Genomic DNA, 70,723 nt, shown 5'->3' with positions numbered 1-70,723 from the left:
TCAGACTGCTTTCTTATACACCCCAGGACCAGCTGCTCAGGAATGGCTCTGTCCACAGAGGGCTGATTAGGCCCATCCCACATTAATCATTAATCAAGAAAAAAAAAAGTGCCTTACAGACTTGCCTATCTGCAATCTGATAGAGGCATTTTCTCAGTTTACATTCCTCTTCCAAGATGAAACTAGCTGTGTCAAAAAACAAACAAAACAAAAACACCCAATCCGGACAGAAGGGAATGACCTGAAGCGGCATTCAACAGATCCTACCGAGCACTCCCAGCTCTACGTGTTCAGATGCTAGTAAGTCCCAGACCCACAGTTGATCTTTCCCCACTAGGGCCTGACCCTGGAACTGTGTAAATAGACAAGTCCTCTACCACTAAGCTATAGGTTTATATACTCTTTAAGACAGAGCTTCAACAAGTTGCCAGGTGGGCTTTGAGGCTGAGTCCTTCTGCCTTGTTTCACTGGTATGTCAGGCCGGTGCTGCCAGGCGGGCTCCTGCTGTCTCATTCTATATAGCCTGCTTGGTACATGCTACAAGCCATGGAAGGGGGGGGTTGCTGTGGATGGAGGGCCTGGCAAATACCACCAAGCTACATCCTCAGCTCCCAAGAAAGGTTATATTTTAATGGTTGAAATAACCACCTTATGAAATTCAGAACTCTATCTCGATAAATACATTATCCTGGAGCACAGCCTCACTCTCGGTTCAGAGAACAGCTATGGCTTCCTCCTACGAGGGCAGGGGCGGGGTTACAACAGAGGCCATCTGGCCCATGATGCCTAAGATATTCCAATCTAAGTTTTGTTTGTTTGTTTTGTTTTGTTTTTTGAGACAGCATTTCTCTTCGTGTAGCCCTGGCTATCCTGGAACTGTAGACCAGGCTGGCCTCCAACTCAGAGATCTGCCTGCCTCTGCCTCTGCCTCCTGGGTGCTGGGATTAATGGCGTGTACCACCACTACCCAGCTTCTGACCTAACTCTTGACAGAAAACAGTGATTATCCTACTCCAGAAGAAAGCTGAATGGCCAGGCTGGAGTGTGGGAGAAAAAGGTGTTTTCAAGAAATGTGAGGAAGGAAGCCTGGTTAACAGAGACCCAACTGTGGAGACTATGTCCTCCATCTGCCTAACATGAGGATCCTGCCAAATCAGCCATCAGCCCCACACAGCTCTTCACTCTTCACTGTCCTTGTTCTGAGTTTGCTGTTCTAAACCCATATATATATGCTGGACACAGACAAAAGGGACAGGCCAGGTGTCAAATGAGTGTCCTCAAAACAGTTTAGAGAGATGGCTCGTGGCCAGGTGGTGGTAGCAGACATGGTGCACACCTTTAATCCCAGCACTCAGGAGGCAGAGGCAGGCGGATCTCTGAGTTTAAGGCCACCTGGGTCTACAGAGTGAGTTCCAGGACAGCCAGGGCTACACAGAGAAATGCTGTCTCAAAACAAAAGAGAAATGGCTCAATGGATAAGAGCACTCACTAACTCTCACACAGGATGGCCTGTAATCCAGCTCAAGAAGAACAGATGTCCTCTTCTGGCCTCCACAGGCACCTGCACACATGTGCACATAGATACACAAACACACACAGAAATTAAAAAAATAAATTAAACAATTTTTTACAAGAGGGATCATGTTGCCAACTGCCCTCTGCCCAATGGCTTCTGAGAGGATGAGGGACATTTTGTGTCACCTCACCCTCAAAGCTAGAAAGAACACAACTGAAAACCAGAGTTGGAGAGAACACTTTCCTTGTCAGACCCCCCAGCTTACTGAGCTTATGTCCCCAGAACCCAAAGCAGGGCAGGATGTTCTTCACAAAGGCCCCCGACATGGCCATCAACTTCTCCCTCTCATCAATACCCTGGCTAGCAAGCAAGCCACATTTTTGGTTTTTTGTTTTTAAATCAACACACACCACACCAACAAGTCACACCAAGGCTGTGTCCTGCTCCAGCAAGTCCCTGACACCACAGCCTCCCTGAGCACCACAGACACTGCCATGTGGAAACACCAGCCCCAGAACCACATTATCCCATGTTCCCACTGCTGATGCCTCAGTGAGACACCCCACACAATTCACCCTCCCTGAAGGAAGCTGGGTTCTATACATACACATCTGTGCTTTAACCCACGTGGAACTTCTACACCCCCAAAGTCTGTCTTTCACCCTTTCAGGGGTGTTCTGCCAAAACAGCATAAGCTAAGTAACAGACATCATGAAAAATCGATGTTACAGAGTAGGCGACATGGCTCAGCGGGTTAGAGTGCTTGTGACACAAGCCTGGTGACCTCAGTTCTAACCCTGGGACACGTGAAGGTGGAAGCAGAGAACCACCTCCGCAAAGTTGTCTCCATACACCTACTGTGGCACGCCTGCCCACACACATCATGTACACACATAATAATAACAAATAACCCTTTTCCCAGACGTGGTGGTACACACCTTTAACCCCAGCACTCAGGAGACAAAGACAGAGGATCTCTGTGAGATTGAGGCCAACCTAGTCTACATAGTAAGTTCCAGGACAGCCAGAGCTATATAGTGAGACTCTGTCTCCAAAAGAAAAGGGCAGAATTGGGGAAAAAAAATTTTCATTAATGTTATACATTTGTTACTTTTTCTTAGGACTACCAAGAATGTGTAAATCTAAAGAATTTTTTTTTATTATTACCTGTGTGTAGTGAGAGTCTGGTTTCTTTAAAAACCCAGTTATGTTATGTGAAAATGTTTCCGTTTTAATCCCAGGTGTAAGATAGGAGCTGCTTCAGTTTGTCCACAGCCGTTAACTATGATCGTCTCGTGCACTAGCAGAGGCATGATCTTTGCCAGCTGCAAATAGTTTAATTCTAGAAACTCTGAGAGGGTATGCATGCTAAAGAGAAGTTGGAGATATCCTGACTACAAAGACTAGACTTGCCCCAAGTAAAACAATGTCCCTAATCAGCAGAAAGTAATCTAAAGAGACCTATGTCCCCTTTCCCCCTGTAACCTTCTGTCTCTCCTAGGACAGGTGTATGGAAGGAATAAGGGTTGGAAGGGAGGTAGAGGTATAAAAACCCAATAAATTGGATAAAACAAATACACCAACACCTCTGTGTCAGTGTGAGTGTGAGTGTGTGTGTGAGAGAGTGTGTTTGAGTGTGTGTGTGTACTTATGAATGCAACTACCTGCAGAGGCCAGTAAGGGTGTTGGATTTCCTGAAGCTAGAGTAGTAAGGCCCTGTGAGTCAGCCAACATGGGTGCTAGAATTCAAACTCAGGTCCTCCACAAGAGCAGCAAGAGCTCTTAACCACAGAACCTTCTCTCCAGTCTTGTGTAAAACTAGACGTAATTCAGCTCTGACTGCAATAACATACACAGAACACAAATATGCATAATTCTGTATGTACACACAGACATGTACAGACACATACATGCATGAAGCTCCCAGGAGACCTGAGCACGTCCCTCCTTATCTTAGCCTCTACATATCCTCCTCCTACCAAGGAACTGAATCCATTGAAGCAGAGGCTCCTGAGCTAGGACAAAGGAACACACAGATGAGCCTAGAACATCTTGTGCCAGCAAGTCAGCGATGCTCCCAGAACGATTGGGAATGTGCCAGAGATATGCAGACACCAACCTGGACCAGTTCCCACTGTCGTCTGAGACAATGTGAGCACCGAGGTAAATAATGGTTGTAGCAGATTAGAATAAAACAGGAAACATAACCCATGCTGGGTGGGAAGAGAGAAAGTGGGGAGAGGAGAGATGGGCAGAGGAGAGGGAGAGAGAGAGAGAGAAGAAATCAATATTTACCTTGTTTTAAAGCACCTCCTTAAAATCTAGGTTCCACGCTAATCAAGCAGTTAAACTCAACATCCCCAGTCAACAGGGAAGGATGAGCCTCAAGCCACCTGCTCTGATCCAAGGGAAAGGACGGCAGAATGCCACACTCCACTGCAGGGACACAGCTGGAGTCTAATCCTGAGGCATCAGCTGAATCCAAATCCAAGGAGCCTGGACCTTGGCCATCAAGGGCAAAGAAAGGACTGTCTAGGAGAAGCTTGGGGCAGGGAGCGGCAGCTGAGCGTCCCAGGTCACCTTTGCCAGAAAGGACACTTAACTGGGACACCTGGGTGGCTTGCCGATGCCTCTAATACAGATAGTCACCCTGTGGTCACAAAGCGTACACTTGTTTGTAGGGAATGCACTGGACACTAGGGGCATGGAGTAGCAAGTTCCTGCTAAAGCTCAGAGGTCCACAAGAAGGTGTGTACACCTTGACCATGAGTCAGAGCCATTCTCAGAATGTTAAAACTGCCTGGCTTGAGGCTGGAAAGATGGCTCCCTGGTCAAGTAGCAGAGGATCCCAGTTTGGTTCCCAGCACCTGCCTCTGGCAACTCACAATTGGCTGTAACTCCAGCTCTAAGGGATCGAATATGAATACTCTGTTCTGACCTCCAGGATATCTGTACTCTTGTACACACACACACACACACACACACACACACAGAGAGAGAGAGAGAGAGAGAGAGAGAGAGAGAGAGAGAATCACAAATAAATCTTTTAAAAACTGCCTGGCTTCCTTGAGAATCAGCTTTCCTTTCTCTGCTTTGCAAATCCCGTGTCTTGAATCTCAGCCTCTCCAACAGAATCCCTACACATACACTCAAGGAACTGGGTACACATCCAACAGCCTCCTAATCAAAAAACCTGTCAACCACATCCACTGGCTGCCCTTGCTTGCTGAGACTTCATGAGAAGATTGGCCAGCCTGCTGCCCTCCTTTTCCTCCCCAACCCGTAACAGGGAGCCAGGAAAAGGAATTATTCTTTGAATGAAGATGAAAGGAAAGAAGGTTGCTCTGCATGGGAGGCCAGGCTGAAGGGAACCAGAGAGGGTGCAGCCCTGCCTGGAGAGGCTCACATCCTCATGATGGCAACATCCTTCATGGTCTAGATCCCCTAGGGCCTGAGTCCAGCTGAGCAGGCAGCAAACGGTGTTCATGAGAAAATAGTGTGGAAAGTACAACACTAGAGATGTATACTGAAGTACTGGTCCAAAGCAAGGCCCAGAACAAAAGAGCAATCAGAGGAAGCTTCCTACAGGAGAAAGGGGCCTGATCCTGCTGACATAAAGAACCAGGCTGGAAGGAGGCCAATAAGTAAGCTTGTGGTGGGCACTAAAGAAAAAACTACGAGAGAAGACATAAAGTACCAGGTGGGAAGGTCAGGGGAGAGGCCAAACACGGAGGGCATGGATGTCCCATGGAAGAAGACCCTGGTGATCCTGGTATTCAAAGATTTATGCTGGGTCCCCGAAGCAGACAGACCACTGAGATCCTGAAGGGAGAAGGCCACCAGAGTGATATGAGCATGACAAAGGTAACAAAGAGACCCTCCTTAAGAGGCGTCTCCAAAGCAAACATGTAGACTTTCAGCTGACATGGCACCCTTGTAAACTCTCAACTGTGATCACTTCAACTCCACCAGGTCCCTTCTTAGGATCAATAACTAGTGACCATACACCTATTAGCTTAATTAAACTCAAAGTGGCTTCCAGGCATTGGAGTACAAAGTATATCCTGCCCATTCAAGAAAGTACAACAAAGCAGGCATCCAGTATTTCTCCATGACCATAGTACCCAAGAGATGCCTAATAAATGCCTGTTGCCAGGTTGGCATAATGGTATAGTCCTTTAAGCTCAGCACTTGGGAGGTAGAGACAGGCAGGTCTTCTGGAAGATCCAGGTCAGCCTGGTCTATGTAGCAAGCTCTATTCAGTCAGGTTATTATAGTCAGATCCTGTCTCAAAAAAAAAAAAAGCTATTATGCACCCCTAGAATCCAAAGCCCGGCTGAGATAAACTCAAAATGGGAGGGGAACTCTGAATCCTGAAGATTCACCAGGAAGCCATGTGGCCTTCGAGGAATGAGGGACATCAGAGGCCAGTAGGCTGGGCATGTTCTAGCACATGACAAGCAGGGAGAAAGGAAATGGTCTCTCATTCCTTGCCAAATGGCCCTGCTGACTCCCCAGTAAAGAATCCAAATGTCCAGGGACACCGGGCATGCTCCCACTATTACCCCAGTAAGCCCACAGGTCCCAAGAAAGCCCAGAGAAGTGCTCGAGGCTGCAGGGTAGCTGAGGCAGGTCAAATCTTTTGAAATCACCATTTCTAGAAAGATGTGCACACAAATACCCTGCACCCCTCGCTATGCCACTTGCTGTCTGGCTGACCTGGGACACCACTGTGGAACTCTGAGCTTTACCTGTCAACAGATCAGAGGTAGCACAGCACTCTACAAATCGTGCCTGGCCAAGGCAGCCCAGGAAAGAAAGGAGAGTTGTAATTCCCTCTGTGCTCCAACCACCACAAACTAAGATGACATTGTCTCCCCCTGTATCAGACATGTGAGCTTCCCTGTAGCAAAGGGCAAGCACCCAGAGAGAAAAGAAATCTCTTCCCGGACCCTGCACAGCAGCTCGGGTAACAACCGTTGTTTCTTTCCTTATATGAGGCTAATCTTGCCCCAATACCAATGAAGGTTCAGACAGCACCTGGGATAGACCAGCCTACTAACAGACTAGCCTACCCAAGATGACCCTGAAGCCTGCCCCAGCCAGCACCCTTCATCCCATCCAGCCCAAACCTTGGGAACCAGCCACTCCGGAGTCAGGCACACCCCTCCCAATATCCCTGCCAATCAGCCTCACCCTCTTTACCCAACCCCATCCCCAATCCCAGGCCAGGCTCAACCTCCAGACCCACAAACAGAGCCTGCCGGAAGCAAGCTGGCCCAAGCCTCTTAGCAATTTAGTGAAGGCCCATAGGGAAAGGTCAAGACCCGGCTATGGGCAGGAGTTGCCCCCTCTTCCCTTTCTCTAGCCAAGAAACTGCGGCCTCCCTGTCCCAATGTAGAGGAGGAGGATCACACTTCAAGATCTGAAAGTCCTCCCTACAGCAACCATTTGAACGTGCCACTCGGGCACACTGTCGCTCAGACCTTGCGGGAATCTAGCTGCAAGTGAAACCCTGCAGGCTCCCTCTCTTGCTCTCTGAGCTGCTGGGGTATTACTATCAAGGAGGAGGACAACCTCTCTCTTTCCCTCCAGGGGCTCTCCTTTGTCAAACGGGAAATGGCTGGCCCCATCTCTTTGGAAAGGCAGACACAGCCAAAGGGCAGAGGCTTTGGGGGGGAGGGGTAGAATCCGCCAGAATATTAGGATTAGTGACTCTCACAGAGTCACCACGTTTCCCAAAGCCGGAGTAGAGAATTCCCGGCGTCCACTCGGAGTTGCGAAGTGGGCGGGTCGCACCTGGACAGCACCGGCTGAACCAGGGCTGCTTAAGCTCTTCCCTCCGCCTTCCAGGGTCCCTTTAAAGAGCGATCGGGCGTGGGGATCCGAGACCCCCGAAGGGCGAGCCACATGCCTCGAATCTGCTTAACTCTCAGCCAAGTTCCCTTCAAGGGGCCAAGAAAAGCAGCTTCAGCTAGCAGAGCAGACATTTTCCTGCCCTGCCCTGCCCTGCCCTGCGGCCACACGCGTACCTCCGCCTCCACAAAGGCCACACTAGAGCGACGACCGAAGCGGGGGCGGTGAAGAGGCGAAGGGGACTCCCTCCTAGAGGCCCGCTAGGAAGGCTGCGGAGGCAGCTGGCCCCGGGCTGGGGTCCGGGAAGAGGCGCGGGCCGGAGAGGGGGCGGCGCCCCGCCCTCCCGCTCCCTTCGACCCACGCACCCCTCCCGGCCCAGCCCCAACGCCGCGCTCCGGGCCAGCTCAGCCACCGCTCCAGCTCTTTCTCCACCGGCTCCAGGTCATCCAGGATCCGGACGCCAGGCGCGCAGCCCGAGGACGCGGCCCCCCGCGTGGCCGGCACCGGGTTGGAAGGGACACTCGAGAACCCAGACCTGGGCGCGAGACCGCAGCGCTGGGCACCACGCCGAGGCTGGAGTCGCCCTCCACCAGGCAGCGCACCCTGGAGAGTCGACGTACACAAAACGGTCCCCGCGGCGGTGGTGGCGCGCCCTAGGCTTGGGAGACTTTAGCCAACTTCGCGCCTTTGGGGACCGCCGCTCGAGAGAGCGGGAAGCGGAGACAGGGAAGTGCCCCCTTCTGCACTGGCCCTTAAGGCAGCCGCTCCGGCCAGGGCGCCAGGGCCTCCCACAGCCGGCGTTCCAGTCAGTGCGCCCCGCAGCCCACACACCCCGGCCCTTCCTGCAGCTCCTGGACCCTCACCTGGGACATCTGCGGCCGGAAGTTAATGTCCTTAAGGTCGATGGAGCCGGGGGAGAGGTTGTGCAGCAGCTGGCACAGCAGGACGCCGTCGCGCAGCGCCTGCGCCAGGTCGAAGACCACCGCCGAGGGCCACACGACGCGGTGGTTGGGCGGCAGGACCTTGCAGTCGATGAGCCAGCGGCCGCATTGCCGCCACTGCTCCATGGCGCCCGCGGCGCCCGTGCGCTCGCCGCCGCGGCCGCTGGGCCAGCTCGCTCAGGGCAGCGCTCCAGCCAAAGTGCGGTGACCGCGGGGCATCCCGCCCGCCCGCGCCGGGGCTCGGCGGCCGGGGCGGGGCTTTGCGCAGGCGGCCCCCGGTCCCCGCTGCGCGGCCGCGCGGCCCTCCTCTTCCTCCTCCTCCTCAGGCTAGTAGCGGGCCGCCACTCCCGCCCACGTGCGGCCAACGGGTACTCGCGGGGCAGTGTGCCGGGTCCCCCCTTCACACACACAAGTCCGTTCGGGCTCCGGCCCGGGCTCCACGCCTCCTGCCGCCGCAGCGCTCCTCGATCCGCCCCTCTGGGCGCCGCATTCTGCGCTCGGGGAGCCCCGCTTCGGCGGCCGCTCCTGCCCCACCCGAGACAAAGGCGCAGCGGGTCGCTCGCTCCGTGCGTCCGGCGCCTGAGCTGCCCGCGCCGCTGTCGCTTTGTTCGCCCGGCCCGTGGGCTCTACCCTCCTCGCCAGGCGCCGGGACTCTGAAGCTCCCCGGCTCCTAGGCGCTGGGGGTGCAGGGGGCGCGGCCACGGCCGGGCGGGGCCGGGGGCGGAGCTGGCACTCTCGCCCGGCACCTCCCCGGCGACCCAAGCACCGCCTCCAACCCGTCCTCCCACTTCCTGCCCCGGGGCCGCCAGCGAAAGTTGAGGAGGGCGGGGCTGAAGCTCGAGCTCCAGCCCGCGACTTTCCCTTTGGTGCACGTGGACTCAGGCCGGCGATCTTTTCTGCGGAGTGATGAGGCCGCTGCACCTCAGTACAGACTGGAAGGTGACCCCTGTAACGCTGGCGCCCCTACATGGTCCTTCCGTAAAAGCAGACCCAGGAACGTGCACCAGGCTGGGCTACACACTCACGCCCCTATGGTCCCGTCAATCTGGTTAATGGGCTCAGGTCTTCCAGGGTCCGCAGGACACCCCGACTCCCCGAAGAGAGAGAGAAAAAAAATCTTTCACTTAGGTCACCGTCACAGGCAGCCCGCCTTGATTGCCTGGCAGGAGGTGCTGGAGGTATCGACAGTGTTGGGTCCTGCGGACATTGTGACAGTGGGAGGGACTTCAAAAGCATAAATAACTGATTTTACGGTTGATATTACTGTCTCTAGTCTCTCTATCAGGAGCCCGTGTATTCTTGGTAAAGGAAACCCCACAAAGCCAAGGCTGATATCATGGAAGGGAGCTGGGTGAAAGCAGACCAGTTTCCAAGAACCTCCAGACTCGATCTTTTTGTGGGCTGGGCAGCGTTGTCAACCCCTGCCTCTCTCACAATTTACCCGGGCCCAGGGCAGGATGACAGGCCCCACCACGATGCACACACAAAGCCTGTCCCCGTACCCAGGGGAGTCCTTCCCTAAGGGGGTGGGGGGGCGCTCTGCAGGAAGTCCCCCACCCTTTCCCCACCTAAGAAGGAAGCATGAAACCTAATCCTAGAGATCAAGAGAGGAGCCAGATGGAGCCAGGCTAAATGACAGGTGAGCCTTCGGCTCCTGCCTAGGTACCGCCTTACCTCTGAATAGCCTCAGGGAACGGGCTTGCTGCAGAGAAGGCTTAAATCTTCCAAAGCGCTCGGCCACAGGCAGGCCCTCCAGCATCTTCCTACGAGTCTTTCAATACCCTGCTCCACAGGGCGGGAAAAAGAAGAAAGAAGAAAAGAAAGGACATTACAAAGCTGAGAGCAAAGCATCCGCTAAACTGCTGCATTCATACCTGGGCGTCTGGACCCAGGAAGCTCCTTCACAGAGAAGAGGTCTCTCTGTCCTCCCTGCCCTCCGCCTTCCCACCTCATCAGGGAACTCACCAGTACAGCACGAGGTCTGGGACAGAGACTAAGCTACCATCTAATCAGGCGTTCATCTGCTGCCCCCTGGTGGTCTTGAGGGCAGTAGAATCAGCTGACAGCCCAGATGCTCCAGGAAAGGGGACCATCTTTGAGGGGCTTTAGTGCAGACCTTGGAGTTAGCCTGTCAGACTTTCAAGTCAGAAGATCTAGGCCTCCTGGCACGGGTGGCTCTGCACCAACCGTGAGACTCTCTGGCGCCCAGTCCCTTATCTGGATAATGGGGACAGTCACTTGTCCTGTGTATTTGGTAGAGACTTTGGGAGGCTCTGTAGGGAAGTAATAGGGATGAATGAAGGAAAACTGAAGAAAAGTATTTCAGATGTCAGTTCTGCATGTGTAGGCCAGATTGCATGAGTCCAAAACAAATATGCAGAGTGATAATAAAAGGGATACTTTTCCTCAATATCCCACCCCACCCATTCTCTCAGCCCCACAACTGTTTGCCAGGATTACCCTCTGGACATGTCCAGGAGACAAGAGTACCTCTGCACTTTGGAGATGAACTCTGTTGAAAGACTCATGCTGAATAGCAGTAACTAGCTCTGAAGTGAACTGAGCAGATGAAACCCTGAGGTAGGGCCTGTCAACCCCAGCCACACACCCAGGATGTGGAAAGAGGGCCACGGACTGCCCATGCAAGTGGATGTAGAGAAGGATTTACCTGAAAAGGAACAGCAAGGCTTCTGGGAGTCAACCTTCTATGAAGAGCATGCTTTTACAGGAAAGGGGCTAACAGGAAAGCATGGGTGCAGAGAGCTAAGGTCTGGAGCAGCAAAGCCCTGGCCCAGAGGCAGTTCTAAATCAGCTTCTGAGCACTCCCAGCTCTGCCACCACCAAGGTGCTACCATGGAAGCCAACCTGCTTCCACCTTGCCCTTTATTCTGCTCTCCACAGCCAAATCTAGTTGCAACCCTATCACTCTGTGACCCCAAAGCAAGCCTTTTGTGTAGCTCAGATCCCTGAAGGCAAATCCTTGGGAAGGTGAAATCTCCTGGGAAGAATACCATTTGACAAGCGTAAGGCCCAGGCTCCATCTCTAGCCCTTAAAGCAGTGATTCCCGCCCTGTGGGTTGGGACCCCTTGGGGAGGGGTTGCCTATAACCATCAGAAAATAGATATTTACATTATGATCACATCAGTAACAACATTACAGTTACCATGTAGCAACAAAAATAATTTTATGGTTGGGGGTCACCATAGCATGAAGAACTGTAGTAAACGGTGGCAGCATTAGGAATATTGAGAACCACTGTCTTAAAGGAAATGAAAAAAAAAAAAGAAGAAAGAATGACAGAATCTCCACTCCCTATGGCTAACCCCCTATGGCACAGCCTCCTTCCCTGACTGTATCTTCTGTGCCCCTCCTGATTCTTTGCACTTGTAGTTTCTCTGCCTAGAATTCTTCCTGCATAGAGGGACATGACCAAGGTTCTGGCTAGCAGAGGATGAATTTGAGCCAGGATCTCAACATGGTACCCGTTTTCTCCAGTGCTCCCAGCAGATCTGTTTGCATTCACTCTACCTTAGGTGTCAATACAAGGAGAAATCATGGAACCCTAACTGTCTCTCGGCCCTTCCAGGCTCCTGAGGAGGGCGCAACTTATTTGAGACACTGCTCACTGGGCAGTCCCAGGACTGGTTTCTGAGCAGAATGGAGGGGCCTCTAAGCACACAGTGCTTTGGAAGACACCTGCCTTGGTGGAAGCTTCTATAGAGACTGAAACATCCAAGGAACTGAGGACCTCCATAGCCAGACCAGCCGTTTTGATTACTAATCCATACTTCCTCAGTATACACCCAGACACACTGTATGTTCTCTGTATTTTTTATCAAAAAGACTACCATCAAAGTGCCCTCCCCAACACAGACAACCAAAGCTTCTCATTCAAAGGCATACCAACGCTGGCCTTCCTTTCCTCTACCACCTGACCTTCCATGCACTTCCCCACCAGCCCTGAACTTCTTTTTCCATCTCTTTACTGCTCCCTCTGTCCATCAATCCAGACCTCTGCCCTCTCAGCCTTTAATCTATTTAGCCCTTCATCCCTCCACTCAGCCCTACCACGTTCCTCTGCCCCTCACTCTTGTACAGCTCAAGCCAGCCTCCCACCAGCCCACCATTGTGTGCCCTCCTATCCATCCACCTATACCTGCATCTAGCCATCCATCCCACCCACATCCCTCCAGCTACACAATACTGGCTGAGTGCTGCCTTTGCTTCCAGAGAAAGGAAAGTGGATGTTTTGACCGGGTGAGGGATTTGTCCTCACATCCAACTCACATGAACACACATCTTGTAAATTCCATTTGGAGCTCCATCAGGCAAATTCAGCTGTCACAATTTCCCAGGAAATTATAGGTGTAGGAAAAGACCATCTGGCCTGCCATGGAGATGGAGCACGCCTTGCTGGATGATGGGTGTGGGCTCTCTGCCTTTCCTTTGAAAAGACAAAATGTAGACTTTTTACTGCTAGTTGCTTCAACTTAAAATTTAGCCAAATGCCACAATCTAGAGACTGACCCCTAAACTGAGATCTCTGAAATCTTGCTGTGACACAGCCACAGCTTGGGCACCTGGCAGTGACATAAGGACAGCTTCCCCCGAGGCCTGTCTTGAGGCTTTGGTAGCTTCTGAGAAGACTGTTTCAGGCCAGGTGAGCACAGCCTTAAAAGAGTGCTGGTTCCAGGACAGAGCAACTGTCCATATGAGGCTGAGAGGAAGAGTTAGGGTGGCTCTGCTTTCCACAGGAGCCCACCTCACAGAAAGACAAGCCATCCAGATGCTCAGTAGATGGAGAGGGTCTAATCAGACTCAGGAGGAAACTAAGCTCCATTTGGCTGCATGTGAATAACAGGCACTAAGCATGTTCCAGACAGGCTCAGCTGACCACACACTGGCTGATGGATGTATTGGCTCTTAGTAAAAAGAAGTTGGCATCCACAGTGTGAGGAACACAGTATGGAAAAACCTGACTGTTTTTTATCCTGCCCTCATCATGGTGAGAAGTTTGGAATTTTGGTTTCTTTAACAACAGAAATATTATGAGTATGTTTTTGTTTTAATCCCAGGTGTGGGAATATGGGGCTGCTTCAAAGCAGCTGACTGATTTGCCTCCTGCTCTGGTAGCACTTGATTTTGCCAGCTGCAGATAGTTTCTGCAATTGTGTGATGTCTGGAATTCTGGGGACTTTTCAGAGGGCGTATAAGTGCTAGGGCCCAGAGAGGTGGGTTGTTGGGAGGTTGTCAGCTGGTTGCTGTTGGTCTCGGTTTGTTAAGTAGTCATGCTCAAAGAAGAAACAAGAAGAAATTAGATATCCTGAAGGTGAAGATCAAACTTGCCCCAAGGCACTCAACACCCCTAATCAACAGGAAGTAGTCTAGCAATAAAGTCACCTTTCCAAACCCTGCCTTTATTCAGGAATCTCTTTCCTTTTCTCTCTATCCTTTTCTCTCTCTCTCTCTCTCTCTCTCTCTCTCTCTCTCTCTTATCTAGTTTAGAGGATTGGAAAGAAAGAAGAAAAGGGGTGGAAAAGGGTGGAAGAAAGAAGAACCCACAAAATAGCAAATGCCAGCTATGTTCATCAAAGCCTGAAAACTTCATTCAGACCCAGAGGAGGTACTCATGTCCTGGGTTCTTCCACCTCTCTTTCCGCCATGCTACCTTGAAGTCAGCACAGCCAAGGGAATGTGCTAACTCCACCTGCTCCACACCTCCCTAACAGAACACAACACAAATCTCTCAACCCTAAAGTCAAGCATTTATCACCCCAAGGAAAGATGTTGTACCCCTTAAGTATAGGCCCCAACCTCCACCTACCTACTGTTCTGGCAACCACTTTTCGTTTGCTTGCTTGTTTTTTGTTGTTTTTGTTTGTTCTTTTGAGAGAGGATTTCTCTGCGTAGCCTTGTCCTGGAACTCACTCTGCAGACCAGGCTGGCCTGGAACTTGGAGATCCACCTGCCTCTGCCTCCCTAGTGCTGGGATTAAAGTTTTCCCCACCATCTCCTGGCCTGGAAACTACTTGTTAATCTGCTTGGGTTATACCTATCATGGACACTTTGTATAACTGAAATCACACTATTCATGGTCTCTCATGCCTGGACTTTTTCAACCTGAATGTGGCTGAGGTTTGTTTATGTAATTCATGTTCCTCACTCAGTGGGTGCTTTGTATCTTCCTATGGCTGAGCATTAAGTGATTCATTATGAGTGGAATCAGCTTTAATGACACACAGTGTAATCCAGCATGACTGAGACATTGTCATTCTGATATCTAATCAACATTAAAACTTACTAAAGAACCAGGCAGTGGTTTCAGATCTCTGTGAGTTCAAGACCAGCCTGGTCTACAAAGGAAGTCCAGGACAACCAAGGCTACACAGAGAAACCCTGTCTTGAAAAACAAACAAACAAACAAACAAACTTACTAAAGAGATCTTACATCCTTTCCTTGTCTTTAAAATATAGGATATATCCTACACATACAGCACATTTCCATCTGAACCCTAAATTCCCCTCAGAGCTTTTGATCTAAATATATTTAGGTTTCATAAAACTCACAGTTGAAAAAGATTTTCATGCTCAAGCTGTTTCAAATACACTTAAAAGTTTGCCAAAAATAGAATTCAGTATCGATTTCTAAATTAATTAAACTGAACAGAGGGTTGACTGAATCTGGGAAATATAAGTGTCTCCACAAGCCCAAGCACCCATCGGGCCTGACAGGACCCTTTCCTTTGTGCCTTAAAAGGAGTCCCTGTAATATCCACCTGTCTGTGGCCGCCTATGCCCTGTTCTCCTAGCACCATGCCTGGCATGAGTGCGTGACTCCACTCACCCACCTCCCCACTCACTCATCCATTCACATGCATCCGTCTATCTGCTCACCTACCCATATAACCAGACACATACGTAGCTACCTGCTATGCATCCACATACCAACCCATTATCTACCACCCACCCATCCACCTACCCACCCACCCACCTACCCACCCACCCACCTGTCCACCCACCCACCTGTCTACCCATCCACCTGTCCACCCATCCACCTGTCCACCCATCCACTTGTCTACCCACCCACCTGTCCACCCACCCACCTGTGCACCCATCCACTTGTCTACCCACCCACCTACCCACCCACTATCCATCCACCCAGCTGCCCACCCATCCACCTGTCCACCCACCCACCTGCCTGCTCATTCATCCACTCACTCAACCACCTACCCACCAGTCACAAACCTGTCATCATTAAGTTTTTGTCTGTTTGTTTTGTTTTTTGGGATTAACACAAGCTAAAGTCATCTGAAAAGAGGAAGCCTCAGTTGAGAAATTTTCCACACAATATTAACCTGTGCACAAACCCGTGAGGGCATTTTCTTTCTTTCTCTTCATTTATTATGTATACAATGGTCTGTCTACATGCACGCCAGAAGAGGGCACCAGATCTCATTATAAATGGTAGTGCGCCACCGTGTGGTTGCTGGGAACTTAACGCAGGACCTCTCAAAGAGCAGCCAGTGCTCTTAACCTCTGAGCTATCAGAGCTTCACATTTTCTTGATTAATGATTGATGTCTGCAGGGCCAGCCTACAAGGGAAAAGTGCCATGCTTGGGTCAGATAGTTCTGAAATATATAGAAAAGCAGGCAGCCAGGCATGGTGGCACACGCCTTTAATCCCAACACTTGGGAGGCAGAGGCAGGCAGATCTACCTAAGTTCGAAGCCATAGCATAGATAGCATCCACATAGCAAGTTCCAGGGCAACCAGAGTTACATAGACAGACTGTGTCTAGAAAGAAAGAGAGAGAGAGAGAGAGAGAAAGAGAGAGAAAGGAAGGAAGGAAGGAAGGAAGGAAGGAAGGAAGGAAGGAAGAAAGAAAGAAAGAAAGAAAGAAAGAAACTGAGTCAGAACAGAAAAGGCCCAAAAGGGTGGCCTCCTAAAACATAGAACGCCTTAAAAGGACCCCTGAGGTTTACCCTCCCTAGCTTAAGCTTTGGGTCACACATAGGTGGGCCAGGCCATGAGTAGGATTCCCTAGCAGGGTATTCTAGGCCCTTGGGCAAGCCATCTATCTTCACTCTAAGTGTTTTATTAGAGGCAAGGGACCTTCATCTAGCTGGAGGCAAGAAGGTAGGTAGAGTACTGGGGGTCTGGGAAGGAGGCAGCCATTTTTACCACTTTCCAGCAACAGAGCCATGAAGTACCTATGTGCTGGGTTGTAGTGACAGCTGTACTAGCTTAAAGGCCTAAGGAAAGGTCTGGCCTAGTCTGTCATACAGATAGCATAGAGGTAGGTAATTTAGGCTATTAGTCACCTCTGGTTCTGGTTGTGGGAGTTTAGAGGCGCCTATAGCTGTAAAGGTCATTTAGATTACTAGCCAACCTCTGGTCCTAGTTGTCGGAGCTTGATATGGCCTGGCTCAACAGACAATGAGAATCACCATGCTGTTCGTCACCTCCAATCCCCAGCTTTCTGGATGGAAGAATGAGTTTTTTATGTCTTTCCCACTGGAAAGATGGCGCCCATTAAAAAAAATCTGGCATTATGGTATGCACCCCTCACTGAGGAGGCAGAGACAAGAATGTCCCTGATAACTCATTTTGCCAAATTAGTATACTCTGAGTTCAGTGAAGGACTTTTTTTTTTTTTTTTCAAACAGTAAGGTGTTTGAAAAGGGGACAGATGAGAGGTTCAGCAGGTAAAGATGCACACTGCCAAGCCTGACCACCTGAGTTTGATCTCTGGGGCCCACATGGCAGGAGAGAGCCAACCCCTGCAAGTTGTCTTCTGACTTCCACATCTTCTCTATGCACACATACAACCCCCTTACACTAAGTAAAAAATAAATAAATGTATGTATGTATATAAATTAAGACGATGGAGAGCTGGTGACATGGCTCAGTGGGTAAGGGAACTTGCCACCAAGACTGACAATCTAAGTTTGATCCAAGATGAAAGGAGAATAGACTCCCTCAAGCTGAACCCTGATCTCCACATGTGTACCGCGGCTTACTTATGCATGCCCATACACATATAAACAGACGAACCCACATGTAAAGAACTGGTGTTCTGCAAGTTGGTCCTGTTTTTTGGGTGTCCATGTTGTCCATATTCTTTTTTTCTTTTCTCTCTTTTTGAGACAAGGTCTTGCTCTGTAGCCTTGGTTGGCCTGAAACTCACTACCTAGACAAAGCTGGCCTCAAACCCAGAGATCTGCCTGCCTCTAATTCCCAAGTGCTGACCACCACCCTTTCTCCACCACCCACTGATGTCAGTATTCTTAACTGGCATTGGAGTAAACCGTGAAAAACAAACAAACAAACAAAAAAACAAACAAAAAACTTACAAAGAAAAACGATGGACAAGGGCCTAATAGAAAGTGTGTGCAGAGTGCATGGGGAATCTTCCTGAGGCTTTAGGACAATTCAGATGGGCAGTGTATGGAGTGATGGGGTTTCACTGCTACTTTTGAAACGATACATCCCACCCACCATTAAATAAATTTAAAACAAGTGCACCCATCATCTGAGCGGGATGTCAATAGTAACAGCTATAGGTCTGACAAAATGACTGTACAAAAGGAAATAAAAAAGACTGAGGACAAAGCTTCACCTTAGAGCCCTTGTTGCCCAGGGCCATGGATTCGATCTCCAGACCATAAAAGCCCCAACACAACCATAAAGAAAAGCCGCAGGAATCATGACAGGATCCAAGGGAGGTGCCTTAATGCTAAGTCCTACTCCTACCTCAGCATCTGCTCCAGACCTTCGCTCATCCCCCCTCCAGCTCCACCTGACACCTCACCCCCACGCTCCCCTACCCAGCTCTCAAGCCTACCTCAACCCAACCCTGACTTCTCTGTGTCTTTCCCAGGCTCCTTTTCTCTCCTGGCTTCTCCCTTTGTCTTAACCATCCTCCCCACCGACTTCTACTCCCGCAATGCCCCTCTTCCTACAAAACGCTCCTTTCTCCTTTGCCTCTTCAGGCTTCTCTTCTCAATCCTCAGTCTCTCCTCTTCAGCTTTTCTCCCTCGGCTCCTTCCCAGCTCTTCCTTTCCTCTCTTGCTTCTCCCTTCAGATCTTCCCCCACTACACACCCACTACTTTCGCGGGAACCCTCTCTCTCCACTCCTCTCCTATTATCCTGGATCTTCTTCCTGACCTCTCCTGCCACTTTCTCTGGCTCCTCCTCTCTTCCAGCTCCTCCCTTCCAACCCTCTAGATCGCCTCTTCTCCTTCTTCTGCCTTCCTCTCCTCCTCTACCTTCCCCTTCTCTCCCAGCAACGTCTTCCCCCACCAGCCCCCACCAGGCCCTTCCCCCTTCCCTGTCATTCTCCGCCCTTCTCTGCACGCTCCTCCTCTCTTCTCTCTCTCTCTCTCTCTCTCTCTCTCTCTCTCTCTCTCTCTCTCTCTCTCTCTCTCTCTGGGTTGTCGGCCCGCGGAGTGATCGATGGGTCGGAACGCAGGCGGGCCCTCGGCACTTGGCTCGCCACGCCTGCGACGCTGCCATGGAGACGTAGCCGCGGCCTCCGGGCCCCGCCGCGTACCTGGATCCTCTGCGTCAGCGTGTCCGTGAGCGCCGGTGGCAATGGCTGCTCTGCTTAAGGACCCGGGCAAGCAGTGCCTTTGCCTGGCGTAGGGGTGCGGGAGGTGGGGTTCGCATCTTCCCTCCACCCAGAAGCACTGCTCCATAGCTGAGGAACGCTTCTCTCACCAGCGGAGACCCTGGGACCACCAAACCATCTGTGGGCTGCCCACACGCCTCACCCTTCCTCCCAGCTCAGCTGGCTGCATCCGTGAGTAGCCTCACTGAACTCTGTGGCCCACTGAGGCTGCTCCTGATGGCGAAGCCTGTGTTGGGCCTGTACCCTAGGCCAGACAGATTCTTCCCTTTGCAGTGTCATCCTTGATAAGAATGGAAGACTGCCTAGAAGAAAGGACCTGAAAACTAGCGCTTGGTCCACATTCCCATTGCCTTTTGAGTGGCGTGGACAGGTCGGTCCCTGCTGCAGGGACCCTGGATACATCTCTTTGAGCTCAGCAGTATTGCAGAGGCAGTGGCCATCTGGGCAGGGTGCCCCAGAGTGGTGTGGAGTCTCTGTCGACACAACTCTATTGTGCAGAGTTGGGCCACCGCGCCAGGCTGACTCCCTTTCTGTCTGGAATGGCTCACATGGCTTCCGAACGGTCAGACTTGTGTCTTGGCTTCCCCTGCCCTCCTGAGGATCTTGCCTATGGGAAGTCTGAGTTACCTACTTCCACTATTACATTGAACGAGGACTCCTCAACCCAACAGCCAACAAGGCTGTTAGCCAACTAGTTAACAAAGCCAGCTGTTCTTGGCCTAGGAGGGAAGCCAGGTGTGCAGGACCCTGGGCCTGTGGGATGAGTGGGCGAGTCCCCCTGGCAGAGAAGGCCTTGTCAGAACGCTACGCCCGCCTCCGCTACAGGGACACTTCCTTGCTCATTTGGCAACAGCAGCAGCAGCAGTTGGAGTTTGTACCACCCAGGACATACCTGAACAGGAGCCGCAGCATGTGGTACTCCCAGTATGGAAATGAGGCCATCTTAGTCCGTGACAAAAACCAGCTTGGGGTCTCTAGGGACACTGGCCAGTCTAAGTTTTGCTCAATCATGTAATTGCACGGAGAAGACCTTTGATGCCCATGAAGATCAAGTTGTGGTATGAAAACTCAACACCCAAGAGTAACATCCAAGCCTTTATTAGTGACACAGCTGGTGCCTAGATGCCCTCCCCTCACTGCCCAGGCCCAGGCAACAAAAGGGAAGCCAGTGAGACCCCCAGCTCCTATGAGCTGCTGCCTGATATAGAATGGGTCGGGTCCAGGGTAAGGAGGGAACTCTTCCTCATCATCTTTGATGAGCTCACTGCAGTGACATGTGAAAAGGGGCCAGCACTGGGAGTGACATTCCTGAGCACAGAGTTTTAGTGACCAGTTGGTCTAAATGTTATACTGCATTATGGTCGCATCCACACTGGCCACCAGATGTGGTCTCATATATAGGTGTATCTTAAACACTGTCAGCAAAATGTGCCCAGAAGTGATTTCAAACTTAATCACATGTGGAAAAGAGCAGGTCATTGATGGTGGAGCATCAAAGCCACTTTTCTGCCAGGCTGCAGTGGCATTCTTTTTAGGGTCTATCAAGCTCCACCTCAGCACACATTGTGGACAGCTGAAAAGTGCTTGCCTCTGGTGCAGTTAAGGTCTGTGTGGCTATGCAAATGTGGTTATGTGTTTTGTCAAAACTGAGCTTTCTAAATAAACCTAAGACTGTCCCATCCTCATTTATCTCGTGTAAAACCCTACTTGGCTTTCTAAAATAACAGTAATGACTGACGGTTGGGTTGCTAAGAGCCCTTAAATGGAAATATAGAAAGCAAGCACAGGCCCTCCCTCAAGACAGCCACTGTCCCCTCTGCACTTTGTGCTCAGTTACAAACTGCTCCGGTGGCATCACCGCTCACCATGCACCCTGCTCTGCCCACTCACCAGGCACTTAACTACCATCCAACTGCCAGCACTCAGTGGCAGAGGCAGCACTTTGCTTGAAACTTATGCAAAGAGCATGTCTCAGCCATGGCTTTATGTTACTGTATCGCTTTGCAGAAATGCAAATTTGTTTTAAAACCATCAGGACACAGTGCATTCCTCAAATACTCCATCCAGCCTGGGCAGCTGGAGCCTCCTGAGGAGCCGAGGGTCCTTCAGCTCTCTGCGGAGATCAAGGACATGGGCTGGACTTCTGTAGTGTATTTCTGTAAATATAGAGGGAGGCCTCATCATACAGTATGGGCTGGTTGGCCTGACCTGGAGGCCTGACACTTGGAAATTGTTCCAAGTTCCTCAGTTTCTGTCAAGCCTTTCAGTTCAATTGAAGTCCCACACGCAAGCTTCACACTTACCTGGGATTGCTGCCACCTGCTCACATATCACCCTAACCCAAGACTGTCCCTATCAGATACAGCACACTGATTTGGGAGACAAATCAGACTGCGCTGGGAGAGTGAGCACTTGTGGGGCACTTAGGGTATCCAGGAGGTATGGCTGGCACACAAGCATCATGCCTCATGTAGGACACTGGAAAGCCACTAAGCTGCTTAGACTACAAGATGCCATCTGTGCTTAGGAGGCCAGGCCAGTACTGGAAGAGACTAGTCTGATGGGAAGGGGTAGTGGCAGCAAGAATGCCAAAGTAGCCTGACACACTCTGGATGGGAACATGAACCTCCTCCCCGGGCCTGGCCACTTACAAGTTTTCAGTCCTTTACTGTGTCTAAACCATTCCACAGCCTACTTTTGGCAAGCAGAATAGGTTTCTTCATGTGTTCTAACCCACATTTCCACTGGGTCTACACTTGGAGGCCTATACAAGGAACCTGGCAGTAGACAGCAGCAAGGAGATGGAACGGACGTTAGGTGAGACAATCTTAGGAGAGCCTTGGTCCTCAGGGAGGCAGTCAGTCTAAAGGAGGGCCATACTCCCTGTACCCCAGCACCACGACAGAGGCCAGCAGGTGCTCAAGAGCTCTGCTGCTGTTCTGCGAAAGCCTCCCCCATTACTATGTAGTGTGCAGGCCTTAAAGAATTCACAGTTCTGTTGCTTCAACCTCCTAACAGATTTCAGATTTCACCACACTTAGCTTGAAATGGTTTTTAGAGCCCTTTTTGGATGTTCTGTGTATTTCTTCTACCAAGAGCTGTAACAGGTCAAGTGTGAGGACTCACCATGTGCCTTCAGAATGAGGAACTGCAGCAAGGAGCACTATGCAGACATAACCTTTTTTCCCCTTCTTTTTATTATGAAAACAAAACAAACACCCTAGGAGAAAGGTTCATGATTACCAGAAGACACCAGAGTACTTCCTACCGCTTTTTACTCTGTGCTGTTGAGGCCGGCATTGCAAAAAACAAGCTAAACTACTTACAATGGACTCATTTTCAGTAACTGACATTTACAAGAATATACTAGAAACGGCACTAAAAAGTTTAAGAAAAGTTACGGTAAACTTGCATGCACATCATACAGAAAAGAAACATTTTAAATATATATATAAAAAAAAGAAAAGCTTCTGGAAGTATTATGCCAGTAGCAGGGACAGTGAGAAACAGGATGACAAAGCTTTGACAGTGGGCTTGCATTTCCCAAATGACTGTAAAAGGCGTGACAGCTGCAAAAGGACAAACCAAGAAAACCACAGAAGATGTCTCCCGTCTGTAAGCAAGCTGAGGAGGTCTGAACCTGAAGCCCATTCCTCGGCTCCCAGTTGTCTGCCAAGTGCCTGCCTCACTCCTGCATGTGACCCTTAAGGAAGCCTGTGGACAGCTGTTCTCCAGCTCTGCACACAACAATCTAAGTTCCTGTAGCCTCTGTAACTTAGAAGGGAGTGACAGTTTACCCTGCAGCCTGGCATTGTGGGGACCGAGGCCCTCCAAAACTCTAAAGACAAAACAGTTTAAGTCTGGACAGAAAGAAAAAGAAAAAAGCACCAATGACCGAGGCTGCTCAGTAGGGACCACAGCCACGGGAATGCCAGACCCTCCTCTCATGGAACCAGCACTGCACCACTGCCCTGCTGCAGGGACACCACCCAGGAACGGGCTCTGCTTGCCTCACATCTCACAGAGGCACTCAGTGCATGCCCAGGCGCTGTGCCTGCCTAGACATGCTGCCCAGGCTGTCATGGTAGGCCACCACTGAGACCCCATGCGAAGGCCTGTCAGTTTCCTCGTGTTTATTTCTTACAGTCACAGCTTAAATATTCTATTAAAGATCTGTTTAAAAAATACCTTTGAAAAACAAGGGTAACCTTAAAAAAATGGAACCTTAAAATCCACTTATATTTTTATTATAAACAAACTGGCTTACAAGTTTAACTGGCTGATCACTCACCAGGCGTCTAGACATGGTAGCCAGCCAGCTGCTTCCCGAGCTTGACACTCACTGCCTGTCCACATCCACAAGAGCTGGCGGCATCGACTTTAGAAATTTTACATATCTCCCATGTGGGGATGCTGACGATGAGTCCTTGGCTCTGCCTAGAAGTAATGGAAGAAACTGCAGGGACCCCCGCCTCAGTACAACCATACAACAACCAGGCTCTGCACTTGGCCCCCTCAGGTGGGGTCGGGATAATCAGTTTTCTGGGCTAACAGTGATCATCAGGCTCACCTTTGACCCTGTCAGGAGTAGACAGGTAAGGCAGAGCCTCTGCAGATTGCTTCCAGGCCTGGGAGATTGGCCTGTGTGCTCCTGGCTGAGGCCACAACGCTATAGCTAATCCAGGCTGACCCTGCATTCCAAAACCATTCGGCAGCCTCAAACACAACAAACAGAACAGAACTTTCTGTTAAACTCTGTATATTATTACTTTTTACAATAGAAAATTAAATGTCAAGACCTTGGCCTGATATACATTGCTTTTCTCTCAGCTTACAAAGCTTGTGTTGAAGAACCGAGGTTCCCTCCGTTGACGTCTTTTAAAAAGACCAGAAGTTAGTAAGAAAGAACTGAAGAGACAACATAAAATGAAGATGTGCTGCAGCCGAAGAATGTCTATACTTGTAAAGTCCCCAGATTTCATTTAAAAAAAAAAAAAGCCAACGAGCCCAGAGAGCCCAGCCGTGATGAGCACCAGGAGCCACACTGCCACAGGACCAATCTTCTCACCACAGGTCCAGTCTCCTCATCGCCAGGGGCCTGCATCTCCACTTTTTCTCAATGCACTTATTTATGGTTTTTTCTTTTCTTTTTTCTTTTTTTAAAAAATGACCAATGATGTTAATAATAAATAAAGTATTTATATATACATAAAACTGGGGAGGTGGTTCAGGGCATGAGGCGGTGGCAGCCGGGCAGCGCTAGCAAAGTGGGGCACGCTGGGCTGGACTTCTGTAGAAAATGGATGAACTTACAAAAAGGTTTATTTTTGTTTTTTTTTTTTAACTTTTTGTTTTTTTTTTCTTTTTATTCCCTTAAGTTGAGGTAAAAGTTTCGGTGTCCCAAAACCTGCACGCTGCACACACAGTCAAGGGACCAGAGAACTCAGCACCCCTCTTTCTCCATGCCCAGCCCAGAGGTGCGAGGCTCTGATCTGCAGCTACGAGGACCCTCCGCTGGGGCCCAGCCTGGTTCCCGTGGGCTGACACATCTGTCCTCAGCCCCTGCGGAGAGAAGTAACCTGCTGGTTAGTGTTCTAACAGCTTTCAAACACAGAACCCATTCCAGAGAAATACCCTTGAAAAGCTTCCTTCAAGTTACTAGGGGCGAGGCTGGGCCTGAGGAGGGATTGGGCAGGTCCAGCCACACCTCCCACTGTGTCTATGGTCATCAGGTTAGCATCCCAGGCCGCAGTCTCCAAACTAAACCGAGCTGCAAAGGCATTTCCTGCAGACCTCGGCCCTCTCGTGGGGTACGGTGCACGTGCGAGGCTCTCCGCCCTACCGGAGCACAGCTGGAAGAGATCATAACACTGAAGTAAAAGAAAACCTGCACACCATGGAACGAAAGTATATTAACCATAGGAGGGAACACTGCAGTCAGCGTGTGCCACGTCCATTTGTCCAGCTCTGTTCCAGTCCGAGTTCACTCTGAGTCGCTGCTGTCAGAGCTTGACCCACTGGAGCTGCTGCTTGCAGACTCAGAGGAGCTGCTACTGCTGAGCCTTGATGGGCCTCCTGAGGGCGCTGAGCCAGACTTCTCTGCAGGGACACAAGGGTGGGAAAGGCCCTCGCTGAGCAGTGTGTCATCAGGTCTTCTCTGTCTTGACCCAGAGGTACAGTCAATACTTGAAGGCTACCCAGAAAATCACATCCAGTGGCCACATGGCTACACCATGGTACATGTTTAGGTGAGATCCAAGCTGACCACTGGTCTCTGACAGCTGCCTACACGTCCTGCTGTTCTACAGCATCACTGAAGCCCAAGGACAACAAAGAGACAAAAATACCTACTAACCTAAATCTATGACCTAACAAAACCAAAACAAAAGACCTGGGCCGGAGACAACACTTGCTCACCATACTAGTTTAACATGTTGGATTAGAAAGACAGAAACTCACTGCTTCCTATAAGCTGGTGACCAATGCTTAGGAGTGAGGAGGCAGCAGGTGGATCCCAGGCCCTCAACATCAAGGCCAGCCCCAAGGACCTCCTTCCAAGAACCTAACTCCATAGAACTCTAGGACAGACGGACACACACACACACACACTCTCTCTCTCTCTCATTCCTGCAACTACCCCAAGGGGCATAGATGCCCCTGCCCCTGGTTGTAGATAAGGCTAAGTAGGAGGTGCTAGGAGGCAGACCTTGCTCTCCTGGTCCTTGTGACTGCTACCTCCCCACAGCAGGCCTCCATGCTTACCTTTCTTAGTGGGTTTCTTGCTGTTCAGCTGTCCACTGACATCTTGTAGCCGCTTCTCCAGCTCCTTTTTCTTCTCCTGAGCTAACTCCTCTTTCGATTTGGCTGCCTGCTTCTTCCCACTTGTTGCTGTGAAGTGAGCAGTGAGACAGCTATGCCAAGAGGTCACCAACCCCACACCAACAGGTGGCCAAAAGATCCCAGCCCCACATGCTAGTGCCCACACCGCCGCCTTGCTGCAGGGTCAATGTATCTTTGGTGCGGAGCTGTTATCAGACCCTGGCATAGCAGGAAACATTAGGGTAACCTGGAACAACCACTGCCGCACCCATGGAGTCCTCAACATTTACCGTCATCTCTACTCTCCAGAGCCTGGAACCTGAGCTATGATTTGTCATCTGTTCAAATGGGAAGGGCACAGACCCCCTTGTCTCATTCCCCCCTCAGCACAGCTACTCTCTCCTGCCTGAGCCGGAGACTGACATGGTCTTGGAAGTGAGTTCAGCCTTCAGTACCAAATTCCTGTATCATCCAGAGTAGTCAAGGACCAAACACACCTGAACAGCCACATGTAGGCTGGCATAAGCCTAGATAGTGAGGGGCTGCCTTGAGACTTCCAGATTCCTCCCAGCTTCTAGCACCTGCAGGCCCATGCAATGACTGGTTCCTGTTTGGTGAAACCAGCAAATTCAGGGTGCACTTTAGCTCACATTAGAGTCCATCCTGTGGAGATTCTGGACATCTGATCAGTCAAGAGAATGGGACTCGTCCCTACAGCCAATGCCCCAAACAGAGCCTTCGGAAGGGGTATGAAATGGGCCCTAACTGGACTTGAATGAATGGCCTGGGCCAACTCGAAGTCCTACTTTTTCATCACAGGCCTGTTAAGGCCCAACAGGCACCTTCCCTAGTAAAGAACAGGGAAGAGGACATGGGGGCAAGCATGCCCTGGCTTAGTGCAGATGTCCTTGGGGCCTGTGGTGGTCAGGTAGGCTTAGACAGCAAGCCAGCTGTGGGCCTAAGACCCACTCTTCTCACAGGCTGCAGAGGCTACGAGCACCATGCTCTGACTGCCACACAACTTACACAATGGTTTCCTTTGCTTTTTCTGTAAACAAGACTTGACGTATCTCTCCAGTTCCCGCAGTGTGGTTGGCTTCAGCGTCTCAAAATCAATCTCAATCTCATCTGGGTTTGAGTCCCTGAGCGAGGGCTCCCGGGACTGGATGATGTGCACCACACGGCCTAGCTTCTCGCCGGGCAGCCGGTTGATGTCCAGGCTGAGTTGACGCTTTTCATCATAGCTCATGGGCAGGCCCTCCTCCTCTTCCTCTGAGTCATAGGATGCAGATGCCTGCTTGCCACCCTTCTTGAGCTGTCTGAGGCAGAACACAGGAAGCCATGTGGCACTGAGTCTGTTACCTATCCCACCACCTAACCCCTTTCTTCTCCACAACACACTGCTTTCTTCCCTAGGGGTGTACCCAGAGTTCCTCAGTAACAAGAACTGGGCAAACCATCTGAGGATGTCTAGTCTGCCTGCCAAGGACAGGCACGGCCCTACTTCAGGGTCAGAACAGCTGCTTCCTGGCCCAGGGCCCGGTCAGAAACTACCTGTCAAAGCCAACAGGTCAAAAACAGACCTCCATATTCATACAATTAAAATTTGAAAAGAAAGAGAAAAACCAGGGACAGTGAGAGTGATGACATGGTAGATGAAATTCAAGTGTGTCAGTTATTACACTGAATGTAAGTATCAACTTGTTGGTATATCACCTAAAAGGAAAAGATGGTCAGATGAGAAAAACAAGTCCCTCTAGTGAGAGATTAAAGTAAAGAAGATGGAAAAATACACCATACAAACCTCAACAGGCAAGATGGTAATAAATTCAAAGCCAGCATAGATTACACTGGGAGACCTATCTCTAAAAGGGTGGGAAAAGCCAGAAATAGGTACATTACAGTCTTACAAAATAGGCGTCAGGGTTGGTAAGGCGGCTTAGTGGATGAATACCTGTAAACCCTGTCCAATCCCCAGCATACACATAATGGAATGGGAGGACCCCCGCTTTTGTAAACGGTTCTCTCGATCTCCACATCTACACAAATACATGTGATTTTTTTTTCCAATTATTTATTGAGACAGGTTCTCACTATGTAGACCAGGCTGGCCATGACCTCAGAGATCTATCTCTGACTCCTGAGTGCTGGGATTAATTACCACGCACGTAATTTTAAAAAGTTTAAAAGGGGCCTGAAGAGATGGCTCAGTGGTTAAGAGTTCTGTTCTTGCAGAAGATCTGGATCCAGCTGGCACCCACACAGCAGCTCACAACTAACTCTAACTCCAGTTCTAGAGGATCTGATCACCTTATTTGGCTTCCAAGGGCACTGCATGTACATGGTGCAAAGTCACATATGTAAGCAACACATAAAATAAAAATAAATTTATCTTTTTAAAAAATTAAAAGGAGGCCAGGTGTGGTGGCACAAGCCTTTAATCCCAGCACTTAAAAGGCAGAGGCAGGTAGCTAAGCTCCTCTATGAGTTTGAAGCCAGCCTGGTCTACACAGTGAGTTCTAGGACAGATAGACCATTGTCTAAAAAGATTAAAAGCAACAACAAGGAAGGCTTCTGGTCAAGGACTATTATCTGGAAGAGAGACTGGATATTGACAAAGAGTCTCTACCATATGTCAACTGCCCATGAAGACATTTCAGAACTATAGATGTGTGCATTAAAGCCAGGCCACAAAATGCAGAGCAGAGAAGCCCCACAACACACTCAACACCCAGAAAATAGAAAAAAGGATAAATAGTCTTCTTAAAAATTGTCCCTAATACTATATAATATTATATCCCATCATTTTGAGGACCAGAATTACACACACACCAAATCCAGACAAAGACAGTGTAAGAAAAACTGATTTCTATATCCCCTTAAGAAGAGAGAGAGAGAGATGAGAAAGGAGAGGCAAAGGTAGGTTAGAACACAGATCATCCTGCGTGATCTCTCAGCTGACGGTTCCAGGGCTACACATACTCAGCACTGATGCCCTCCTCCCACCTAGACCCAAGCGAGCTCTAAAGAATCAGTCTCTCTGCTGCCACCAATGCCTGTGAAACTACCATTTTATGACTGCTGCCCTTGGACCTGTTCTACACAATGGCCAGAATCTGACCCCTTCAGTCGTCTCTGGCTCCCTCCCTCAGAGGATGCCTTACCAGAGCATGGCACCTTGTATCCTCTCATTTTTGCCCCCAGCAGTATCAATTCCACTCCATTTCCCCAAAGGAGAATGTCTGCTAGCCTTGCCTGAGGCTCTATACCCAGCTTCTACTGCTCACCTGCCCACAGCACTCACTGCTTCCACCTAGCTAGAGAGAATCCTCTCTCGGGACCTTTCCTACTTTAACCCCTTGCCTAACAGCTGCACCAGAAATTAGAGTGCCTGGCTCCAAAGTGAAGGCCCTTGGCCCACAGCAAGAAAATGTTCCAAACACCTAAAGCAACAGAAGCCTCCTCTGGGAGTGCAAATACTTTAATGTCCAGCACCAGAGCCAGACAGACAGGTGCCTCCCCAGCAGGCATCACAGGCACTCAGTCACCCCAAAGTCCCAGCCCAGTTTCCATGTAGCCAAGGCGCACGGTCCTAGATCCGGCAGTCCTTGTGACCTGAGGCAGTCTGAGGGCCAAGCAGGTGGTCACCCACCTGCTGGCTGTGGTTGTGCTATTGGCCTTCTTGGTGGGAGCCTTCTTCTGCTGGGCCTGCTTGGCTGCTGGGACTGCCTTGGCCTTCTTCTCCTCCTCGGCCTTGGCCTTGTGCTTCTCCTTCTCTTTGTCCTTGTCCTTGTCTTTCTTTTTCTTCTCCTTCTCCTTCTTCTCCTTCTTCTTCTTTGGTTTATTCACTGGGGCCTGAGACAAGGCAGCCAGCTGTTCGTGCACGGCCTTCAGCTGGAAAAGAGCAGGCAGCTAAGCGGACACTCTGGGCAGGTCTGTACCCCTGTGGCTGCCTCAGCTATGTGGGATAAGCCAGGGGCATCTGGGCCCACTCTGTCTCTGGAAGCCAGAGAGATGCAGGGAAGCACTTCCCAGCCCACTCTGCCCCTCTCTCTCTGCCTGCTGGTGAGTCACTTCACCTTCTGAACCTGTTCCCTCACCTATTGGGGGGACAGGGACCCACCTCCCAGGGTGGTTGCTCATAGGCTGGGCTTGGGGCAGGTGACACAGGAGGACCTTAGTAACAGCAGCTAATACTTTCAGTTAATGCTTATCTTTCAGATGAGAGGACTACAGTGTAAGCACCTGCACAGAGGAGACATTCAACAGCTGATCCTGGAAGGCTCTGCAGCCAGTCTGCGGGATCAAAGTGAGACAACGGCAGCGGCTCATCCTCCTGGTGCCCGAACAGCAGCCAGCAAGACAGAACGCTGCATTTATGTCTCGGGAAGGAGGACCATGACCCACCTTGTACAGACAAGCAGGTGGCCTGTGTGGCTCCCTGGTATCTTGGGAAAAGCTACATAGCCAACAGGGGAAGGTACCATGCAGTGGGAAGGACTCATCAGCCCTAAGGCCACACCTCATGCCCTGCTCCATGTCCTCATCATCTCAGCATCTGACATGCAGCTCCATCTGGTGACACTCTACTCTCCTGGCCCTGCCTCCCCCTGGAGCCACCTGTTCAGGCACACTACTTTGCCTTTGGCTGTGCTCTGACTTCACAGGGCTGGCTGCCACACCTGGGAAAGGTAGACCATATTGTAGGACTGTTCCTGAGAACAGTCATCTCACTCTGCACATCAGGGAAACTGAGGCAGAGGAAAATTTGGGAGGCACATATCTGAGCCAGGCTCTGAGGAGTTCTTGGAGCCTGTAACACACCCACTGTAGCCACTACTTTTTAAAAGTCATTACTGTGGCATTTTTCATATTGCGTATGAATTCCAGGCCTTTCTGCATGGCCCAGCCCCCAGGTACCCAAGTGACTCAGACACAAAAGTGCTTTCAGCCACCTGCATGCTCCTTGGATCCAGGAAGGTTCCATGAGCATCACCTCCCAGCCCAGACCCCTCCAACAGTACTATAGACAAGGATCACAGCAGCTCAAAGAAGGGAGAAGTGAGAGCAAGGGCACAGCTTAGATAGCTAGGCTTGGGGACCCATGCCCAGAGGGAAGCAGCACAGAGGTGGTTGCCCTCACCTGCTCTTGTAGCTCTGCCAGCCGAGTGGCTCGCTCCTCCTCTGAGTCTGAGCTGCCTGAATCTGAAGAGCTCTCCTCACTACTACGGCTGCTCTCAGCACCTTTGCTCACAACAGGAGCTGTGGGAGCAGGCAGTGCAGGCGCTTCTATAGGCTCATCAGGCATCTTGGCAAACCTCATCTCAAACACATCCTGGGGAGAGAGAAGGACAGCTGACCACCCGCACACCCTCAAGGCAGCCCCTCCACAGCATATAAGATGCCTCTGAGCAGCACCACACCACACATGGCTCAAGTTCTGCGATGGGACAGGCAAGTCCCACATGTAGGCCTAGAATGAGGGAAGAGGCCAGTCAATCACAGACCTGGCTTTCTGGGGCCTGACACAAAGCTCCCTTAGCTAAATCTGCAAGTCTTGTATAGGAGGCAAGGACAGCCCTGCAGCCCTGGGTGCCCTGGCTCCTCAGTAATACCCCTCTGTGAACAAGAGTGTCTTTCCTTCAGCCCTAAACACCCAGGGACCCAGCCCTAAACACCTTGGGTCCCCAGGCAGGAACCCAAGCCACAGGACACTGGGAGCTGGCTATCTCACCCGACCCCCTTCCTGGGCTTATACTGCAGTGACGCACCTCACACTGGTGAATGCCAAAATAGGCAAAACTGCACTCTAACAAAGCCAAGTTTAGAAAGTCCCTTGAAGCTCCTGTAGGACCTGTAGCTCCTGGTGCAAAAAGGGATGAGGGGGACCATGTGAAAATAAGGGGTGTTCCCTTTGCCTGCCTCATATACTGGGTCTACCCAGACATGTATGAGCGTGCATGCACATGTACAGCCATCAGGCTGGAACCCAGCTTCTAAAAGTGCCTACTCAGAGTGTGTTCTTAGACTCCTCCCAACCCTTAGATCCCCAACTAAAAGGTAAGAGGCTACTCCTGGCAAGTCATGATGGAGTTGGCCTCCAGCCCGCAGAGCCCAATTCATAATCTGACAGTAATGATGACTGAACTACACTGGTAATGAAACTCCTCCACCCTCTGTGGCTGGGTGGCTAACAATCACCATCTGCAGACAGTCTAGCTTTTTTTTTTTTTTCTTCACAATTTATTCATTATATATCCCAATTGAAGCCCCAGGCTAGCTTTTTGGTTTTTTTCAGACAGGGTTTCTCTGTGTAGCCCTAGGTGTCCTGGAACTCACTCTGTAGATCAGGCTGTTCTTGAACTCAGAGATCCACCTAACTTTGCCTCCAGCAAGGTGTGTGCCATCACTGCCTGGCTGACAGCCTGGCTTTTAACAGCATAGCACCCTCTGACATTATATGACAAGGTCTTTGGAGTCCACAGAGAACAAGGCACAGAGATCAAGGTCTCAGCAGTAGACAGTGCCTAAGGCTGCCTCTACTGCACATACGAGGACCTCTGTAATTACTGTGCCCTGTTCCCCAGCAGGACCTGTCCAGACAGAGCAGGACACAGCCAGAACTGAGGAGACCTTATGCCTCACAGGGGCTCACTTTCCTTTACAGGGGCCCATTTTCGAAAGAAGGTGAGAAACATTAAAAGAACCCACAAGGGGGAAAAAGGTTTTACCCACCAGCCCTCATAACCCAAGATGGATGTCAGGGACCTAAGGACGTGTCTGAGCAGAACTAAAGAATTCTCATAGAACGTTCTAGGTCCTAAAGCCAGGTGTAGTGGCACACCTATAATACCAGTATTCAGGAAACTGAGGCAGGAGGATAGCTACAAATTCAAGACTAGCCTAAGCTACAAAAACCAGACCGTTTTTAAGGTTTTTAATTTGTATTTTGTGTCTGTTTTGCCTGCACGTATGTATATGAACCACATGCATGCACTGCTCACAGAGGCCTGAAGAGAGCGTCGGATCCCCTGGAACTGGTTGTGAGCCACCATGCAGGTGCTGGGAACCAAGCTCAGGTCCTATGCAAGAGTAACAAGTGTTCTTAACTGCTGAAGCCATCTCTCCAGCCCCTCAGACTCAGTTAAAAACAGCAACAGCAACAAGAACAAAAGCAAAACCAAACAAAACCCCAAAACTAAAATCCAAATGTTAATTCATAATCTTTACTTTTGTCTCCAAAAGGCAAGTCTTTTGATAACTTTCTCCACGCAAATCATAAACAGCAGGGTGTTTTATTCAGCACCTAGTTGGTCCTTGGCAGTACATACAGGTGTTCACCCACCCTGGGTGAAACAACCACATGGATTGCTCCACTTGCACTGAAGGCTATACCAGAACACTCTGGTCTCCCCTTAAGACAATCTGCGGTTTTTCTCTAACAAAGAATCACTGTAAGCTGACCCAACCCCGCTCTAACACCTCAGAAGAACGGACACCTCCCAGCCTAACTAGGGTACTCCAGCCCCAAATGGAGAGGCTCACCTGCAGGGATGCTCTGCAGGGCAGCCAGGCACGGGCTCCCACAGCCACAGAGGCCACCGCCTGCTCTTCACCTTCCCACCCCAGAAGCAGAAGCTAATCATCTATTCATTATGTATCCTGGAATCCCCTCTAAGATTAGCAGGATCCCACTGCCACATAGACAAAATGGGCTGTGGAAACGAGGCTCCTCAGAGGACTGCCCGCTGGGGATGCTTCTGCGACACTTGCGTCACCGCCCAGGTTTGCCCAGACTATCTAAGAGCCTCAATACCCACAGTACAACTCAGCTGTGAATCCCACTTACACCCAGCCCTGGGTTACCTGGAGCTTCCTGGCCATGGCCACCACTTCATGGTCTGGAGGGTTGTACTTATAACAATTCGAGAACATTAACCGGATATCAGCGGCAAAGCCCTGTGCATCTGGGTACTCGCGGCTATCCATTTTCCTCTGTAACAAGCAACAAGGTGTAAGAAGACCGTGTAGAGGATAGACTCAGATCCTCAGAACATCCCTGGCAACCAAGGCAACTGGCAGTCAGGACATCTGGCAATTAGTTGGGTTGGAGTCCTCAGAGGAGGGAGCCCTAGGAAAAGGGGTAAGAGGTGACAGTTCAACAAGAGGCACCTCAACAAGAGGAGCCATTGAATGGAAGACTGGGAGATAAAACCCACACCAACCCTAACCTCATTGAGAGTTTTCAGCCATACGGTATATATCACAGAAGGTTCTGGTGTTGAGGGCTTCAGGGGAATTTCAAGTGAAAACTCTGCCAATCTTAGGAAGCCCACTCAGCTTACAGAATGAGATTATGCTTTTCCTATGAGGAATCTAGGAGCTGTTTACCAACTTGCCTCTTAAGAGATGGCCCAGAGGCAGCTCTGAGTTTGTGAGGGTGGAGGGCAGTAGGGGCCTACAGAGCTGATGCTGACCAACTGCAGGGACCTGGCCACCCCAGAGCAAAGCCCCTCAGACACTACTGAAGCCTAGCCCAAGTAGTCGCAGCAGAGCAGGTTGGGTGGGGTCACACAGGCACACAAAGCTGGGTAGGGCAGACTGGTGAGGACTGGGTGGGCATAATTTTAAGCTACTTATGAGGGTATGGGTTCCTGTCTTGTATGGAGACCAGTAGCCAGTGATCTAGGGGCTAAGCACCCACCCCAAAGCCCTGAATGATATGGTTTCCTACACAGAGGAGGGACCTCAATAACAGGCCTGGCCCTTGTGCCCAGACACATGCTCTCAGCAGAGAGCTACTTGGAGAAATACCTCCTGGAGCTGGTATGACACATGCCAGGACAATCTCCCCCTTAAGTTTAATCATTCAAATCTACAACATACTGAGTGCTAGAGAGATGGTTCCACGGTTAAGGACACTTGTTACTCTTGCAGAGTAGTTGGGTTCAGTTCCCATCATCCACATGATGGTATCATAAACCCAGTTCCAGAGGATTCAATAACATCTTCTAACCTCTGCAGGCACCAGGCATGCACATGGTGCGCACACACACACACATGCAGGAAACACTCATACACACAAAATAAATCTAAAACAAAAACTAAATCCATAACATTAAGTATTTCTTCCTTTACTGCAGTCTTTAGAAACTGAAGCTGCCTTGTACTCTTGTGCTAAAGTCTTTTCACAGGACGTGCTAGTTGGGCTCAGCCCTGCAAGAGTCACCATGGTAAGCACACAGCCTCCCTATAAGCCTCAACAAAGCACATGGTGAACTGAACTCCCAAAGCTGCCTCATCTCAAACCCAAGGGCAAACAAGAGGGTGACCAAATGGAATTATGCTGTCGCGATGCAGCCAAAACACTGGAACCCCAGGCAAAGTTCCAGAACAAGTACACAGCAGTGGTCAGGCAGGGTAAAACAAAGCCTCCAGCAGCTAAGGGACTATGTATGTGGTTCCAACATGGGCATAAACATTTTTTTTAAGTGGCCAGGCCTGTCTGCTGCCTGCCCTAACACAACAATCTAGGACATAAAGCTTCAACTGGGAGGTTCCGCCTGAGGGTGTGCAATGAGCTGAAACCACTGCCTTTGCAAGGATGCCCAGATAAAACAAGCAACTATCCCACTGTCTGACTGAGAGAAGGAGCTGACTGCCTCAACTGGCAAGTAGAGTCTTAGAAGTCCATGTAGGAAGAGCCAAGCCCTGCTCTGAGTCTATTATCATCTCCCAGGATCCTTCTCCCACAAAAACTCAAGTCCACTTCCACAACCATCAGGTCCTGATCCGCCTGGACATAGCAAAATCCAGAACAAGACACTGATTCTGGGAAACCATGGCATGTAGATGGCCCAGCTGAGCTCATGGCCTCAGTTCTTTGCCCATCTCTCTATACTTCTCTCGGTGTCTGGGTCGGGGCAGAGCTCAAAGGTAACCAAGGGCTAAGGCACAGCCTGCCCACCCCTGCTGGCCATGAGACTCTCATCTCTGCTGTGAGATGCCTACACATCAGGGGTTTGAAACAGGGTCTCTCTAAGTAGCCCTGGGTGTCCTGGAACTTGTCATGCACACCAGGCCTAACAAGTACGTCTCAAACTTACAGAGATCTACCTGCCTCTGCATTAGCCTCTGAAGCAGAAAGCGCCCCCTTTATGGTGATACAGAACTACTGGACCACTGATCTATGCTCCACCAGAATGGAGGTATAGACTCGGAGACCAACAGGTCCTTGTCCCTGACCAGGACAGAGTGTGGGCAGACCTAACGCTCAAGGGGCAAGAGACATCAGCAGCAGAACAGGACCTGGATGAGTGCAGCTCAGCCAGGCAGGGCCACCAGGGCCACAGAGAGCCTACTGGCTTTGGCCACGGGCACCACCCTGCCCTGCATGCCACCCCACTTACTTTGACAGTGCTGAGGTCCATGGGGTGCTTGATGATATCATGGTAGTCATGCAGCTCCAGTGCCTCAGCGTCCACTGGCTTGTAGAAGGGCCATGCATAGGCAGCATGCTTCTTGGACAGCATCTCCCGGAGAATGCTGTCACAGTGCCGCAGGTGCTCGGACAGCTTTCCTTTTTTACCCGCGTGCTGTGGGACCTCGCCATCTTCCAGGTCCTTCTTAGGAGGTTTGATGGGACGGCCCCCGCTCTCCCGTCGGGCCACCACCTTGGCCTGCTTGGGCTCTGAAAGTGGCGGGGGAGACTCACTCCGGCTGGCAGTGATGGCAGACGTTGTGGGAGTGGTTGTGTCTGCTTTCCGCTTCACGCCCTTTTTCTGTGACAACAAAGTAACAGTAAACTCCAGAAAGAAGGAAGTTCATAGAAATGAGATGTGTCTCCCGGCTGCCACACCTCTGCAGTACAGACTGCCTGCCAGGCGCCAAGCCAGCGACCACATGCAGGGTCTCATGTCCTTCTCAGCTGTCCCCACAGTACAGAAGACACCGAGGCTCAGAGGGGCCAGACCCACAGTCCAAGGTCACATAGCTGGCCATTGTGAGGCTGGGACTCTCCCTCAGCCCTGAGGATTCAGCCATCCAGGTGGGTGAGCGTGCCACTGACCTGAGCAGCATGAGGTGCTGCAGGGAATTCACCCAACATCTAACAAGCACCACTGGTGCCAGAGACAGGGACTCCCTGCTTTAAAGACCAAGAGGAAAGTGCCAGACCAGGCCCTGAGCAGGTGCTTCAAGAACAGACACAAATTGAGCAGAAGGAGGGGAGGCAGGAGGAGCATTCCAGGCTGGATGGGTGGGGGCAGCCTGACCAGGAGACATGAAGCAGCCACAGCAGTTTGAGGCCAAGAGACTCCAAGGGCTGTAGGCATGGACAGACCAGGACTGTCTCGAAGGCATAGGCAGTGCAGAGGGCTGCTAAGCCCAGGAAAGGCCACAGCCTCCCACAGGTGCACCTGGAGCCAGCTGTTCATAGCAGGCAACACATACAGCCTCCGCCAAGGGGTATGAGGGGGAAAGGGTCTCTGCCACAGCCTGAAGAATCCGACCAATAGGTATCACCACTGAGTTAGAACCAGGGCTTGATATATATATTGAGACCTACTCAGCAGGTTCCTCTCAGCTTGCTCACGTGGGCAGAGAAGCCAATAGGAGCCACAAACCCACAGGCCAGATGGTGGCAACAGAACCTGCCATTGACAGCCCTCTAGCTACTTCCCAGCCAAGCTGCCACCCTCAGGCTGACAGGGTGACAAGCTGGCCATCCAAAAGCTTTGATGGGCACCTACAGGACGGCAAGCAGCAAGCTTGAGCTGCAGAGGACCTGGGGTGGGAGGGTAGACTTGCTGTGGCAAACAGCCTGGCCAGGCGCCACCGGGAAGTGCAGGCAGTGAAGGCCACAGGGGGAAGGAAGGCAACGGAGGTGGCATTTTACCTTGGGAGAGCCATTTAAACCCTGAGCGCCCGTTTCCTCATCTGTAAGAGGGGGGACTACTGCCTGCCCCAGAGGGTCGCTGTGAGGATCAAATTGAAGAAGATAACACACATGAGTGCCTGATATGGGACCTACTCAAAGCAGGAGAGTCAACAGGCCTTGCCAATCCCAAACCTCAGAGAGCCCCACTCCATCCATACCTAAGCAGGGCCTGGCCAGGGCAGGACAGTGTCCACTGTGAAAACTCCTAGCAAACAAGGAACAGCTGTGCAGGCCCTTACAAATCCAGGCTGGTGCCACTGGCCATCACTACCCCCAGGATGACCAGAGATGATCTGACCCCTCTGACCCAAACCACTGGCCCCACACCTTTTCCACCTTCCCCAATGGCTTGTAAAGACCAGGACTACCAGACCAAAAAAGCTGGGGCTTTCAAGTCCAGCTTGGCCAGCACCAGCCATGTGACCTCCACCCCTGAGCCTCGGTCTTCTTGTCTGTGCAGAAAACCTTTCCAAACAGCTATACCCGGAGAGGCAGCAGAGCTCCTACCTGCCCCAGTGCTGCCTGTTTCAGGAACTCTATGGATCTTGGACCCCAGCCAACCTCACCAGACGTGAAGGAAAGCTCACCTTGACTACAGGCGGTGTGGGAGGGACCACAGGGACGATGGATGTCGCAGGAGGAGGCGGTGCAGCAGCTGGGGGAACGGGAACTGATGTGACGTTTGCAGTGATGGTTGGTACAGGGGTGGCAGCAATGACTGGTGTCTGAGATACAGTGGGGGGTATGTTCTGGAAGGGGGTTGCTGGGGAGACCGAAGATACGGCTGCCACTTGTTGTGTACCTTCAAGACAAGGACATGGAGCTCAATTTAGTGGGCTCAGTATTTCCAGAAGCATCTAAGACCATGCCATTCAGCCATAGCACTAGAGCCTTTTGGGACAAACCAAGACACCCTAGCAAGAACCCTAGCCTTGGGGCAGTGGTTGGACCGGCTGCCTGGGCAATGTTCACTGAGTAAATGAAAGAGGAAACCAGAGTAAGCCCCACAGCCAGCTATGAGTTGAGGAATCCACTCAAGAGTCCACAGCTAACTGACAACCAGAACTCAGCCTTCCTTACACCTAGCTCGGTTTCAACCATGCCCTGCCCAGTCAGCCATTTTGTCTGACACATCTCTAATCAATACCCATTCTCAGACCTTGATTGGACCCCAGACTGGCCCAGGGCTCTGGATAATTGACTCTTTCAAGCTAAAAGACAAACTCCTCTAAACCAGGCAGTAAGCAAGGGAAACCAATTCTAAAGTCAATAAATACAGAAGTAAAATGTGGGAGGACAGACAGACAGGTGACAGCAGCTACAGCAATCACTTCCCTGTCCAAGACTGGCCACCTCTCTGGTACAACTAAGACCTGCCACCTGTCAAGCTCATCACACCTGTCCAACCTGGCAGGCAAGAGACAAGACTTAGTGGGGCAAGGGACTCACACCCAACCCCTCCACTTACAGCCTCAGTAGGGAATGCCTGTGCTCCCTCCCTGCCTGCCTCTTTTTACCTGAATTCTGGGCTCCTGCAGCTGGCTTCCGGCCTTTGCCCTTTGGAGCAGGGGGCAATAGTTCAACTTCTTCCTGGGGCATCTGGGCCACTTTCTGCAGAAAGATTTTCTCTAAGGCCTGGGCCATTAGCACTATGTCATCTGTGGGCTAAAGACAGAGAACCCGGGTCACTTACTAGGAAAGAAGCACACACCTGCAAAAGACATTGTAGACTGCAGTTCAAGAAAGCACTGAATTTTGTTAAGAGACTTGGCGGGGAGAAAAGACAAGAAGAATATTTTTCAATGTGGAAAATCCCGGAAGAATACAAAGCATAAAAAGAGCCTTTACCCAGAAGAGAAAAGGAGCTTCCATAGCTCCCTTTATTCACACTGCTCAGAGAGCAAATCCCCAAGCGGGGTTCTCTGTCTTCAGGCACTGTTCCTCCACTGACCACTCTGCAGAGTTCCCAAGTCAGAGTGCTTTGTTCAACACTTTGGTTGGCTGCCCCCTGAAGTCACAGCCTACCTGATCACCTCCTCTTGATGGCAGGCTGGGCCCCTAGTTCTGCACCCTTAGGCTTTCTAAGGATAGGGCTTCCTAGGCTCCAGGATAGAGCCTAGAGGCTGTGTCAGTGGTCAGTGTCCTCTGAAAACTGTCCAGTTTCCACAGACCCCACCCCCATCAGGCCATTAGAATGGCACAGGGACTCACTGACCACAAGAATACCAGGGTTTGGCCTGCTGTGAGCCTGAGAGCCATGGCAGAGGGCCTGGACTCACTGGGCACCATGGTCACACTAGGAACCTGGGCCTCCCAGTACCATCCCTCAAGCAGCTTTGGGGCCCACATTTTGTGTCTTACCTTGTTATAAATGTAACAGTTTGTAAACATGGTGTTGAAGTCCTGCATACACTCACTGGCACTCCAATAATAATTATTTTCTAGTCTCTTCTTGATAGTCCCCATGTCCATTGGGTTTTTTATTATCTTATGATAATCCTAGGAAAGAGATGTTCAGAAGTGTTACTCATTCAGCCAATGTTATTCTTACACTTCCCAAGAAGAACAAAGTCCTCAAATGTTAGCTGGCTCCCAGGACCAGGCCCCCAGGCCTCAGAACAGGTGGGGTATGTAGTCTGAGGAGACGCCTGACCAGTCCCAAACTCCTGCCAAACCTGTCCCCAAAGGTTTCTCCAGCTGGGGCAAAGCCTGAGCTAATTCACATGCAGATGAAGCCAAACTCTGATTCCAAGCCTGCAGGTGTTCACGGACCAAGCTGTACACAGAACCAAAGGCATAAAGTGCCTGTCCAGGGCTTCACCTTACAACTCTTCAGTTACCTCTGTTTGTATCCAGATATTTGAGTGTGCACTGAAGGGACCAGGCCCTGGAAAATGGGCCTTACTGAACACCTGGCACCTGACTATAAGTAAGCATGATGAGTAGGCAGAGGCACAGACCCCAGTGCATGGGATAAAAGCTTGAGTGATCCCCTGCCCCAGGCCCCATCATGCTCTAGCCAAGTGGATTTCAACCTTCTTGATGTTATAAACCTTTAATTCAGCCCCTCATGTTGTGGTGAGGCCCCCAACCATAAAATTATGTTACTACTTCATAACTATATTTTTGCTACTGTTATAAACTATAATGTAAATATCTGTGCTTTCCAGTGGTCTTAAGTGACTCCTGTGAAAGGGCATTCATCCCTAAAAGGGCTGCAATTCACAGGATTAAAACTGCTGTTCTAGCCCCTTCCTTGTATTCTTACACCATGGAGGCCATAGATTCTCCCCGTTTCTTGTACTAGGGGCAACCACCCTGCCAGACTGCTGGCTTCCTGGGGATACTGAGGCACACGCAGTACCTGCAATATCTCAAGACACCACCTTTGGGCAGGATTTCCAGGAGTGGGCTAAGGGTTACTCACAGGCAGGTTCAGCTTGATTGCATCTACAGGCTGGTAGAATGGCCAGGCAAACTGATGTTTCCAGAGTGTCTTCACCACCACATTCTGCATGTACTGCAGTTGGTTAGTCTTTCGGCCGGGCTTGCTGGGATTGGAGACCTCAGGTGGGGGAGGGTTCACAGGGCCCGGGACTGCCGGGATCCCCGTGGGGGCGGCCGCTGTAGTAGTGGACATCCTCTGGCAGCTTGTTCACTTGCTGTCACAGCAGTGGCTCAAAGAGGCGACCCTCATGGAGGCTTGGCATCCCATTTCTGGGCCCAATCAGGCACCTGCAGAAGAAGAAAGCAAAGAAGCTATCACTCTGGGAACCTCCATCTCAGCAAAGACTGCCTTCCCTACCACCTCGATGTTTGCCTGTGGCATTCTTCAGAGCCATCCTAGCCACTGCTCTTCTAGCTTGGAAAAATGCAAACATGAGTCACCAGCTCCCAGAGGAGGTAGGGAGAGTACAAAGGACCTAGCAACTTTCAGCTCACAGCCCTATGGAGTGGCTGGAACTGGCACATTTCTAGCAGACTCCCAATTACTTGGCTGTGGCAATATTTTTAACAACTCAGGCTCAGAGAACTACAACATGTATCCAACAGCTTAGCTGAGAGATGAGCAACAACTAGAAGTTTGCAGATTTAAACCTAGCACAAGGAGCTGGGGCCCTGAGCAGGGCACGGCATGAGGTTCTGACGTAACTAGGAGAACCAGCTGGGGTTTGTAATGGCAGCCGGCTGTGACATGCCTGATCCTCATCCAATCAGAATGGTGAAAGGTGGCCATAACCTGTGGTCCTCTTCTGTATCCCACCTGTGTGCTCAGTCCCTGAACAAGATACATTCTGCCACTTCACAATCCCCTAGCCTAGATGTCAGGAATGCTGGCCATACATAGCGCTGTCCATAACAGTTCTGCAAATCCCTGAGAAGCCAGGACCACCAGAAAAGCCAGGCTGATGTGCAACATTGGTAGCATGCAGAGTGTCCCTGCTCTATACAACACTTGCTGCAGCTGTCATAGTGCACCTCCACTGCACAGCACCGACACAGGAACACCATAAAGCAGAAACTCTACAATGAGGGCACTATACAGTAGAGGTAGCATGCAGTAAGACTACTGTGCACTGTGTAGTAAGGACAGGCTACAAGGAGTACAACAGGGGATGCCACACAAGAGCATATGCAGGAATATACCCTGTTCCTCCAACACTCAAACCCTCTGCATTCCGTGAGGAGCTCTGAGTAAATGTGTGCTGTTGATACTGGAATAACCACAGCTGAAGACTCATGGAGGAATGACAGAACCCTACCCACTACCCGGTGTGAGACTGGGGAAGTATGAATAGCAAAGCCTTCTGGTCCATGTGTGAGAAAACTCACTTCCCCAGAGACTTAAGATCTCAAGTCACCAGAGGCTGCAACTCACAGCCAAACTTTGGGCAGAATGCAGGGAATCTTATGAAAGAAGGGGGAGATAGAAAGACCTGGAGGGGACTGGAGCTCCACAAGGAGAGCAACAGAGCCAAAATATCTGGGCCCAGGAGTCTTTTCTGAGACTGATACTCCAACCAAGGACCATGCATGGAGATAACCTAGAACCCCTGCGCAGATATAGCCCATGGCAGCTCAGTCTCCAAGTGGGTTCCCCAATAATAGGAACAGGGACTGTCTCTGACATGAACTCAGTAGCTGGCTCTTTGATCACCTCCCCAAGGGAGGAACTGCCTTATCAGGCCATAGAGGAAGACAATACAGCTAGTCCTGATGAGACCTGATAGGGTAGGGTCAGAGGGAAGAGGAGGATGACCTCCCCTATCAGTGGACTTAGGGCGGGGTATGGGAGAAGAGGGAGGGAGGCCAGTATTGAGAGGGGATGAGGAAGGGGGCTATAGCTGTGATACAAAGTGAATAAACTGTAATTTATAAAAAAATAAATTAAAAAAAAGATCTCAAGTTACTCTCTCACAGCAACCAAACCCGTCTTCTTGATCCAGCTGTGTACCATAAGCCCTGCTTCCTGTGTAATCTGCATGTGATAACTCTGCCTTCTTGTTGAACTGCATGCAATAACCCTATCTCCCTGTTACACTGTATGTAAAAAACATGCTGACCTTCCAGAGTGCTGCAGGTTATCCACCAAAACGCCCAGCCCATCAGACTTTCAGCTTATCACATTGGAACAGTTCAAGGGAGCACTGAGAGGTAAGGTGTCCAGTCAATTCCAAGACCAGAGGTACTAAGAGCACTCTGAGGACCCTTTAAGGTCACAGAGACTGGTAAATGCTGCAATCTGAAGCTCTTCTGGAGAAGGCTGGCTGCTAAACATTTGGTAACCTCTACTCTCAGCAGGTTCCATTCCTTCCAACCCAGCTCAGGGGAGAAAGGGTCTCAAAAACCTACATTGGATATGTGTCACCTGCCAAGCAGCTCTAACTGCCCATCCTGCATCCAAGAATGCTTCTGAGCATTTTGGGTACCAGCTGTGTCTGCACCTAGGCTCTCCAGGTATCCTGGGCACCCACAGTATGGCACTTCACAGGCCCCTGCATCTCCCCACCTGGCACACACAGCCCCAGGGGGTAGATCAGTGGGCAAGCAGCCCCTCCATCCTGTGACAACAGCCATGAAGCTGTATCCTCCCTCCCCTGTAGACCAACGCCTGGGCTATCTACCAGCAGAATGTCAGTTCCTACTCCCACACCACTTCACACTGGGAACATCAGACAGTCCTATCCTATACAAAGGAGGTGACCCTGTTAACATATTGGATCAAATCCCTTGTAGGCTCAAAATCCTCCTGATTCCACACTAACCAGCAGAGCCTGAGGTGACATGGCCCTGGGTAATGTAGCCCCATTGGCCTTCAACTATCCGCTAGCACCTGGGACTCAAGTCCTCCCAAGGCCTTCTTGGAACTTACTGAAATCCTAATAGCATGTGGTTGCAGGGCAGATATTGAGGTAACCACCGAAGGTTGTAATTCATCCTTGCTACCTGACAACTTCATAGTATGTCCCTTCATCTGCCATGGGGCTGAGCCTGGAGTTAAGCACTCAAGGCTCAGGCAGCACAAGCTGACTCTCATATACAGTTTATGAGCGTTCCAGAAACAAAGGTTGGTCCTGTTACAGTGTGTGGGTCCTGGGAGCTAGGACATAAGACTGAATCTGACCTGGGGGGCCCACGACACTGAAAGGGATCTGAGGCTGCAGGCTAAGGTGCAGGAAGGCCTCCTCTGAGGAAGGTAGATAATAAGTCATAATCCTTTCCATACCCAGGTACTGAGACCCATCTCCTAAAAATGCCCTAATGCCTGGGATGGAGACAAGTAGGATGACAGCAGGGTGAGCACTGGAAAGGGTGGGAGAGCCAAGCTGCCTAGTCCCCAAGGTAAGGAGAGAAAAGGGGAGAAAAGGTAGGACCCCAACCATTAGATACCTAAGTTGCCTGGCACACTGCCATCCATCTGGACTGAGTCAGATGTCCACATATTTCCCTTCAAAGCACACTCAATCTGGCATGCCTGGGCAGCAGGGATCACTATAAGCCTGGCCTGACCTTCCCCCATCAATGCCTAGCAACCCTCAATCAACCAGACAGCACTGCAGAGTGAACCAGACACTCACATGAGATGCTATGCCAGAACCTGAGAAGAAAGGAGAGCCATGGACTTCCTTGAAAGTCATATCCTGGGCTAGAGATGGCTCAGTGGTTAAGAACATGGTCTCCTCTTCTAAAGGACAGGGTTCAATTCCCAGCAGCCACATGGCAGCTTACAACTGTCTGTAACCACAATCCAAGGGACCTGACACCTTCATACTAATGCACATAAAATTAAAATAAATTATTAAAAAAGAAAGAAAGTCATATGCCATAGGAGAAGCAGCTTTCTTCACTTCCTCCTCCTCTTTTTGGTTTGTTTTTTCAGACAAGGTTTCTCTTTATCCCTGGCTGTCCTCAAATTCATGGAGATCTGCCTGCCTCTGCCTCTGAAGTACTGAGATTAAAGGTATGCATCACCACCACCAGGCAGAGAAGCAGCTTTCTTACCCATAGTGGGCCCAAGCTGCTATCAGGGTGAAGACTTGGGAGGTAAGTGAAGCTTCCCAAAAGTACAGCTGAGAGGCTATCAGGGCCTGCTGCAGGCACAGTCAGAGACACACCAGAGTACACAAACATGCAGAATTCCCATCAACACAAGGAACATGAGCTGTAGGGGAACTCTTAACAGCCCACCCTTAAGGGAGCACCAGGCTGGGGGAGGGGTGGAGCTCATGGCAACCAGAAATGACAGCAGGCAGCCAGGTGCAGTGGCACACACCTGTAATCCCAGCACTCAGGGAGACAGAGGCAGGCAGATCTCTGTGAGTTTGAAACCAGCCAGGCCACAAAGAGAGTGGAGGACAGCCAAGGCTACATAGAGAAACCTGGTCTCAAAACAAACAAAAAAAAGAAAAGAAAGAAAGAAAGAAAAAAGAAAAGGAAAAGAAAAGTCAGCAGGCAGACCATGTCTGTGCCTTCTACCTCAGTGATGGACATACTCCTGCAATGCTCATAAGCCTCCAGGTCAGAGGCATTCCACCCTTCTTTGCTCTCTCTCATTCAAGACTCACTCTATGGCTCGGGCTAATCCGGAACTCACTACATAGCTCAGGGTGGCTGATCCTACAACCTATCTCTCACTGGATCACATGTTTTAACTGCCACCTTTTCAGAGTTCAGAAGGCTAAACTAGTGGACCCAGCACTCTTATCAGGACGGAAGTTTCTTCTATGTAGATCCCTACCCCCAGGCCTAAGGGAACACTCCAATCCAACTTCACCTACTGCGGGGAAGGTCAAATGGTTAAGGGCCTGCTGCTAAGTGCTTTTGAATAAGGACAGTGATCCAGCAGCAGGAAGGTTTGTGGGCTGACTTCTCTACAGAACACAGGCTCCATTCTGTAATTCAGGAACCAGGCTTGGGTTAAGGTGAGGCACTCAGGATTGAAGCACAGAGAACTCAGCAAGTGCCTGGTTTGCTGGAAACCCTTGCTGGAGAGAGAATAGAGGCCACTGACATCAATCTTGATTTAGCATTTGCCTTCAGGAAGCAGTTCTAATTCTTTGGGGGTGATGGCACTGTGGCTATGAATTCCAAAAGCTCCTTATCTTTTAGGGGACTGAACTGCAAATTCCATGAATGAAAGTTCCTGGAGCTTGATGGCATAATAGAAGAAGCAGAAGACAAACTAAGGTCTGCACAAACCAGGCAGTTCAGAACTGTCAAGAGAAAGGGCACCCCCATCTCCAACTCTTGCCCCAACCTACAAATCAGTACAGATGCAGTCTCCTCCTTGGCCCCCAGCAACAGTGACACTTGAGGACAATATCCTTCAAGAAGCTGAGGTAGGGGCAATGTGCTCAGGACTTCACATTTCTAACACACAAAATCTCTCCTGAACCCCACCTGCCTCCAGGAAAGGCATAGGAGGGGCTCCAACTGCCTTGAGGTTGATCTATGTTTGTGGTGCACATCTGGTGTCCATGGAGCTGGAAATCAACCTTCTGGATGGTGGTCCAAAGGGGTGCACACATAGGATGGCAGAACCTCACAGAGTAAAGGAGCTGGTGGGACTCTGCACTGACAGCCAATAAATGCCAGACAGCGCTTCACTGCAGTAACCCCAGGGGGCCACCCTCCTGCCTGCTGCCCAGCCAGCCCAGCCTCTGATCCTGAGAAAGCCAGGAAGCTGCAAGCCCTCTAAAAACTGGCCTTCAGAAGCTGCAGAGTATCACTAACATAGCAACCACTTCAGCAGGCATGACAGAGACAGAGTTTGTATCTCAGGGGCAAACTGAGGCCCACTTCCCCAGGCCTGCCACTCAGCAGAGCCTGTTCTCTACAGAGCCCTGGAAATTCCTGGACAGCACAGGACTCCCACCAGGGACAATACTCCAGGATGAGCATGAAAGTCCATCTGAGAAGGCATTCACCTCAAGAGGATATGAAACCACCCAGTGTGGAAATTCAGACAAACCAGAGGCCCACAAAGACCAGAGGAAACCTGAAGTGAGGCTCTAGTTAAGACCCTGGAGAAGCATCTGATTGCTGCAGGGGATGGGAAGTCACCCAGAGAGTGTGAAGTCAACTCATACCCTACACTGATGACAGCCCCTCACCACACCAAGGAAAGACAAGAAAGGCCTAGAGAGCCCCAACTCCCCATTCACTCCCTTTACCTGCCAAACCCAGTCAGGACAGAGGGACAGGAAGGCCTTTAGGTCTACAGGTTTTCCAGCCTCACTGCATGGCTTCAGGCAGTCCACCTCCCTCTTCCCCAGGTCCAAGAATGAAAGCAGAAGCCCAGCCTTTAAGTCCAAAGGACAAGTCAGCAAAGTTGAGAGGCCAGGGCTCAGGAACTATGGACAGAACATGGAGGGGGTTAGGGACCTGTAATTTTATCACCATGGAAAACACCCAGCAAGCTCAATGCAACTTCACAGCCCCCTCCTGCCAACCTATACGCTGTGGGGCTCAGGTCACACCAATGCCTTCATTCCAAGCCAGCACTAATGGACAGGAGATACCGGAGGGCCAGCTCTCACTGCAGCCCAGCACTTGGGCTTGGCAAAGGCCAGCTCCACAGCTACTCACCTAAGCACACAGCACCTTTCCCCCATGCTAACCCAGACCAGATGCTGGACAGCTGCCAGACTCTGGGAGTATATCTAGCCTGGAAAGCCTTTCTTTCTTGGGACCCAGGGAAGAAGCCTCTACTCTACAGCTCCAAGGCAAGCTGAGAGGGCTATCTATCTGGGAAGGCTGCCCTGGCTATGTGCAGGGGAGAGGTGGGAAGGCGCAGGGCCCGTCCAGCTCCCAGGGACTCCAGAAGGCCTAAGTTGTGAAGAGGCAGGGGCCATCCTCAGGGACTCCCAGCAAGGGACATCTGAGACCTGCAAAAAGTGGCCCTGGGGCTGGAGAGATGACTCAGAGGTTAAAAACAATTGCTGTTCTTCCAAAGGTCCTGAGTTCAATTCCCAGCAACCACATGGTGGCTCATAACCATCTCTAGTAAGATATGGTGTGGTATAAATAAAAAATAAATCTTAAAAAAAAAAAAAAAAGTGGCCCTGGGCCATGTTCAGGGAGGAGGCAGCACAGGCATAGATGCTAGAGGAGCTGAGGCAGCTGCACTGGTGGTCAGGTCAGAATAAGAAGCCAGGCAGGGTATGCCCAGATCTCAACAGAAGAATCAAGAAAGTATAGGGTCTCAGCTGGCCACAGACCACTGGTTCACCAGCCTAAAGATCCCTTAAACAGGTTCTCCCACTTTGGAGACAGAGGCAGAGGAGGACAAGAGGATCTCTGTCAGTTTGAGGCTAGCCTGGACTACATAGCAAGTTCCAGGACAGCCAGGGCTCTGCAAAGAGTCAGTCTCCACCCCTACTACCCAAAAGAGGCTGTTTTCTGTGATAAGTAGGGGCTCATTTCTACATATATAAGACCATCATCTCTCCATGCCTAATCTTCTCATTCCCCCAGTCACCATAGCTCTGGAGGATCCTATGTTGATGGGTCCCTCCTTACACTGGGTTTCTGTTTCTTTTTTTAAATTTATCTTATTTTATTTTTTTATGTGCATTAGTTTGAAGGTGTCAGATCCGTTGGAACTGGTGTTAAAGACAGCTATGAGCTGCCATGTGGGTGCTGGGAATTGAACCTGGGTCTTTTGAAAGAGCATATAGTGCTCTTAACCACTAAGCCATCTCCCCAGTCCTACACTGGGTTTTTTATCCCTGAAACCCTAATAGTCCAAGTCCAGACCCTTGTTCTAATACACTGGTGGCCATTCTGTGAGCTCCACCATTCTGGTAGGCAAGGAGCTACTCAGAGGTGGAGAATAGAGACCCAGGGCGGAGGAACCAGAGCCAGGCCCCAACAGGGCCATCTACCCCAACTCACCACTGTCCCTACAAAACTTTCAACGATGCTACAGGCCAATGCCTTCACGCTGGCATACCAGTTGGGTGTCCTAGGAAGGGCCACCCTAGGGTTGGCTCTCCAAGTGTGGGAAAACAGATCCGTTAGGACATTGCCAGCTTCTGTGACAGGCACAGCCAACTGCCCATTGCTTTGGGGGTTGGGGAAGAACAGGGCTGGGGGCCTCAAGGAAGGCAGGGGCCTACATGGGGCCTCCCTGGCCACTGGGAATGCTCCTGAGTGGCACTGCTTTGTCCTTCACCACGAGGGAGCCCTAGCCAGCACCCCAAGCTCACCATGGTCATATCACACCTGTTTCTAACAGCTGTCTGGCCCTGTCTGGCAGGGGACCCAGCTATGACAGGCCACACCCCACCCCTTGAAGGGTCAGCTCTACTGAACCCATGGCTGTCCTATGGAAAGGCACACAAGGCTCAGTGGCTGCAGCTGTCAACAGTCACCACACCTCTGACTTCCAACTGTGGCCCATGGTCCCAGGCTCTTAGGCCTTGGTGCCTCATATCCAAGTTTCTCTTTCTCTAGAGACTGGGGCCTCTGAAGCACTATAGCATAGCCATGCCACACAAGACCAACCATGAGGCGCTGAGAGACACCCCACAACAGAGAGCCATGTACCAGATCATGTACCTTGTACTTACGGGGAGCTACAGCACCTTTGCATGGAACCCCTTGAGGGGCCCCATGTGCACTACAGCTAACACTTTAAAGAACAAAGCTGGGCAGCAGGCCCACCTGGCACCTGCATCTACTGGGTCACAGAAGAAACATTCTCCTGTTGGGCTGCATGACAAGAGGCCAGCTCAAGGCCTGATTTACAAATGGATCAACTAAAGGTCACAAGAGTTGCCATCTTATCTTTTTCACCTCTTCTCTGAACAACCCTAGAGCAAGACCAGGGACCAGGATAGGAGGTCAATGCAACTGCTCACACGCAGCAACTCAACTACCTCATCTTTCCATCTACCACCCACCCAAAAGGTGTCAGCCAAGACGAAGAGCAAGCCACAACCTCAACCAGCCCTTACTCCCAAGTGTCTCCCCAAGTCCCTTCCTAGAGGCCCTGAGGAACCAGTTACATCAGACCACATGGGAAAAAAGGCTGAGAAAGGTGGTGGCCTGGGAGATCACAAGAACCAGAAACACAGAATCGGGTGGATAGGAGGACCGGAAGCCCACGGGGTACCTCCTTGCCCTGTCTTCACACCACTCAAGACAGGCCCCAGGCCCACCTAGAACAGACTGGGACAGAGCTAAGAGCGCTGAGCACCATAGGGGCACCTGCTTCCTAAGTCCAGTGTTCTGCATCTGCCCTGGCTGGGTCAGCTCTCCAGAGCTCTAGCTAGTGGGTAACCAGGAGCCAAGTAGTAACCCACCTTAATTTAGTCTATAAGGCCACACCGCCCAAGGGAGGGCACTACCTGCAGAGCTCAGTCTGCTTCTTTCTGCCCTGTGCTACAAGCCATAGCAGAGACAGAACAAGCCCAATGGCAGTAGCTATCCCAACTGCACTCAAGCAGATTATCGCAGGTAGACTTGCACAAGCAGGATTCATATATGCTCATGAGAAGCTGAGGTCATCCTGCCCCTAAGATGGGATACAAATGTCCCTTCCACCTCAGACTCCAGGTCCCACCAGGCTCCTCCTTTACAGGTCACAATGTCTGGGTATGTCTTCTGGAAATGCTACTGGGAAGCTGACCAGGGATCCTTGGACCTCACTGTATCTAAGTGACTCTTCTGAGCAGAGAGAAGCCCCTCCAGCCCTCAACACCTTGTAGCATCTGATGGCCTCTCTGCGCCTGATGCAGGGAAGGGCTGCCCAAAAAAATCTATCTCCAGTTCAAGGTCATCAGGCCATATGGAAACACTGAGAGATCAGATTCAACAATGCAGGACTGCCAGAACCAAAGCCTGAGGCACACACACAACACAGATTCAGATCTGTATCCACCAAGAAGCCTACAAGGAGACCACCAACTTGTGAGCACTCAAAATGGGACAATTTTTGCAAAGAGCCCATCAAGACCTTAAAATAGCTGGGTGCCCTACAGGGCAGCAGTGACCACAAATAAATGGAGAGGGCACCACATGGGCAAACAGCAGTCCCCAGGTGCAGGGGATAGCTTTGTCAGGACCCCATAAGCTTCAAGGCTATCCCATGGGAAGGAGTACTGTTTGCTTAATATTACCTTCTGAAGCATGAATAGGTCTCCCTGGATCTTGGTTTCCCAACCCAATAGTTCCCTGTAGCTCTTCCTTTTGAGATCAAGACACTTCTGACCTTATTTGAACAGTAGGCAGCATGGATTCCACTTGTGGCCTTGGGCCACCCTCCCCCTGGGAAGGCTCTGCCACAGTAAACCAGGAAGTGGACAAGGTAACCCTGGGAGGCCCTGGGGGCACAGCTCTAGGCTTACAGGAGCCTGGGCAGAAGCAAGCCAGGGAGTGCCTTCCCTTTCAACACTCCCCCACTTTCACCTTCTATGGGTCTAAGGGAGGGAGTCTTTACAAGGTCCATCCCTTATCCAAAGCTCATTTCTAATGAAGGGTACTGCACTGTGGAAAGATAGCAGTTACTCTGTAAAAATAAGCCTGGCACCTCCTAAAAATAAAATAAACGACTGGTAACTAGATAGATTGATAGGCAGACAGACAGATGAACAGGCACATCCCCTGGTCACCCACCCTGCCAAAGCTTTTCAATGCCTGGGTTTCCTAGACACAGGGCTAGGACTAGGATCTCTACAGATTCCTAGTGCTTTGCTCAAGCAGTGGGCCCAGAGCTTACCAGTAAGGTCAGGAAGAAATTATCCCCACCTCCTGAGCTGTCAAGCCTGTGCCTCACCTCTCCTGATCTATAGTCAACAGCACACCATCAAGGCCTCAGACAGAACAAACAGCAAATAGGCCTTTATTTGCGAATGAGAGGCCACACTCAGGGCCACCCAAAAAGGTCACTGGGGCCTAGGGCTGGTCTTGCAGGAGTCATTTCCTGGCCCCTGGAAAGCTAATGAGAAACTCTCTTCAAGCAGTACAACACTCTCTTCAGGGACATCCCCTATGGAACACAATGAACTCCACTCTAAGGACTAAGAAAGTGGGCAAAACAATAAGGGAAAAGCGACCAGCTTGCCCTCACTGGGGGTATTGGGGAGCTGAGCTTTAGCAATTCCTTCACTAACTTTTCCTCTTGCACCCAGCATAATGTTAGCCATTGAAGAAAACCAAAAAGAACACAGAGACAAAAACTTCTACAGTTACGAAGTTTAAGCTACAGAGGAAAACACCATCTGTGCACTTATTTCAAGCAGAAAGCTCTCGATAAAAATTGCAAAGGACCGAGCCTTAGGACTGAGCCCGAAAGTGTGAACTCACTAAAGGGCATGACCCCCAACTAGCTCTCAGTGAATCCCCTCCGCGCCCCTTACCCCTAAGGGCAAGAAGGCTGTTTATGGCTTCCACGTCAGCCCTGCCCCGTCGCAGCAACTGGTGGAGAGAACTTCCCCAAGCCGCTAGGTTATTTTCTCCAGAAACCCTCAAGAACCTTACATACGACAGGCTTTGGGGTGCGCATTCCTCACCCAACTAGCTTACGTGTTATACAAGAAGTAGGAAAAGATGTGCACCCCACCCCTCCCACCTCGATCCAACTCGACCTCGCCCGGATTAAATACTCTTTCAGGCAGATTTCAAAATGCGAATTGGGTTTCCTCCTGGCCTGGCTGCAATAATCCAGTAACTCGCGAGCGCACAAAGTCGGCTGCTGGGCCACAACTCTGCAAAGGCAGCCGCCGCCCCCCAAGCCACGCCGCCACTGCCCCCCTTGCAAGGCTCGCGCAGAGTCCAGGCCCAGACTGGCCTACCCCACGATGATCCGGCCCACCGGGCGCAGGCAAAGTGGCACCGGCGCGCACAGCCGCGACCCCGGTCACACCGCGCGCACCTTCCCGCGCCGCGTCCTCTGGGCAGTCCCCTTCGGAAGATGGCGGGCAGAGGAAAAGGGGAAAGGGAAAAAAAAAAATCCCTTCCGTGAGGGAGGGCTGGCGCGGAGAGCGCGCGGGCCGTGCCAAGTCCAGGCTAGGCGCCCCGACCAAGGCGACGCCTCACAGCCCGGCCCCAGGCGACCGGCAAGACGCGGGCGCGGAGCGCAAGGCGGAGGGGAGCGGAGCCCGCGCAGTCGCCGCGACACCAGGCGGGCTGCCGCCGCGCTTTGTTGCATCGCGGCCGCGCACAAAGGCGGCGGAGGCGGCGGCCCCGGGCTCGGAGCTTCGAGACGTGCGGAAGGCCTGCGCCATGCGCTCGAGGCCGCGCTCTCTCAGCTGGGCCCGCCACCGCCGCCGCCCCGCGCGCACAAGGAAGCAAGAGAAAGGCGTACTTGGCCTAGGCGGCTCCAGCGCCGTCGCCTCCCGGCCCGCGCGGCCGGCTCTTCTTTGGCTCGCCGGCCCCGGCAGCATAATAGACGCGCCGGAGCTATACAGGGCTCATGCGCTGCGCCGCGGCGCCTGGCGGGAGTCGTAGTCCGCGCCCGGGCTCGCGCCAGGGCCGCCCAGGGGAGGCTGAGGCGCACGGACTACATGTCCCGGCCCCGCCGGCGCCGCGCCGCGCCCCGCCCAGCGCGCCCCCGGCCGCCCGCCCCGCCGACCGGGCCGCTAGCGGGCCAGGCCTGGGGGGCACGTGTGGGCGGGGTTGGAAGGCTGCCCGCCAGGGCGCGGGGCGACGCTGGAACCCCGGCCCTCTCGCGCACCCTCACGGCTCTGTTCTCAGGCACACGCAGGCATAAGAGCTGGTGGGCGGGTTTGCAAAAGCTCAGGAAAGCGTGGGAAAGGCGGGAACCCAGTTGGCACCCTGGGGTCACTAGCCGGGCACCCCGAAGCCTCCCTCAAACCCGGACGCGCACGAACAGGGCGGCGCACACCGGCCCCGATCTCGTGTTTGTAAACAAACCGCGTGCCTAATTAGCCTGGCGGGGGCGCGCGCAAGGCGGTCCCTGCCGGGGAGGAGCCGCGATCAATCCCGCCCCGCAGCCCTAGGGAGGGATGAAGACCTGGGGACTCCAGAGAGACCTGGCCGCTGGTGCTGGAAGTAAGCCAATTCTTCAGAGCTAGACACCAGTAAGGGATGCCCTAAACTGCGCCAGCAGCCTTTCCCTACCCCGAGCCTACGTGGGTCCCCATCTGCCCAGGGAAAGACACGAACGAGATAAGCCTCTCGACCTTTTTCTGCTTTTTTGAAAGAGTTAGGTCTCGGTTACGGTTTGGATCATGCTTTGGGTGAAGATTACCTTGGGGCTAGACCATTTTTTATCCAGCTGTAATATAAGGTGGGTTCGTGTTAGACCCCAGCAAAAACGTCACAAACAAAACAAGTTTTTTCCATCAGTGCCTGCTGAACCTGCCAATGCAGGGTTCCAGTTCCTGGTGTGGGCTGGACCCATTCCAAGACCCTGGTGTCACTGGGTTTATTTCTGGTTGAGCAGGCACTTTGCTGCATGCAGGAAATGCACAGGTGGTTATGGTATTAAATATCAGAGACACTTCCAACATACACACATACCCCGAAGATGTTCTGTCCCTGGAGAGAAAACAGTCTCAAGAAGTGACTTACCCCAGGCCTCAGAGCTCATATACATGAGGAGGTCCCAACCTCAAAGTCCAGGGTCCTTGGAAAGAGATTTGAGAAGAAGACAGAACCCCTCCAGGCTTTCATTGCTGTCTCTCTGACCTACAGCATGGGTGCCTCTCTCACCCTGGGGCAAGGTGGCCACTACAAGAAAGATCTGCTTTTTAGGTTGCAGACTGAGCACAGGACAGGAGAATGTGATCTGGGAGGTTCCAACAGTCCTTAGACTGTTAAACCCTGAACAGGCTCCCCAGCCCAAAGCCAAGCCCTGCAGAACTGCAGCCACCATGGAGGTTCTAGTCCCATTCCTGCTACTCTTATAGATGGACACACTGAGCACTCTGTCTACTAGGATGGGTGACTTGCCACTCAATTTTTTTTAACATGTAACTAAATGTGGAAATTTAGAGGACCACTTGCCAGAGCTGGCATTCTCCTTCCACCATCTGGGTCCTGGAGACTTGACCTGTGGTCATCAGACTTGGAGACAGCTCTCACCAGCCTAGTGACTTAACACTTTAAAAGACATGTTGGGGCTGAAGAGGCGTCTGTGTGGTTAACAGAACCCATTGCTCTTGCAGAGGACCTGGGTTTGCTTCCCAGCACCCAGATGTTAGTTTCCAGTTCCATGGTATCTAAGATCCTCTTCTGAACTCCATGGATACTAGGTATGCACATGACATTCTTACATAAACACAGGTAAAAGTAAAACACCCACATAAAATGAAGTAAATCTTAAAAAAATAAAAAAAACTAAAGACTCCATCATAAACTTCCCAAGCCCTCCCCACCACCAAATCTGCAACCAGGCTTGACCCTGTGGAACAAGAACAGTGTGCACTGGAGCCATTCCAACCAGCCAAGCTGTGTGAAACTCTGTGCTGTGTCCAAGTTGTCCTCTGGCCTGTCACTGAGATGCCCCTAGGATTTCACAGGAATCTAGGCCTCTCCAGGCCCTGGTCTTTCCTCTCACAGCACTACATGCCCGAGTGTCCTGAAAAGCTTATTAGAGCACCTCTTCTGGGCCTGCCAGAGAGTAATCTGTGTGAGAACAGAAAAAGAGCTCACGGCCATTCCCAGGGCCAGTGCTAACTAGTGCCCCTTCCTGGAGCCCCATGAGCACAGGGAGGGATTCTGGGTTCCCTGGCTATCCCCACCACCAACAAAGTTGAGCTTTAAGTGAGACCACAAAATCTCACTGACATCCTTCCTCCTCTGTCAAAAATATAAAAATAGGCCCTGACTTTTCAGCTCCTGGAGGGTTTGAATAGAGCAAGGCAGGCCTGAAGGCACATCAGGCCTTTGTCTCCCTTTCCTTTGTTTGAACATCTCCTAACCTTCTTGTCTCACATTCCTTGTGGCCGTTGTCCTTTTTTTTTTTTTTTTTTTTAAATACCTCTAAGGCCTTAACAGCCCATAACACCCACAAACCTTAGCAACCCCTTCTTACTCCACACTCCATAGGTCCCACAGGGCTTCAGGGCCAGGGTCTAGCTTCCGTCTCCTACAGCCTGCTCCTTCCCTTACAGCATCTGGAGAGGAGCTGAGAGCTCCTAACAACTTGGTCATTTCTGGTCAGTTTGAGGTATGGCAGGCACCATGTGAATCTTAGAGCAATTTTTTTTTTTTTTTTTAAGATTTATTTTCTGGCTAAGCATGGTGGTGCACACCTTTGATACCAGCACTCAGGGAGGCAGAGGCAGGCAGATCTCTGTGAGTTCAAGGCCAGACTGGTCTAAAAAGAAAGTTCCAGGACACCCAAGGCTACACAGAGAAACGCTGTCTCCAAAATTCATTTTGTGTTCTTGTGGGGCTGGGGGGATGTTTTGCCTGCTTGTGTATATGCACGCCCCGTGCACGCCTGGTGCCCAGAGAAGTCAGAAGAGAGCACCTGATCACCGGAACTGAAGTTACACATGGTCTGTGAGCCACCATATGGATGCGAGACCACATCCTCTGAACCGCAATCCTCTGCAAAAGCAACAAGCATTCTCAACTGCCATGCCTTCTCTCCAGGCCCCATTAGAATGGTTTTCTGATCAGTGGTGATCACTGTGCCAGTGTAACTATGGATGCAAGTGGACAGTGAGATGACATTGCCAGCCTGAGCCATAGTGTGAGCAAGTGAGTGAGTGCTCCTTTCATCTGCAAAATACACTTGTAGTCTGACCTTGAGGAGATAAGCTGTCACCAGGAGGAAACAAAAGGTTCTTTCAGAAAAGGGAGCCCAGATGGAATGGAGCTTGGAACAGAGCTTCATCGCTTTTCCCTTTTTCCTGTCCCCAAAATAGCCATTTGCACAAACTCAATAGGAAGGCTCTTTAAAAACACAGAATGGAGCTGAGACCATGGTGTAGGCCTGTCTTCCTGCTATCTGGGAGGCTAAAGCAGAAGGTTGTAAGTTCAAGGCCTGTCTGGGATGCAGAGTGAGTTCAAGGCCAAACTGTATGACCTAGTGAGACTTTGCCTCAAAAATAAAAAGAGCCAGGCAGTGGTGACACTCAGGAGGAAGAGAAAAGAAGATCTGAGTTGGAGGCCAGCCTGATCTACAGAATGAGTTACAGGGTAGCCTGGAATATAGAGAGAAACCCTGTATAAAAACAAAAATCAAAACAAGCAAACAGAAACAAAAGAGGGCTGGAAAGGTGGCTCAATGATTAATAGCATCGCTGCAGAGGGTGGGATGTGAGGGGCTACAATTGGGATGTAAAGTTAATAAATAAATAAACTTAAAAAAAGAAGATACACAAATTCAAAGAAAATAAAAAATGGCTCATCTCTGGAAAAGGGAAAAGGAAAAAAGAGCACTGCTGCTCTTTCAGAGGGCCTGTGTTTATTTCCCAACACCCACATGGCAGCTCACAGCTGTCTCAGGCCCTCTTCTGGCCTCTGTGGGTACCAGGCATGTACATGATGCACAGACATACAGGCAAAACACCCATATACATAAAATAAAAGAATAAAAATAAAAAGAGGAAAAGAGAGTCAGCAACAGGACGACTCTGTGGCAGAACGCTTGTCTAGTGCATACAGGCCCCTAGCTTAGGGTCAATCCCATCACACCACACTTGTTCACTAAGAGTAGGCAGATGTCTGGAACAGCCTGCAGGCTCCAGTGAACAGAGAAAATGAGCTACATAGCAGCGTCATAATGTGGTTGCAAAATGGTGAGGAGGATGAGGTGCGTCTGCACCGCAACCTCAGACTTCACACCTCTATGTAACACCCGCCTCCTAGGACAGCAGTGAAAATAAAGGAGGCAGCATTGATTCACTGCAGCCTTGATGGAGTACATGGGACCACCTAGCACTACTGTCACCTACTACTCTTGTCACAAGACAAGATCTTCAGCTGTCATTGAATTGGCATAGCAGGAACCATCTTAGGTAAGCAAGACTACAGGGTGCGCAATGCTAGGGAGAAAAGTCAGAAGGGCTCCAGGAGACCAGACTGCCGTGTTCAGGGCTACTAAGTGTGGGTCCAAGCACTGTGAGTATTTTCAGTTCACTTTCCTTCCTGACCACTGGTCTTTTCCTTTCTCACCCCACCTCCCCTGTGGTAAAAGGTATTTGCATAGTAGACACTCAAGTTTTGATTTAAGATATTAGCACCATGAGGAACCAAAGGGACGATGGCTCAGCAGATAAAGCACTGCTTTGCAAGTGTGAAAACCCAACTTTGAATGCCTAGAGCCACATAAAAGTGGATACAGAAGGTCATACACACATCAGTAATTCCAGAGGTCCTATGGTAAGATGGGTGGCAGAGACAGGGAAATCCCAGGATACTAGATATTGCCTGCATTCACACCACACACACACACACACACACACACACACACACACACACACACACACACACTTAAATGATTACACCGTAATAATCAGGGCCTGGAGACACAGCTCAGCAGCGAAGACCAGAGTTCAGTTCCCACCATCTGTGACCAGCAGCTCAGTGCCACTGCGCCGGGCTTCTGCCTGCACTTTTAAGAGACAGTAATACTAAGACAGTAATACTGTCTTGATGCTATCATCCATAGGAAAGCTTTTTGAGTGGTGTCCTGAGACAACACAGTCCTTTCCCATATCCCCTGCCACCAAGAAAGAGGCCCAATGCCATAAAGAGTGTTTAAAATGATTACTGTGCCAGGTATAGTTGCACATGCCTCTAATCCCAGCTTTCAGGAGGTAGAGGCCTGTAGATCTGTGAGTTCTAGGCACCCTGAACTACCCTGTGAGTTCTAGGGCAGCCAGAGCTATATAGTGAGACTCTGTCCAAAATAAGTATTTCAGAGCTGGGAGGTGGCGGCGCACACCTAGTAAAGGTGTGTGCTGGGAGTAACCCAGCACACAGGAGGCAGAGGCAGGCGGAGCTACGTGAACTCCAAGCCGGCCAATTCCGGGACAGCCACAGCTACACAGAAAAAGAGAAACAAAAATAAAACAAAAAGCCAAAAGATAAACACGTAAATATAGAATAAGAAAGAAAGAACCAGGCACAGTGTAACATGCCTGTGATCCCAGCACTCAGGGAAGCAGAGGCAGTCGGATCTCTGAGATTGAGGCCAGCCTGGGCTACAAAGCAAGTCCAGGACAGCCAAGGCTACACAGAGAAGCCTTGTCTCAAAACGAACAAACAAAAAGAAAGAAAGGAAGAAAAAAAGAAAGAAAGAACAAAAGAAAGAAAACATAAAAACTGGATAATTCAGCTCAGAAACATGGAAGAGGCTTAGTATTTCCCTTGTAAAAGTTTTTGCCTGAAGACCAGAGTTCATTCCCCAGAACCCACATAAACCTACATAGTGGAAGAAGAGAATTGACTTCCATGGTGTGTTCTCTGGCCTCTACACTGTTGGGTGGTTTGAATGAGAATGTCCCCTACAGGCTTAGATCATTGAATCTTGGTCTCCCATTCATGGTGCTGTTTGGGTAGATTTGGAAGGTGTGGCCTTGCTTGGGAAATATGTCATTAGGGGAAGATTTTGAGGTTTCAAAACTAGGTACCATTCCTAATTTGATATTTCTGCTTTCTGCTTGAGTTTAAGATATGAGCTCTCAGTGTGCTGCTCCGGGATGCTATGCCTGCTGCTGCTTACTGCCAGGCTTACCTGCCATGACAGATTCTTATTCTTCCAGAACCATAAATCCAAATGATCCCTTCTTTTTTTTTTTTTTTAAGATTTATTTATTATTTATACAACATTCTGCCTGCACACCAGATTTTACTATAGATGGTTATGAGCCACCATGTGGTTGCTGGGAATTGAACTCAGGACCTTTGGAAGAACAGTGAGTGCTCTTAACCTCTGAGCCATCTCTTCAGCCCCCAAATGATCCCTTCTATAAGTGACCTTGGTCATAGTGTTTTATCACAGTAGTAGAGAAGCAAACACATGGTACATGAGTTTACTCACACACACACACACACAAACTCCCTAAAGGACCCCTGTTGCAGGAATACCACTTCTCAGCTTACATTTATTGACAGGGTCTTCTGTTCATGATGTTCCTATAGGGCCCCATGTTTCTCTTCATTTTTTTTCCCTCCTGTTCTGCAGATGACATAATCTACGGGTTTATCTTTAAGATTACTGATTCCTTCTTCTGTCTGTAAACTGACACAGCAGCTCATATGACAGGTACATGAGGAAGACACCATCGACTCTGCCAGGTTTTTTTTTTTTTCAATATTTATGTCCAGTTTTTATCATTTCAACAACATTCTCAAGTGAATGTTGAACATAGCCCAGAAGAACCCTGTATTAAACCACAAAGCAAGTCACAGTAATTTTAGGATACTAAAATCAGACAGAGCATCTCTTCTGACTAAAGGGAGTGAAATAACACTAAAGACCAACAGCAAAAAGAAAGCTGGAAATTTCACAAATATTTGGAAATTTGATAGCACATTCTTAAACAAGGTATCAAGGAAGAACTCAAAAGAACTTTCACAAAACAAACCAAGAAATCCAACCACCTGAGGTATGAAAGCAAACCAGAAAGCTGAGAAGATGGGTCAGTGGTTAAGAGCACTGGCTGCTCTTCTAGAGGACCTGGGTTCAGTTCCCAGCAGCCTGTAATGACAGTTCCAGGGCTTCTGACTCCCTCACATAGACATACATTTGGGAAAACACCAATAGACATAAAAATAAATCTTTGAAAAAAGAAAGAAACCAGGCACGATGGTACACGCCTTTAATTCCAGCATTCTGGAGACAGAGGCAGGAGGATCTCTGAGTTCGAGCCCAGCCTACAAGGAAGTCCAGGACAGCCAGTGCTACACATAAAAACCCTGTCTCAAAAAAACAAAACAAAACAAAACAAAATCAGCTAGGTGGTGCATGCCTTTAATCCCAGAATTCTGGAGGCAGATGCAGTCGGATCTCCAATTTCAAGGCCAGCCTGGTCTATAGAGTGAGTTTCAGGATAGCTAAGGCTACACAGAAAAACTGTCTCAAAAAGAGGGGGGGAAAAGGAGGGAGAAAGAAAGGGAGAAGAAACAAGGACTGACCACGATCATGACCACAGGAGACAGGCAGAGGTACCTGAAAGCAGAGATGTGGGAAAATTACATGCTGAAAAAGGAGAGCAAGGTGCTGGAGAGATGGCTCAATGCTTAAGTGCACTGATTGATCTTGCAAGAGGGCCTGGGTTGGAGTCCTAGATCTACAAGGGAGCTCACAATCCTCTTGTGGTTTAGGCCTTTAATTCCAGCATTCAGCAGGCAGAAGGTAGATGGTCTGTGAGCTCCAGGCCTACCCTGGTCTGTGTGGTGATACACTGTGGAAAAGAAAGCAAGAAAGAAGAGATGGAGGGAAACAGGCAGGCAGGTTGTTTGGTTACAAGGGGAATTGTGCATACAGCTCTTGCAGAGTACCAGAGTTCCATTCTCAACACCTGTATCAGGCAGCTCCCAACCAACTGCGTGTTAATTCCAGTTCCATGTGGATCTGATGTTTCTGCCCTCTATGCACCTGAACTTACATGCACATGTCCACACACAGGCACATATAAACATAATTAAAAATAAACATTTTAAAAGAGTCATACAAGAAATAGGAAAAAGGAAACTATCAAGACACCCCTACTAAAATGACAGTGTCCGGCCCAGCACCTGAAGTCATGCACTGAGGCACACTGAAAGGACTTGGAGCTTGTTGTTTTGGCCAGGCATCTCAGTAAGGATACAATGTACTGCACGGAAGTTGTCTATGAGAAAACCAAACCCAGGGAGTACCCTTTGGGCTCCTCTTTAATGGCAACCACATCTATTGTCTCAAGTGTGTTCAGAGTGTAAGAGTGTTAAATTATCTGAGGCATGATCATAAAACCCTGCCCCAGGCTAGTGGATCACATCTGACTAGTCAGTGAGGACCGGGTGGGTAAGGAAGAAAAGAAACAGAAACAAATTCATCCCTGAGGCCTTGAAGGCACAGGTATTTTGATGGAGGATGCAGGAGCTGCCTGCCCCTTTAGAGAGAACTGCGTTTACAAGCTTGCATGCTTAGGTGGCAAAGAGGAGCCACAGAGACAGAGAAGGAGGAAGGAACATGGAGCAGACAACTGCCCCCCACTTCCACCCACCCCAGCCAAGGAACTACTTCTGGGAGCTCACTGAGGAAGCAGCAGCAACCCCTCTGCTCTGACACGATGAAGAGGAGCTAACCACCTTTGAGCTGGGCTAGAGTTTCACATGCTTTGGGATGCAGGTAAAGACCAGAGGCTGTCAGGCTCTGACGGCCAGCGGGACTTGTTTCAGGAGAAGCTGGAGAGTTTTTGTTGTCTTCTGTTTTGTTTTTGGTTTTGGAGACAGGGTTTCTCCTATGTAGCCCTGGCTGTCCTGGTTGGCCTCAAAATTCACAGATCTGCCTGCCTGTACCTCTCAAGTGCTGGAATCAAATGTGTGCACCACCACTCCCAGACTTAGAAAAATAAGTCTTTTTTTTTTTTCTTCTTTTCTTTTTGGTTTTTCAAGGCAGGATTTCTCTGTGTAGCCCTGACTGTCCTGAACTCATTCTGTAGACCAGGCTGGCTTCCTTGAACTCAGATTATCCACTTGCCTTTGTCACCTGAGTGCTGGGTAAAGGAGTATGCCAACACCGCCCAGCACAAAAAAGAAATCTTAGTTAGGGTTTTGTTTTGTTGTAAGTGAATTTAACTCTCAGTTAGTGTAGCTTGTTGCATCATCTGTTTTCAGCCAGGTTGTGTTTATGGACTTTGCACACTCATTTTGAGGACCCCAGGTTCAAAGGTGAAAAGCACTGGATGTGCTTTGGAATCAAGTACAGGCTTGATGGGGAAAAGGGAACACAAGCTAACAAGATGCTCTCTGTTGGACATAGTTAGTAGATCCTCTGGGTTTCTTTCTTTTTTAATTTAAATTTATTAATAATTTATTCACTTTACATCTCACTTGCAGCCCCCTCCCTCATCTCCTCCAGGTCCCACCCTCACTTCCTTTTCCCCTCTCCCCCCCTCCCCTGTTCTTCAGAAAGGGGGAGCCCTCCTCCCCTACAAACTGACCCCAGCCTATCAAGTCTCATTAGGACTGCTTGCATCCTCTTCCTCTGTGGCCTGGCAAGCTCCTCCTCTTGGTTTCCAGTGAGATCTACACCTTGGTGGGGGTGGGATTTTAAAGTTATTTTATTGTTTTATGTGTATGAAGTTTCTTTGATTTATTTTAGTTGGTTTTTTGTTTTTGTTTTTTTTTTTTTTTTTCTTTTTTTTTTTTTTTCCAGACAGGGTTTCTCTGTGTATCCCTGGCTGTCCTGGAACTCCATTTATAGACCAGGCTAGGCTCAAGCTCAGAAATCTACCTGCCTCCACTTCTGCCTCTCCAGCCCTGGGATTAAAGGTGTAGGCCTCCATGCCCAGCTGTGTATGAGTGTATTTGTCTGTGTGCCACATGTGTGTCTAGTTCCCATGAATGAGGGCAGAGGAGGACATTGGATTCCTTGTTAGCCACCATGTGGGTGCTGGGAATTAAACCCAGGTCCTCTGGAAAAGCAGCCAGTGCTCTTAAACCTCTGACCCCTCTCCCCGACCCTGTGTGTTGTGTTTTGTTTTGTGTGTGTGTGTGTGTGTGTGTGTATGTGCGTTAGTATTTGGTTTGTTTTTTGTTTTTGGGGGGTGAGTTTTTGTTTGTTTTTGGGTTTTGGGTTGCTTTTGTTTTTTGAGAAAGGATCTCTCACCTGGGTGAATCTGGTGCATGCTTTTAGTCCTAACACACAGTAGGCAGAGGAATGCTTATCTCTATGAGTTCAAGGCCAGCCTGGTCCACAGAACAAGTTCTAGAACATCTAGAACTATGCAGAAAAGACCTATTTTGGAAAAAACAAATGAAAAGAGACAGAGAAGCACACAGGATCTTATTGTATAGCCTGGCTAGCCTTGAACACACAAAATCTACCTGGTGTGATTAAAGGTGTTCATTGCTGTGCTGTGTAGCTCCGTGGTTTTATGTCTGTACCCTACCCTGTAATCCCCACCACATGATTTGAAGCTCTTGTCTAATTGCTCACAAGGAATCTTACTGGGAATCAGGCACCATTGCAAAGGTGCTTTGATCCCAGCATTCAGGAGGCGGGGGCAGGCAGATCTCTGAGAATTTGAGGCAACCGGGTCTGCAGAGTGAGTTCCAGGACAACCAGGGCTACACAGAGAAACCCTGTCTCGAACAGTAAAAATAAAAAGGCTAGGGTGAGAACACTACTAGGTAGCCAGAACCAGGTGTAAACATGTTGAGATTAATTTAAAACTTGTTTGAGGGAGAGGGAGCTGGGGACGGAACCCAGGGCCTTGAGCCTTGAGATTACTGGGCAAGCACTCTGCCACTAAGCTAAATCCCCAACCCCAAAATAAGAAAATCTTAAAACACCTGGAAGATGGAATTCCATTAATGCAGAGCTGACTGAGAGTTAATCCCAAGGGCTGGTGGACTCAGTGAGTGAATGATGGAGCATAGGAGTAGCTCCCTTCTGAACATACAGATGTAATATTCATAGCCTTAGTGGACAAACCTGGGCTAGGTTTCAGCCTCCAGGGATGGGCCCGAGCATGTCAGTGGGTGTCAACACAACAGTGCTGGCAGCTCTGTCTGTATACCAGAGAAATGGCATCTACCACGGAGGTGGAGTGGCCCGCTTATCATAGTGACCAACACAAAGCTGTGGCTTGTGTTTTCAGCCTTTTATCCAGGCACTTTCTGGGGAAAACAAACAAACAAACCTTTGTCCTCATTCGAGGGGTTCTGTTGTGAGGCTTTGTTTTGTTTTTCTGGGCCTCATTCCATCCCTGAGCTTTGCAGCTACACAGATGGATGTAAAACTGTCCTGAGGTCTTTATTGGAGTAGAATAGTTGCTTTGCAGTAATAAAATCCCTTCCCACTAAAGGAGGCTGTGACAACCCACAAGACAAGCAAAAGTTAAGAATTCTTTACACATGCCTGTAATTGCAGCATTCAGGGAGGCAGAGGCAAGTGGAACTCTGTGAGTTCAAAGCCACAAAGTGAGTTTGACAAACCTGGTTTGCAAAGTGAGTGCAGGACAACCAAGGCTACACAGAGAAACCCTGTCTCAGAAAAAAAGAAAAGAAAAATCTTTGATGGGTAATCGTATGTTTGCATTTTGCTGCTCTGTTTCCTAAAAATACCATGGAAAATACTCAGGATTTGTTCTTCTATCCCAGACACATCCATTTTTTCATTCAAGAAGAAATAATTGGGGTTGGAGCGATGTCTCAGTGTTTAAGAGCACTAGCTGTTGGGCTGGAGAGATGGCTCAGAGGTCAAGAGTCCTGTCTGTTCTTCCAGAGGTCCTGAGTTCAATTCCCAGCAACCACATGGTGGTTGATAACCATCTACAATTAGATCTGGTGCCCTCTTCTGGCACATATGCAGGCAAAACATATGTATACATAGTAAGTACATCTCTTATTATGTATTATTACATAATAAGTACATCTCTTTCCAAAAATTGCAGGGCTGGAGAGATGGCTCAGAAGTTAAGAGCACTCACTGCTCTTCCAGAAGACTCGGATTCAATCCCCAGCATCCACATGGCACCTGTCTGTAACTCCAATATCTGACACCCTCACACAGACATGCAGGCAAAATACCAATGCACGTGAATAAAAAGAAATAATTTTTAAAAAAGAGAAAAATCACTGACCTCATCAACCCCATTAAAATCACTGACACATTAACCCCAGCCAGCACTCAGGGCTTCTCTGTGAGTTCAATACCAGGTCTATATAGTGAGTTCCAGGACAATCAAAGCTACGTAATAAGACCTGTCTTGAAGAGAGAGAGAATGTGAGAGAGAGAAAGATCACATAAGTGTTGCAGAGGGCTCTATATTTTGTTGTGTTCTTTTTTATAGATGGTTGTGAGCCACCATGTAGTTGCTGGACCTCTGGAAGAGCAGACAGTGCTCTTGACCACTGAGCCATCACGCCATTCCCCAAAATATTTTTTTTTTTTTCTAAAATTCAATAGCAAGAGCTGGAGAGATGGCTCAGCAAATAAGAGCACTGTTTGCTCCTGCAGAGGTCCTGAGTTCAATTCCCAGCAACTACATGGTGGCTCACAACCAGTTATACTGTAATCTGATGCCCTCTTCTGGCATGCAGGCATACATGCAGATAGACTACTCATACAGTTAAAAAAAAAAGTAAATTAAATATTTATAAATAAATGTCCAACGGTATGCCAAGCACTGATGGCACACACCTTTAATCCCAGTACTCAAGAGGCAAAAGTAGGTGGATATTCTAGTTTGAGGACAGCTTGGTCTACCTGGTGAGTTCCAGGAGAGCCAGGACTACACAGAGAAACCCTGTCTGGAAAAACCTAATTAAGAGGGCTGGAGGAGCCCTCCTCCGATGGCTGATGGATGAGGAAGGTAAATGTCTGCTCTGAGAAGCAGACAGCTAGACATGCACATGCGTAGAAGGAAGTCATCAGGAGGTGAAGAGCGGCTCAAGCAGGATAAAATGGTGTATGTCTAAACAAGAACTGCCCTGTGACCTCACAGATGGATGAGGTCAGGCTGGGGATTCCCTCTGCAGGATCTGGCCTGACTGAAATGCAGTTCTATAAATGTACATGTTTCTCTCCTTATCTTTTTGTATAGTTTACTAAAGTATTAATATAGTTTTCTAAACTTGATTCTTCATCTTTATATGATTAAACTCAAAATCTTTGTGGAAGAAATAAAAAAAGAAAAGAAAAAAAGAGGGCTGGAGGGATGGCTTATAGTGGTTGAGAGTACTGTCTGTTCTTCCAAAGGACCTGGGTTTAATTCCCAGCACCCACATGGCAGCTCCCAACTGTCTATATCCCAGTTCTAAGGGATCTGACACCTTCATACTAATGCACATAAAATAAAAATTTTTAAAAAACCTAATTAATTAATTATTCAATAGCAAAAGACAAGGGACACACTTTTTAATTTATTTTTCTTTGTGTGTACATTTGCACATGGATGTTATAGCACACATGTGGAGTTGGTTCTCTCCTTTCACTGGGTGGGGTCCAGGGATCAAGCATGAGGTGGCTGGTCACACCACATCCATGGTCAGGAAGCAGATTGAGAGCTGGGTGGGGTACTGTGCTCCTTTTCTTGGTGTTATTCAGCCTGTAGAAGGGTTCCATGCACATTCAGTGGGAGTCCTCCCACCTCGGCTAACTCATTCTAGGAACTTTCCTACAGACATGCCTAAAGGGGCCCCCTCAGAGTTCTAGATGTCAAGCTGATGTCCAGATTTGCGTTTTGGGAAATGATGGGCTATTGGGAGGCAGCTGGGATCTTCTGGTGGTAGGGAGTATTGTTCTCCCAGACTCCTTCCTTTGGTGAGCAGCTCTGGTCTGCCACACCTTCCTACCATGCTGCTGCAGTCTCAGCTCAGGCTCAGTGTGACAGGACCACGCCACCACGATCGAAACCACAGGCCAAACACATCCCTGCTTCTTCCACTTGCTTCTCAGGTACACTGTCATTGATGAAGGCTTGACTGGCACTGCAGTCTTCATGCCGCCCGCCTCCCCAAGGCTCACCCCTGCAGACACCTGTACACACAGGCGTGGGGTTGTGGCATGTGTCTCCCTCTAGGCTCAGCTCCAACGGCTGCTGCAGGCTCTGTGGTCCCATGTTGCCTGTCATCCCCAAGTCCTTGACACAGGTGTGGTCTGCGGAGTGTGGCTGAGGCCCATGGATACGAGCACTAGGCCAGGCTGGAGGGAAAACATCAGAGGCAGCTGAAGTGAGCCTCAGGCTAGAGCACATGGGTGTGGCTTTTTGCAGGGTGATTAGTGGCAACTCTGTTGATTTGTGCAGTCTAGCCCTGAGGTTTAGCAATACCTCTGCCTGTGTGGAAACAGCCATCATGACACAAGTTCCTTTAAGCCCTATCAGAGGGTCTGCATTTTCAGAGATGGGAAATGATGCCAAGTTGAAGATTCTCTGAGATAATTAGGGGGTTGAGGCAATTAGGAACCCGCTCTGCCTTTCTCTCTCAAGAAGCATTTGAGGTGGTATTTTCCTAAAGGCCCTGGACAGACCAGAGTGCTAGTATGTGAAGGGTTCAGGGAACCTCTCAGCACAGCTGGCTCTCCTCCTTGGGCCTCCATTCTCTTCCCACCTGCTCTTGTCTTATCACAACAACATAGATAATTTTATGTCTTCCTTCCAGTTTGGAGCCTTTTTTTTTTTCCTTCATCCCCCTTACCCTCCTCTTTTTTTGAGACAAGGTCTCAAACATGTAGCCTTGGCTGTCCTGGAACTCACTATGTAGACCAGAACTCATAGAGATCCACCTGCCTCTGCCACCCAAGTGCCCAAGCGCCCAAGTGCTAGGATCAAAGGCTTGCACAACATCAAAGTTGCCCACTCCAACTTTCTTTGCTTTGTCTAATTGTTAGCATTTCTGGTACTATACTGAATACTGGATAGAAGTGCTCTATCCCTTTGAGATAGGGTCTCATTGTTTCTGAATTTTTTTGTTTTGTTGTTTTTTCCAGGCAAGGTTTGTCTGTCCTAGACTCAATTTGTAGACTAGGGTGGCCTCAAACTCACAGATATCCACCTGCCTCTGCCTCCCCAAGTGCTGGGATTACAGGTGTATGCCACTGTTCCCAACTTGTTTCTGATTTCAGGGGAAAAAAAAATAACCAAACTTTCTGTTCTCTCCACATAGGTTGTTCTCATTTATTGCACTGAGTATTGACTTATACTCCTAAGTTGCTGTGACTGTTTATCAAGAACTGCTGTTGCGTTGTATGGGACTGATAGAGAGATTGCTCAGCAGTTGAGAACACATATTGCTCTTCCAGAGGACCCAAGTTGAGTTCCCAGTGGCTCACAAGTGCCTATAACTCCAGGTCCAGGGGAAACTGATGCCCTCTTCTGGCCTCTGTGGGTACTGTGCTCACATACACAAGCTGATACACAGACACACATACACACATTAAAAAAAAAAGATGTTGGTCCTTGCCAAATGCCTTTTATGCATGTCCTCTATATATAACTTAATTTTGCATTCTGTTCAAGAGGCAGATGGCATTGATTGATTTGCATGTGTTGTGCCAACCTTCAACCTCAAGAACATATTTCCTTGTGTTTCTGTAATCTGTTTTCAAATTATATCATTTCGCTATAGCATGAAAAGCAAAGATGCACATGGACCACCAGAACAGAAGAGTGTGTTCAGAAAAAATCCACATACAGTCACCTCGTTTCTAGTACGGCCACTCACAGATGATGCTGGAAAATTGAGTCTTCCACGTGGGATGAATAGAATTTGTGTGTCACCTGATACCCCACATAATACTCAACAGAGCAAATACATAGATCTAACACCTGAGACTAACCCTCTGGAAACCGAGAAGCGCTGCCTGACATTGGTCTTGGTGATGATGTGTTGAACATCACACTAAAAGCTCAGGTGGCAGACTCGAAATACACAAGCAGGCTCCACCAGCCCCAGAAGCTTTAGCTAAGCAAACGAAGAAATGGGACAAAAAGCCAGACGACTGGAAGAAGGTATTTGCAGTCACTAAGGGATTAATAGCCCAAGTGTAAGAAGCACTCTTACAATTCAATTGCAAAAGAAAGAATTTTTAAAATGAAAATGAGAAAAAAAAAAAGGAAAGGAGAAAAAGTAACAATGTCCCCCTGGGAAAAAAAAAAAAGATAATGAGTAAAGAACCTGCACAGACATTTTTTTTTTTCAGAGATACAAGAATGAACGGCAGGAACAGGAGAGATGCTCAGTGTCTCAGAGCACTTGTTGCTCTTTCAGAGGACCAGCGTTTGGCTTTCGGCACCCATGTTGCATGGCTTGAAATCACCTGTAACTCCAGCTCCAGGGCCTCTGTCACCCTTTTTTACAACCCACAGGCACCTTAAAAAAAAGAGCAGTAGCAAGGTGATCAGGTGGTGGTGGCCTATACCCTTAATCCCAGCAGGAGGCCGAGGCAGGTGGATCTCTGAGTTCAAGACCAGTCTGGTCCACCAAGTTCCAAGACAACCAAGGCTACACAGAGAAATTCTGTCTCAAAAAAACAGCAGATAGGTAGATAGATAGATAGATAGATAGATAGACAGACAGACAGACAGACAGACAGACAGACAGACAGACCTGTCACCCGAACACAGAGATGGGGAATCAAAATTTCAGGAGAGAAAGGATGGCTGCATTTTCAGGTTCCCTCTATTTTCTCCCTTTATTTTGAGTTCCCAGACATGGCATAGTGCTGCTCACAGTTAATATGGGTTTTTCCCACTGTGATATCCGCACAGACAGACCCAGGACTGTGTGTGTGTGTGTGTGTGTGTATGTGTGTGTGTGTGTGTGTGTGTGTGTGAGAGAGAGAGAGGTGCATAACTGTATATTCTTGCAGAGTTTACATGGAGTTCCTTCCACTATCACCCTTCCTTTCTCTATTTTTAGACAAGGCCTCACAGTGT

At 49.9% G+C, this 70,723-nt stretch overlaps 3 protein-coding genes across 5 annotated transcripts in view; 1 reads left to right on the top strand and 2 right to left on the bottom strand.

The window, feature by feature from the left end:
• Vav2 (vav guanine nucleotide exchange factor 2) overlaps window positions 1–8,987 on the bottom strand; it is a 162,026-nt gene extending 153,039 nt beyond the window's left edge. Inside the window, exon 1 of one of the 2 annotated variants that reach the window (XM_055600210.1) lies at window positions 8,236–8,987. In XM_055600210.1, the coding sequence (XP_055456185.1) occupies window positions 8,236–8,439 (204 nt within the window). In that variant the 5' untranslated portion in view covers window positions 8,440–8,987. The remainder of the gene's footprint in view (window positions 1–8,235) is intronic. The other variant, XM_055600209.1, reaches the window with a different exon arrangement.
• Window positions 8,988–18,619: 9,632 nt separating this feature from the next.
• Brd3os (BRD3 opposite strand) lies at window positions 18,620–20,631 on the top strand. Its single transcript, XM_055599989.1, has one exon. The coding sequence runs from the start codon at window positions 19,707–19,709 to the stop codon at window positions 19,959–19,961; it is 255 nt and encodes an 84-aa protein (XP_055455964.1). The 5' UTR covers window positions 18,620–19,706; the 3' UTR covers window positions 19,962–20,631.
• A 4,207-nt stretch (window positions 20,632–24,838) lies between these two features.
• On the bottom strand, window positions 24,839–53,597 carry Brd3 (bromodomain containing 3). Of its 2 annotated transcripts, none has more exons than XM_055599987.1 (12): window positions 53,515–53,597; window positions 41,131–41,438; window positions 40,065–40,202; window positions 39,221–39,368; window positions 38,291–38,505; window positions 36,175–36,546; window positions 33,632–33,760; window positions 30,909–31,100; window positions 29,418–29,659; window positions 26,792–27,084; window positions 25,709–25,834; window positions 24,839–25,045 (listed from the first exon to the last, which is right to left on the bottom strand). In XM_055599987.1, exons 2-12 carry the CDS (start codon window positions 41,341–41,343, stop codon window positions 24,930–24,932), a joined length of 2,184 nt encoding a protein of 727 aa, XP_055455962.1. In that variant the 5' UTR covers window positions 41,344–41,438; window positions 53,515–53,597; the 3' UTR covers window positions 24,839–24,929. The 2 variants fall into 2 exon arrangements, with proteins under 2 accessions (XP_055455962.1, XP_055455963.1); XM_055599988.1 differs by lacking the exon at window positions 53,515–53,597 and adding an exon at window positions 53,003–53,072.
• Between the last annotated feature and the right edge of the window lie 17,126 nt (window positions 53,598–70,723).

This window comes from Psammomys obesus, unplaced genomic scaffold, assembly GCF_907164565.1.
Source record: "Psammomys obesus unplaced genomic scaffold, mPsaObe1.curated_primary_1811, whole genome shotgun sequence".
NCBI lineage: Eukaryota > Metazoa > Chordata > Mammalia > Rodentia > Muridae > Psammomys > Psammomys obesus.
This window is presented reverse-complemented; position numbering and strand designations above follow the sequence as displayed.

Bases quoted from the DNA above. Each gene is read 5' to 3' on its own strand.
- Brd3os (XM_055599989.1), top strand. From the start codon at position 19,707: ATGAGTGGGCGAGTCCCCCTGGCAGAGAAGGCCTTGTCAGAACGCTAC.
- Brd3 (XM_055599987.1), bottom strand. From the start codon at position 41,343: ATGTCCACTACTACAGCGGCCGCCCCCACGGGGATCCCGGCAGTCCCG. The intron at 36,547-38,290 runs GTGAGCTTTCCT...TTGTTGTCACAG, and splicing joins CCACACCGCCTGTAGTCAAG to AAAAAGGGCGTGAAGCGGAA. The intron at 31,101-33,631 runs GTAACCCAGGGC...CTCTCTCCCCAG, and splicing joins CCATGGCCAGGAAGCTCCAG to GATGTGTTTGAGATGAGGTT.